This window comes from Pavona decussata, unplaced genomic scaffold (assembly GCF_977016875.1).
Source record: "Pavona decussata unplaced genomic scaffold, jaPavDecu1.1 SCAFFOLD_67, whole genome shotgun sequence".
Lineage (NCBI taxonomy): Eukaryota > Metazoa > Cnidaria > Anthozoa > Scleractinia > Agariciidae > Pavona > Pavona decussata.
In genome coordinates, this window is record NW_028145486.1 from 3,188,781 (window position 1) to 3,260,688 (window position 71,908).

The following is a 71,908-nucleotide window of genomic DNA, read 5'->3' on the forward strand; positions in this document are numbered from 1 at the left end:
TAATTATCTTGAGTGCGCGCAAGCGTTAAAGCGTTGCATGTATCTTACTGTGATCTTGTCTTAAGGTGTAGCCTGGTTTTGTGAATACGCATACGACACCAATTAGTTGTTACTGCAATTTCTTCTCTCAGGAGGGTTCTTTTGATGTAGTGCTAGAAATTCCATAATTTACATATTAATTCCTTTTTATTCTTGTTTTCAGTTGTGAGGATTACGTTCATCCTTACATATGAATATCACCGTTATGTGCGATCCAATCGTTTAAGGATATCATTCCTCGGCAATCATTTTTCAATCATATAGCCCTTTAAACAGGTTCCCAAGTCGTGTGTACGGCAAAGAGAAAACTTGAACCGCGCTTCGCTCCCCCTGATCGCAGATTTTTCTCTTTGTCCTGTACCCAACTTGGAAGGGCCCTTGGAAGCCTAGCGCCGGGATTTCTTACCGGTGTTTCAGAGTTTGAGTGGGTTGAACTTGTCCTCATAAATGACAACCGGCTCTGTGATTGGATTGGACACATTTTGACAGCTACTTCTGTAATTGGTCAAATGGAACGCGCCATTAGCTGGCGCGTTCTCACAAAGCTCAATGACCGTTTAAGAAATTCTTCGTACTGATCACAGTCGAGCTTCGAGTCAGAGTATTTCTTTCGTCGTAAAAGAAGCGCTAGTGTGATCTAAAAAAAACAGTACGATCCAGGAACATTTACAGAATTGGTCATCGCTGTAGTTTCCGTTAGAACACATGAAAATTGAATGCTTTTATTTACTGACTTTACATCATGGTATTGAGCTATGTTCGGAGACGCTGACTTTCTCTTTGGGAAATATCTGTGTGCCGATCTAAATACCTGCTGAATTACAAGAGGAACAGATTTTGCATTGCTAATTATCAAAGGTGGATTACACTTATCAAGTTATGTTCGCAGCGGTTGATCCTGAACACTTGGCAAGAAATGTAAACTTCGCAAACTTAAATTTTGCGTGCGATTATTTTACCTCACAGCGGCCGAAGCTGAGTGACTGAACGTCAATTTTAAACATTTAATCATCGCCAGCTCTTTAAATCAATGTTAGCTGTGGAAAGACCAAATTTAAAGGTAAAGACTTAAAGAATGGATTGTGTATCACAACAACGCTGAGGCCTGTCCTTCCGACACAGTTTGCGTCGGCTTCTATCAGTGAACGAGTAAACACCGGAATGTAAAAGGTGAGTTCAAATTCAGTAAATGTATTATCTAAAATTCCAAGGGATAAAAGAACGTATTTAAATAGTATAATATCTTTACTGTATCCTACACAGCCTTGTCAATCGATTATTTGATTTCTGATTCACTGTTTTTTTGCCGCGCAAAATACTTAAACTTACAGAATTGGTCGTCAAGTTTATGAATGACTGCTTGTAAAAATTGTATTTCTGGCTAAATAAAAATAATTTTAGCCATCTGAATATAATCTTGTTGTTTAATACGTTTTTTAGCTAGTTTATAGGGTTCAGTTAAAATTGGCCGTTCGACTGATGGATAAAATAAAAACTTCAAAACACGTCGGAAGTTTACGCATTGGCAGAACTGCGTTTTAAAAAGGTCTCGAACATGGCTTTCCTGAAAGAAATATTTAACAAAGCCTTTTTTCCTTTTTTCCGGGAAATTTCGGCTGATTGGCAAAACCCTCTCTTAACAGTAAGCTTATTGCTTAACGAGTGGTGCAACTGCGGCTTAAATGGGGCGTAAACCGCGAAAGTCGCGGCGAAGCCGCGTCAACGAGCGGCTTCGCGATTGTTTTGACTGAACGGATCTACATTGTAAGATTTCTGAAGATTTGCGTACGAATCGAAGGTGTTCTTGCAGAGATCACATCGATAAATCCTGCTTCGGATTCGACGAATTAGCGAACCATTGTATTTCGCTGGATTCCCGTCGCAGAAAACATCTCGCTTTCGAAGTTTTCTGGTCGTGCTTCGATTCGCATCAGACCTGTAACTGATACAGAATTCTGTTTTGTCAAAGTAGTCGACTTTGCATACATAATTAGAAACGCTTCGACCCAGATACAGTTGTTAATCGTAGTCTGCACAGACTGTATCATATATTAAATTTATTAGTTAATTCAGAATCTAAGCTCAGCCTTCAGTTTATGAGTAGTTTTTACGACCGGTTTATTGTTTTGATTTGTCATGTACCGCTGGTGAGTGAAAACGTCATTCGCGAATTTTGAGATAGCGTTTTCAATTGTTTTCGTCGGGCTTTCTCTTTCCCAGTTTGTGATAAGTTTCTAAGTTTTAATTCCGTAGATATCCTCAAAAGCAGAAATAATATCAGGTCAAAGCGACCTACTTTTCGTTGTCCTTTTTTTTTCTTTATTTGAAATCATGTGTTCCCAAAAATTATACGCGAAACGGTGCAAATTAGCGAAAATATTATGCGAGTATACCAGCGAAGCTTTCGACCACTTGTTGATTTCACGGTGTGTTATAAGCTTCGAAACGCGAACAAAATACAAACGTCAAATGGACTGAATTTGTGAACCCATTAGACAAATTTTTCTTTTGCTTGTTTTAAAACAAAAGACTTAAAAAGATCTTCGTTTTGTTTGAAAAGTTTCGCAAACATTTCAGATAATTATCGCACTGCCGTACGTGACGAATTCCGCTCGCGCTGTTGTTCGTCGAAGAGTGAAAATGAGGAAAATGTCATTCGCGAACTCACGGGCAAACTAGAAGTAAACCCCGAGGGAAGTATAGTCCTATAAGGCATTCGTTTTTGTAAGATTTTTTTCAAAGCAAGCGTAGTGAAGAGCAGTGGTTGACTTCGTAATAATTTTCGAAATGGCGGCCGTCAAGTAAATTCGCCCCATGATTGTTGTTTTGACCGAGAAAACGCAATTTACGATTAATAACTGCATTTCCTGTCAAACGCGATTAATAATCGCGTACTTTACGATTATTAACTGTATAATGTGTCAAACGTACTTAATAATCTTGAATGGTACGATTATTAATCGTAACATGCACGATTATTAATCGTAAAAGATGAATTTCCTGATTAATAACTACAAAGTACACTTTTTTAGATTATTAAGGACAAAGTACACATGTCATGAGTAATAACTGTAAAATTTTGTTCTCCGGAATTAAAAAAACGCTCCGGAAATAGATAAACCCCTGTTACTGGAAACTATTTTTAGGCTGTCCGTCCAATTCGCTATCCCTATAATAAGGAATCGATTTTATTACATTTTAGTTTTCGGACTTTTTACTGTTCGTTGTGTATTCATAACGAATAAAACTACAAAAACTCTGTTTCCAAGACTGCCTGGGCTACAAGAAAAGAGACTGTGGTGCTACGTCGGTGGGGCGTGGAAAGAGAGAGAGAGAGAGCTGACGTTTCGGGCGTTAGCCCTTTGTCGCTCTGATCGTCAACATAAAATTCCAGTTGAAAAGGGTTAGAAGCAAAGTGCGTTATCCCAAAATCTTTCCCTTGTTTAGAAACACACTTTGAGTTATTTCCTTGCTTACCATGGGCAAATCCAAGTTTTCTGGATTGTTTCACAATGCTTCTAATCCCCTCCATTACAAGCCTCTCCGAAAATAAGCTCTTCCCACACCCACCCCAACCCCGAAGAATACAACCCTCTTCAGTGGGCCCCTTCCTCGAAAGTCCCAATCAGCCTACTGGGCCCGCTAAAAACCACTTCACGTGCAAAACGTTCCTCAGCAATATTACTTGGGTCGACTATGAAAGCTGAATTTTTTTGAACTGTCAGATACGTTCATGAAACACTGTGAGCAAATTGACCTGATATTTTTATTGTATCTGAGACACTACTTGGTGGGACAGCTAAGTTTACGGGTCTTGAGAAAAACGGGCATCAGGAGTTTACGATATGGCGAAAATGGATTTTTTTTGTTGCTAGTTCAGAAAACAAAAAATAACGTACTGCGTTAGTCTACACCAGCTGAAATGATTTTTCTAGTACATTAAAATTTTATTGGGTTCTTGTTCAACAACAGCAAGGAACACACGAAATAAAAAGTATAAGAAATAAAGAGTGACTGAAGCAATTTTTTTAATGGTTACATTCACATCTTAAGTATACATCATGTCGAACTGTGTATATTCGCTATTCTAAAACCCGAGCTCACTAGATGAATCCACTACTAAAATGTTTTATGCTTCCATTTAAATTAATACAATTGGTCAAAAATACACTCAGTAACTTCGATTCCTAATGACATTCTACCGTAAATCTCGTATCAAGGTTTTCTTGTCAAGGTTCTAATTGAACTCTTTTATATCTTGTTACATGTAAAATACTTATCTAAGAGTTTAGGTAAAGTTTTCCTACTCCTCAGAACTTACTAAATTTTAGAATCTAGCCCTGATGACAATTTCACAGGAAAAGCTCCCAAACAAACAAACAAACACCAAAGAAAGTACTGCTCATTTACTTTCCTTTGAATGGCCAGACTCTACTGTTAAATCTAAAATCAAAAACAAGACTAATGGTTTGGCTTTGGGAGTAACAAAGCTAACAAATGTCAGCCCCAACAGTTTAAATTCTAATTGCGTTGATATCGAAGGTGCAATTTTATCTAAACGTCTTTAATTAAATACATTAATTAGAAATACAATCAAAATCATTTTCTTATTACGATGAAACATAATTTTTTCGCCATTCAGTTCACGTAACTATTTAAGTGAGTTAACTAAAACTATGTTAGACAAGATACTCTACATCATCCACAACACTTTCATTCCCTAGTGTGAATGCATTTTCTTCAGTCTCATTACAATATTAACAAATTACAGACATACTAGTCAGGGGAACAAAGATAGCTATAACTAAGGTATGTTCCCTTTACTTAATCAACATAAAAAAGTATCAACTGTAATGCAACCATTCAAGACAGAGTTTAATTTCTGTCAGCGACTGTCGCTGGCGATCTCTGTCAAGGTCACTAGCATTTGTGCTCTTTGCAGTGGGTATTTTGCCTTTTGACTGTAGGTTCCCAGGTTGACGTTTGTTACAAATCAAGCAATAATTTATCATGAACCATCTGGGATTTGTTTATGTTTTCGTTACGGGGCGATACTGCGCCCCAATCGTGGCTACTGGGTGCATGATAAATAGCAGTAACTAGGAGCTTGAAAGAATGAGCCTGTGAACCATGCGCTTGCAATTCACGCGTTTGACAATTGTTTCCTTTAAATTGCTCGAGTCACAATTACTGCCGGGTGAGCTTTCGCGCGAAAACATGATATTTTCACACGTAATTGTGAAAAGATCACCGCTGCTATGGTTACGTAAAAAAAAGCGCCTTTTCCAATGATTTGGTATTTCATTGGTGTTTATATAATAAACAGAACATTACATGGCAGCTTGGAGATACGAAGTTTCTCTTCACGTGTTCAAAAATATTTCACGACTGAGCGCAGCGAAGGGGTGAAATATTTTTCAACACTCGAAGAGAAATTTCGTATCTAGGCGCGGTCATGTAATATCCTCTATTTCTCCCAACAGGAGACAAAAGAGAGATTAAGAATCGCGTTTACGGCAAACGGCAAACATGAGATTCGCGTTTGTGTTTCCTTGAAATAAAGAGTACAAAGGTGAGAACAGTGCAAACTAATTCTGGTCTTTGATACAAATGCAAAACTACTCTATATTAACGAGAAACTGAAAACATGGTCACGTGGTCATTTCCGCCGTTTGCCGTAAACATAATTCTTAACCTCTCTAGTGAGCAAAGCTTCTCCGGGCCGTTCGTAAAGTTTTGAAGTGCCAAAAACAATTGCACAATCACACACTCACATACTAGCCTAGTTAAGTACTGTAAAATGTAGCGTAAATAGAACAATTTTTCATAGCTGTAAACAAGTTCTTAATTGGGGGAAGGGGCTATTCTTAGGTTACATGCTTGATTCAAGGCACTAAAGTCCACGTCCCTAAGGTTAACATCAGGGCTGAGTTGCTCGAAGCATGGTTAGCGCTAACCATTGGTTAAGAGGTATTAAAACCTATAAGTTGTCATGGTATTTAACCCGGGTTAGCGCTAACCTTGCTTCGAGCAACTGGGCCGAGGTTGGTGACTTTTCCAATTTTTTTATTATTATTATTATTATTTTATTATTTTATTTTATTTTGACAACAATCTGGTGAGAAATTTCGCTGTTAACGTGATTCGATGTTTGCAATGCAACGAAATTCTGGCAACAAATGACGATTTCATGACGCCATCATCCTATTGTGTCAACATCATAGGAAACCATTTTGGAGGTAAATTGCTCAAGGTTTTTCAATATGACATTAAAATGTCGTAGCCTTTAAATAATGCCCTTGAACTTATAGAGGCAGGGAAGAGGGGCAAGAAGCCTGATTCTCAGACGGTCCAGGTCGCTTACAGCCACACCCTCTCTCCACCGCGAGAAACCTGGACTGTTTGAGAATCAGGCTTAGGGGCAAGGGGAGGAGGAGAAAGGCGAGATTTTGCCTATATCCCCTGGCTTAGGAACTCGAAAAAAGCCCAGGCAAAAATGATGGGGTTTATACAAGTCTTCCCTTATTCCACTCTCCATAAAGTCAGACTAACATTATTGACAGCATGTAATGCATTTATTACCAGGACTGATATGAGTGCTGGCAGGGCCTTTCTTCTCTTCCACCTTGTGGTCTGTCTTCAAGTTTAACACTTCCTTCCAAACCAATCTGGTCATCATAAAGACAATGTGTCGTAGGTTTCAAACTTCTGTTTGCCTGCCTAATGTCTGCAGATGGATCACCCAGCCCTGAATCAGCTAGAAGAAGTAATAAAGAATACAGAATTTTGCATGTTTCCAGTATCAAAGCCATCATAAGCCTGATGTTAGACTAGAGAGCATCAGTTTTGTTTCCAACTTTACTTAAATTAATCTTGTAACTGAATCAAAATGGTACGGTAAAATGTAAATTGAGTATTGTTATTAGGGTCCTTAGGAAATGGCCCTATTTATAAGAATAAAAATATTATAAGTATTATAATAAGTATTATATAATTATCATTATTATGAAAATGTGCCTAGTTTTTAACCTTTAACTGCTAAGGTTTCCTAGGAATGCCTGGGAGAAAACTTATTAATGTCCAACTTGTACTTTCCCAAACTTTTAGTTCCTCAGCTAATATGGAGCTACACTGTAGAAATACCTAAATGTATGTAAACACGTCTTTTTGGATTGTTTTTAAAGAGGTTGAAATACGCAAAAAAAAAAAAGCATGTTCACTCTGGGCAAAAAAAAAATTTTAAGCTCTCAGCTCAAAGCTGGCTGAGTGGGAGACAAAACAAAGTTCAAATGCGTCTTCTTTCTGTGCTTTCCTTTAAAAAGGAGAAATTTCAGTGTAGTGGTCCTTTACAAGTTAGATATCAGTAAGCCTACAATGGGATAGCTGATTTATTCAACACAATTTATGGTTTAAACGAGTGTAAATATCCTTGACTTCTGGTCAATATGCAATTTTTGAGACTTTATATATCTATTTCAAATCCTCTTCTGTTACTGGTATTTCATTTGTGTTTGGAAACTATATTGTATGTTTAATGCCATTTCAACACAAATATTATGCAGTAATCAATTACAATAGAAGTGAAAATTCCTACCATGGACAATGCTCATCATCCTGTCAAGGAGATCTTTACTCTGTTTGGTCCAGCTGTACTCCTTCTCATAGCAAGAGCGCAAAGTCTCAACCTCGTTAAGTCGCATCCCCCTATCTTTTACCCAGATTTTCTTGATGGCTGCAGCCCATTTCTCAGGATCTTCCGAGTCAATTACAAATGATGAGCCATTTTGTACTTTGCTTAGGGCTTCTCCAAACCCCGTGGTCTTACTGACAAGAACAGGCAGACCAGCTGATAGGGCCTCAAGACCTGTCAGTCCAAAGGTCTCTGTTCTAGAAGGCATGCAGAGAGCAAGATCCGCCTCACAAAATAATCCTTTCAAACTCTCTCGGCTATTAACATGGCCTCTTATCTTCTGCCGACCAGTAGGAACACCACATTCTGAAAAGAGCTTGGCTATTTGGTCACGTCTTCCATCTCGTGCTCCAACAAACAAAAGATGAGCATCACGTAAACTGGCAACAGCTTTTGCTGCAATGTAGTATCCTTTTAATGCAAAATCGTCTACATCTTGATGGCCAACCACAAGGACACTGCAGTGTTTTCCCTCGTTTGAAACCTGCTTAACACTCTTAAATTCATCAAAAACACCAGGCGTAAAGTCAAGAATTGAGTCATCTTTTTCACAACAACGGAGACATGATCGAAAGGTCTCTGTCACCTTTGGTCCAATGCCAACTACACAATCTGCCATTGCACACAGTTCTACTTCTATCTTGTGCCTGTCTTCTGAGAAGGATTCAGGTTCCTCTGAGTCCGTATGCACTACATGAACCCACTTGCATTTGTGAGAATCTTTAAAAAATTGTGCTTGGCGACCAGGTCTCACTCCATGACCAACAATAACATCAATCTGCCAATGTTCTGGTGGAAAACTAAGCCATTCTAACTCTTCATAACCAGGCCGCCGTTTTGCCTCAATAATGTTTATGTTGTGGTTGTGGGCTTCTTCCTTTTCCTGCCCACTGCATCGTGGAACAAAGAAAGTGATTTTGGCTTCAGGACACTTGGCTAACTGAATGGCTAGCTCTCTGTTTATGGTGGAAAATCCTTCTTTGCTGAATCCCCATTTAGAAGCCAAAATGGTGACTTTCACAACACGGGACCTATGCACTAGGCTGTCATATTCTTGATTTTCTTGTTTGAGAGATGACATACCTACGCATTTTTATTCTCTACACACCTACAGAGGAAATCTGAGTCAGGACAGAAATTCCAACAACCTAAAAAAGACAAAAACAGACATTTCAGGCATGTATGTTCAAGCTTCCAGCCCCATTTGGAGGCTAATAACGGTGGATTTGGATCCGAGTCGATCCGAGTTGATCCGACCCGGACTGGCGGTCCGAGTTGATCCGGTCCGACTTTTGTACCTGCCTAAATAGAAGTGTAAACAGCTCCAAAGTAAATCTGTATGGCAATAAAGTTTAACACTTATTGTAATAAAAACTGACCAACCAAGTGGTTTGTTATAAATGCTGTTGTTATTCAATGTAGAATAGGATGTTAGCTTGAGAAATGGTTAACATTATACATCATTTCGTTCAGCCGTGCTAAACCGTTCGATCGTGCCCGATTTCGTTCCCTGTAATATAACCCGAACTGACGTTCACGGAGCTGCGACGTCCAAGAGTTTTCCAAATATTTGATGTGAATGGAGTTATTTTGCTGCTCCTCATGTTTGTTTGAGCGTGTAATAGGGTGTACTGAATCCTGGTTTAATGAAATCTTGCTACAGCCGATCGGCTCGCGCTTCGTTCGACTGCGTTCGACTGCAGTCTTATCTCCCGCCATGAATTTTTTTTATATTTTGATACTTGTCGATCAAAATCGATAATCACAAGAAATCTTCTGATCGATTTTTATCGATTTTCGATAACTGTCGATTGATAAGTATCGAATTCGATCGACAACGATCGATTTTTACCGACTTTCGAAATTATCGACATGTTACGCCCTGCAAAACTTTGAAGCATCACTTCCGCTACTCTCAGCTTGTGCTCTGACTTACTCAGTTCCATTGAAACACAATCAATACAAATTTCGGTGCCTTAAGGGTTCCCTAATGCGCCAAAGAGAAAAGAAAGTCCACAGAATTTGAGTCGAGAACGAATTGAACATGTACTTGAAACGTGAAATCATCAGGCGTTTAGACAACGACATAAAATATGTTGTTATCGTACTCTATATACTGTGACATTTTAGGCCCCTAACTTTGGTCTATATATTATTAGCCTGAGTATCAGGCTTTTCGGAGGGGGGGGGGGGGGGGAGGAGGGAGGGGGAAGAGCGGAAGGGGAAAAGTGTTTAAAAGTGTCGACGGGCCTGCACGACTCCTGCAGTTTGCAAAAAGATTGGTCTGAAAGCCTTTATAACTCATCTCTGCTTAATGAGACGTTAATCTTAATCATGAAGGGAAAAACCTAAATAAACTGAATGGGTACTTTCTTAATGATCATTCTGAGTCGTTAGGAGAAGTTTTTCATATGCTATTGGGTATGCTAGCTCTGTGGCATTTGTCTAGGTTCACCGGCTCGGATTAACTGCAAGATATCAGACAGCGCTAAATTAATGCTCAAAAATAGCGTCCAAACGACTGTGTTATATCGTACTTTTCAGTTCAAATTCTTAGATGTTAAGGTAACGAAATTCTCACGATTACACGCACTGCTATAGCGCAGCCTTCGATGCAGAACATTTCAAGTAAATTAATGTTAATCTAGTTGTTATTGTCAAAGTAATATCGGTGATTTTTATGACGACTTGAAAAGAAATAAAATGGTCTGAATACAGTTTCTCTCACAAAACTGTAAAGTAAATGCGACGACAGTCCGAGACCTAAACTCCGACAAACACGTCCTCTGGAGTTGTACGAGTGGTAGGGTATATCCAGGTTTGTTGACGTGTTCAAGTCGTGTTCAGTGTTCATTGTTATTTACCGTGGCCTTTTTCACACTCAAGAAAAAGTCTTTTAAAGTAAATATCTCTTCATCCAATTTATAATCACTCTTTTTCGCTTACCTTCAAGAAAAAAGTTGTATCCGCTGTATATGGTACATGTTCACCACAAAACAAATATTATTGGTGTTCCTTCAACAGTGTCAGAAGCTTTGTAAACTCCAATGAAAGAAGATCCCCCAGGATCGCGATAAAGGCCAATAACTTACGGCCGAATTTGGAACCGCTGTTATTACATACTGCAACATTCTAGGCCAATAACTAATGGCCGAATTTGGATCCGTTATCAAAACAAACTGTAACATTTTAGGCCAATAACTAATGGCCGAATTTGGATCCGCTATTAATACATACTGCAACATTTTAGGTCAATAACTAATGGCCAAATTTGGAACCGCTGTTATTACATACTGTAACATTTTAGGCCAATAACTTATGGCCGAATTTGGATCCGCTATTAATACATACTGTAACATTTTAGGTCAATAACTAATGGCCAAATTTGGATCCGCCATTAATACATACTGCAACATTTTAGGCCAATAACTAATGGCCAAATTTGGATCCGCCATTAATACATACTGTAACATTTTAGGCCAATAACTAATGGCCAAATTTGGATCCGCTATTAATACATACTGCAACATTTTAGGCCAATAACTTATGGCCGAATTTGGATCCGCTATTAATACATACTGTAACATTTTAGGCCAAAAACTAACGGCCGAATTTGGAACCGCTGTTATCGCATACTGCAGCATTTTAGGCCAAAAACTAACGGCCGAATTTGGATCCGCTGTTATTGCTTACTGCAACATTTTAGGGCAATAACTAACGGCCGTATTTGGATCGGCTGTAATTACATACCAACATTTTAGGCCAATAATTAACGGCCGAATTTCAAACCACTATTAATACGTACTATAACATTTTAGGCTAACAACTACTGGCCAGCTTATTTGCCGTCGGTAGATTAATAGTTATAACATTTTAATTTTATAACATTTTAAGCCGATGACTCCTGGCTTAATTTTGGGTCGGTTTATTAACTATTTACAAAAACACCGACGAAAGTTAGTCGCTTAACATGTTACAGTATGTAGACTGTGTTAACCGCATCAGTTATGTCATAAATATGTATTCGAATCACCGAAATCATCCTGCCAAAAACATTAAAGAACGTTATTGATTTGCGGAAGTATAGCTTTTAAATTCTTGACGTACGCCAAAACGTTGAAGCAACTCTTCGGCTATTTTGACTTACCAGTCCTTTCAAAGACAGTAAATCCAATTTTTGGTGGAAATGTGTGAGAAAATCCAAAGGATTTGAGTCGAGAACATGTACTCGAAACGAACATAAAATCCTGCCGCCAAAAACACTGCACGCTCTTTCGGGCCCACAGTGGTATCGCTGATGACCAAAACAACCAATTTGTTTCCAGTCTCCCTTGTGGCCAAAAGCTGTCTCATCAGTAGCCTAAACGCGTTATAAGATTTTGTATTGGGAATAAATTATTGTCCATTCGAATAATACCAAATCTTAACTTTAATTCAATAACATGAATAAAACTGACTCACCTCTGGTGTATTCTTATACGTTTGGGGGTTATTTGACACCGTTTTGGGCATTCTTTGAAGTCACTGCCATTCCCTTTGAAGGGAACACTTCAAATGAGAATACACCAGAGGTGAGTCAGTTTTATTCATTTTACCGACTAATAGTTAAAATTTAGCATTATTTAAAGTCCGGAATTGACAATATTTCGTCGGGCAGCGCTAAAACCAGGAATCCGGAATCCTGAAATAAGTTTCTTAGAACGGAGAGAAAAATATTTAGTGGTGAAATATATGACTTGGGGTAAAAATACGGAATAAAAAGACTTAAATCACTCAAAAAACGCTGTATGTAAAGGACGGAATGTCTTACAGGAAACTTCACAGACAGTCAGGGGTTTCGGTTCAGGCCGCGGCGGACGCCGGACGCAACGTCCGGTAGTTCACACTCCAAATGATATATATATTTTTTTTAAGTGTGAAAATCGGTTTGTTTTGCATTCCTTATTCAAAGATAGAGTTGATTGTTTTACTCACTTATGTAACGCCTAAAATCGGAAAGAAAGAGATAATTCCTGTCATATATAATGAAATCATCATTCCATTGTTTCCAGGCGCGGGCTCAGACTTCTTGATTTTAATTTCACGATGTCGTCGAAACAGGTAAACGCCCATACTGCAGCAACACTTTAAGAATTCCCATCGGAGCAGTTGACGTTCCAATAATATTTTCACAGCCTCGTTCCCAGGCCTGATCGTACTTGCGGCTCCCCCTGGGGTTGAGACAGAACGTAGTAACTAATATCGAAACAAGGAAAAGACATTTCTCCTCGAAAACAAATATGACCCTCTAAATTCACCAGCTCAAAAGTTAGGAAAGCAGATTCTACTCTAGCAGTGAAAGGGCTGTTGTCAATATTCTACCTTTAATTTTATGCTAGTGCAGCTGAATGCACGAATTTAATTCATTACAGGTCAATAATGAATAATAATAATAATAATAATAATAATAATAATAGTAATAACAATAATAACATTGATTTGTATTGCGCAAATATCAATCCAAGAAATTTTTATCTGCGGATTACATTGACTCAACAAAATCCTAAAAACACCTAGTACATATTCCAATTAACAAATCGTCTAATTTACAAATCGTTCCTAATAATTATTAGTAACAGGTCACATCAAATCGTGGCAGACGGAGCGTAAGGCACACAGTACCGAACGGTTTCTATCATTCTTTGAACGCTCAATGTGAAACAGACAACCAAACAAGAACAAACCACTGTAAGAATATCTCTGTTTTTGAGAACACATCCCAAGTTGAGAAATGCAGTTGTTTCACATATCCAGATTTATTCATTCACAACCTATGAGCGTAACGATAGAGAGATTTAGAATCGCATTTACGGCAAACGGCAATTTGATATTTGCGTTTATGTTTTCTTGAAAAAAAAAAAAACGGTACATAGATGAAAATACTGCCAAACAATTCTGGCCTCTGATACTAATGAAAAACTGCTCAACTTTACTGAGAAACTGAAAGCAGCGCGCGTCAAATGAAGGATAAACATAGTCACGTCGTCATTCTGCCGTTCGCCGTTCGCTTCTAAATATCCCTACCTTAATTTATTTTATGCGATTGTTACTCATTGATCATTACGTTTTTGGGACTTGTTTTACAATTGCTGAAGCGGTTAGAATAATTAGTTGTCAGGTTGGAGGAAAGAATATAGTTTATGAAACTCCTTACTGAGAAGAGGGTGAAAGAATTGGAACCGCGACCAGGAATAGAACTGATTAACACAAATTTAAATTCAGGACAGGACAGCTTGTAGACAAAATCATTCATTACCCGTACCCTCTGGTAATTAATCAGGACAGAACGAAAAGTCAACGGAAAAAGACTGTCCATAACGTCAGTAGAACACAGAACAATGGACTGGGCTAAGACACGACTCGCTCTTCAGACTAGACAGTGTGGAGCAGGCCGTCTGGTCTTTAGAAGCAACAATAGTAATATGTTCTAGACTCGAACCCTTAATTGCACAACACTAAGGAAGCGGAGTGTTTCTATTCTAAGTTCTCGTATTTTCCTTGCCCCATTGTTGTCATAAACTTGATTCTATCCACACGGAGTCGCTGTCACGTAGCGGTGCTGTTTGTTCCGACAAGTTGATTTCTGTTGTTAATTTAGTGTTGGTAATCCGCTTCCGCTCGCGAGAAAAAACACCAGCCTTGAAAAGGACAACTCCACAAATAACAACCAAGACGAGGAGCACTACACAGCTAATCACTGCAATTGCAGTTTGTGTCAGGCCTACAAATAAACAAAAACAAATCGTTTTTCCGTTTCTAACATCGTTAAATGCCACAAGTGAACCTAACAATTACAACTCTTGAAACCAAAGAGTACCTCCACCCGCCACACCCATCTCTATCTCCAACGTTCGATCTCGATGGTGAGAAGAAATATAATAGAGCGTTTTCATTCACATGACTACTGGCCATATTGGTTTACTGAAACAAAAGAAAGTATTTGCATAAAAATAGAGTTCAATTCCCAGAGGTTTAGTTTGGGACACCAACATGGCCGCCATTTCTTTGTTTTGGGACGCCAACATGGCCGCCGTGACGTCATGTGAAAACACTCTATAGGATTTGATATAAATACTGTGGATTGCAAACAGACCAACCTATGGGCAAACATTTATCTCATTTATCTCATATAACTTATATTCAACTGAAAAGAAAACCGTACCGCTAGCACAATGACACAAATGATAGATCAAGAATGAACTCTCCACTAAAAACTAAGCGTTATTCTTAGTAACTAAATGACAGACCGATGCGAAGGCAAAGACAAAAAAATCTTTCACCTCGGCGGGAATCGAACCCACGACGTCCGAATTTGATCAACCGCAAGCCGTGGGTTCGATTAATATTCCGCCGAGGCCGAAGATTTTTTCCTGTGTCTCGTGTGGTATTCGGTCGTATTCCATAACCTTACATCAACTTTACCTAAGATAGTTGGACGTTTGTTGTCATATCAGGTATGAGTTTAGTGAGATAGATCAGTCCGAAAGTACCCTGCTAGCAGAGGTTTCTGTCTGGCAAATCCTTTAGCATGTACGAAGTCGTTCGCGTCTCTCAGTAGTATTTCGCTTAGTTGACTACGCGAAATACTAGAGACGCGAACAACTTCTTACATGCTAAAAGATTCGCCAGAAAGAAACCTCTGCTAGCAGGGTAGTCCGAAAGCAGCGACGGTCCGAAAATACAGAGGTTAAATGCTGCTAAATCGGACAGAGACGCCGGAACTTGTCCATTCAGCTATACCGTTAATTGGTAAGAACGCCACTTAAAGAAACCAACACAAAAGTGCAAATAGAACAAAATAGAATCCCAGCTGGTTATTTAAATCACATGGCCTAAAATTGAAGACGGGTCTGTCGTGCAAAACAAATCCATCAAAAAGTGAGAGTGGAGGATTCCAACCAGGTACCTCTGGAATGCAAATCTCAAGCCCCAAAAAGCCATGCTTCTTGATAGAAAAGAGCAAACTAATTCACCCGACGGTGAAAAAAGGTCTAAAAGGCATCGACCTTAGGTCTCGAGCCACCGAACTTCTGATGGAAGGTCAGCTGTACTAACAGTTGTTCTATCCGAGGAAGACTAGGAACTAAATAGCAGATACCAAAAGCTCACCTTTATGGTGACTAGCCGCTGGATCAACAGGCGCAGCGGTAAAATCATCAGTTACTGCTCCAGTGCTAACTCCTAGTTATCAAAGGATGAAAGAAGTAAAAAGAAGCAAACCATAAATCAAAGATTGTAAAGGCAAGGAGTAGAAATTCGCCTGGCCTCCAGTGACAATTACTGAGTGACCTTGCCGGTTTCTTTGCAATATTTGAGTGAGAACGTGACATTAAAGAATAAATTGACAAGCGTGGCAACGTTCTGTCATACAACTCACAAACCTGTGGCCTTAATTGGATTGCGGAAAAATTGGAATGAATGTTGCTTTTTGAAGCACGAGAAAATATGAGAACGAATCCAATTCATGTGGTAACAACTCCGACATTCGAATGGAAGCCACACTGTTTAACTAAGAGTATCACGATGTGACTACGATGTTGTAAATCTGAAAAGTCGTTCTCTATTGGTCGTCCTGTGTTCAGCAAAATGCAGGGGCGAGAGACTGGCTCAAGTTGAGTTCACACGACAAAATAAAGTTTGCAAACTCGTGTTGGCAAATACAAGTTGTCGTTTGTAAACGAGACGAGACAGCAACGAGGGACAAACATATTGTCAAACTGCTGGTCACCTTTTTGGCGATTTAGGCGCTTTGGCAACACCCGCATTTCACGTGAACGCGTTTACTTGAAATTCTAGAAAGCGGAATGTATAAAAAAAAATTAAAGTGAACCCATTAAGATACAAAAAATATATGAAGACAACAACAACAACAACGACAACAGAACAGTTAAAAACAACAAGTCATTTGACGATCGAAGGACTAACAATTCTTTCGGAGCTGAAATTAAGAGAGTTCAAGTCCACACAGAGAATATGGAAAAGGTATAACGATACAAGAAATAAATATTAAAGGATTATTTATACAGAGCACGACCACGAACGCGGCCATTGCAACTTGCCGCTGGAAAGTTTGCACAAACCACCGTTCATACAGAACGCAGTAATTCGGGCTGTGACAGCCGCAACGTGTGCTGCCATACACCATCTCATGAAAATGGCAGCAAACGCTTCAGACACAGATTCTGATGACATTTTGGCATTTTACTTCTTCACATGGAGGAGGACAAGAAAGAGGAGATACAGGCGTATATCTGGGTGTTTTTCAACTTCAAAAATTAGCATTTCAGTTTTGTCTGACATGTCCACAACCGGTGCGCAACAATGTCATTTTTTTGCGCATACCGCGTGCAACCAACTGGGCCGCGTTTCACGAAAACAAACGACCTGATTGGTTCACAAGAAATAGTTCGTGCGACCATAGCCTAAAAATTCGCTCCCAAGGCAATCCTGCGACGTTCAGCACGAACCAATTTCCAGCCTCGTTCGCGGTCGACTTTGGTATACAGCTATTTCAATTAACGTTGTCGGATAAAAGCTTAAAGCTCAAAGACATCTTCAAGGAGGCTGTCTCCACATCCACTTGAAATCCGAACATTTCTTTCATCCAAATGGCTCACCATCGTATTTCTTCACTGAACTGACGAGGCAAAGCTGGTTTTGATCAACTTATTCATAAAAAAATCCCCAGAATCTTGAGGTCTTGCCTTACAGCTTAATACTTTGATCCGACAATGTTAATTGAAATAGCTGTAAACGGATTCATACAAATAGGCCATTTGCTGTTGCTGTTAACCTCATAATGAAAGCGAGGCTAAGTGCAAAAGCTTTTCATATGGAAATTTGTTTTGTTTGCATATGAATGAAAAACTAATTTTAATAATAAAAACTGCACTTAAATTCGCTTTTATAATGAGGTTCACAGCAACTCGGAACTGGCCAATTGCTTATACGCAATCCAATGCGAAGGCCACGTTCGCGGTCGTGCTCTGTAAAAATAAACAGGCCTTTACTCACGCGGTGTTGTTCTGTTTCTTACTGATCTTGGGACATGAGGGTTGCGCTGTAATGGGTCAGTAGCCGTCCCATAAAGAGCTAGAGTCCATTTCCATAAATGACCTAAAATAAGAGAAGTTGAACAATTTGACAAACCAGCTACTATTACACTTAGACTACTGTAATAGGGGTCTGTTCTACCGAGAAAACCAACCACATTGTAGAGAAAACTTCAATAACATTGTATCACCCAACACTCTGACTGGGTAAAATAACCAAGCTAAGAATTCGCTACTTCTGTTCTGAGGTGTAAGCGGTTTTTCCAAGGTGCATTGCACGCTTTCTCTCCTCTGCGCGGACTAAGAAAGAGTGTAGTAAGTTGTGTAGTCTAAGAAAGTCACAAAGAAACATGTTCACACAAATGTCTACTGTTGTATGCCTGAGCTATAGACCTTTTTCATAAATGGCGGCCGATTTATTGTTCTTTTCAATATATGTTAATTAGCCCTTCTAACCTCATTTCAGAGTAAAAATTCTTGTGAATTTTGCACATGCTGACGAGGCTAGTAGGGCTAATTTTCATGAAAACAAAAGAATAATATATCGGCCGCCATTTATGAAAAGGGTCTATTTCCCTGTACAAACTCAAACGATCTAATAATAATAATAATAATAATAATAATAATAATAATAATAACAATAATAATAATAATAATGTTTAATGCTTATATTGCGCTTTTTACATCTAAATATGATCAAAAGCGCATCACAGTAATAAAATAATACATAACAATCTAATAATAATAAATAAATAACGGCCATATAAGAATTGAAACCTTAACAATATTACAATATATCCATCTTACAAATACTTATAAAGAAAGGAAAAAGCTACTAACCACACTTCTATAACACACCACTGAACGCCTCTCTAAAATAATGTCTTTAACATGGTTTTGAAGGTGTTGAAGTCAATCTGGCTTCTAATGTTTGCCGGCAGGGCATTCCAAGTCTTGGGGGCAGAGGCTGAAAAAGCCCTATCTCCTAATGTACACTTAAATCTTAATGAAGATCCTGCAGCAATACCCCTAAGTGCATTGAGCGTAATGACTAGCGTTTGCTATGTCTTACAATAAAGGATCAAGCAGGCTACGGTTAATGTAAAACAGCCTATTGTACTCGGGTCGTGTGCAAGTATCCTGGCTTATCTTAGAACATTCCAGGTCACTTGTCTTTACTCTGAGATGCGGCCTGTGACCTAGCTAGTATTCGCGCGTTCAATGCCTAGCGCTGCCCATCACATGAGCTGAATTATCAGATGATGCTTTGAAGTTAGCAGAATGTTAAGCAACGCAAAGCTGCATTTTCTCTCCTAGGAAACACTATCATCGAAAACTACTCCCATTTTTCATCGTTATGCAAAACACTGCTAAAGCTGGAAGAAAAAGAAGCACAGTTTATCTCCATCGTTTTCATTCCGCCTGCTGAATCTGCGTTGAACCGTATGCCTTTCCTACAGTACCTGTATGGAAATTCTCACCTGAGAATCCGTGGTAAGGGTAACGGCTCTGAAGGCGCAATCTCCAAGTCCCTTGAGGATCTTCACCCCAAAATTGCAGGCTGAGTATCGGCCAGTCATTAAAATTGCTCGCAACGACATCATTAGCACGATAAGGAAGGATCTGGGAGGTGGTTCCGCTTGGGGAGGTTAAAAAGGCTTCTAGATAGCCACGCCTGGCAAAGTTGGCTTCAAGAATCACTACCACGTGCTCTAAATACCGAATGCTGCTCTCTTGGCCACAGTTATCATCAGATATTGTTACATTTACTTCGAGATGCCTAAAAAATCTGAGACAAGACAGCAATTTATGAACACGGATGTTTTCTGAGAAACAAATGGCACAAGCAGTAACAAGGTATACTTCACTAACCCCTTAAGGTCAGCACACACGAAGGGACTAGTCCCTGCGACTATTCCCACAGTTAAAATATTCACGTAATCAGCAATACGGAATTTTTTACCTGTTTAAAACACCCTCTGTAAATATGGCTCTCGCATGGCTCTCTAGAGATCCCGATTGCTTATTTAAGTATAAATTATTCTGGTTCTTTTTGCTTCTTTTGCCAAGTTACGCGCTCTGCCTTGGCTGGTAGGATATTTTTATTCTCCCTCCTCCCCTTCGGCGACGTTTTGCATTGCCTTCCTCACTGTCTTGCGTCCTCCTGCCTAGGCTTAATTTTGCTTCTCATATCTTAATTCCGCTTAAAAGGCGGTGAGTGGTATTTTGGGAGTGAAAATGGGTTACTAGTCCCCGCGACTAGTACCGGGGACCAGGTCCTTTCGCGTGTGTGCTACCCATTTTGATTAAAACTCAAGTCACAGGGACCACATTTTGGTCCCTGTAAAATTCAAACTAGAATTCGTGACTGATTCGTCCTCTCAAATTATGTTTGTCCCTTCGTGTGAACTGTTCGTCGGACAAGTCCCTACGACCAAATAAAAATAAACCAATCGCTGATCAGCGTTATATTTTCCCGCCCAAAATTTCCCACTAGAATTTCGCCAATTTCACTGAATTGAGAAGAATGCACGAGATATTCGGGTTTTGTTATACAAGCTACCGCCAGTCCTATTTGAAAATTTACTCGGATCTTCTAGCTTTTTTGTTATTGAATCTTTAATTTTTTTAGTTGTTATCAACAAAATACGACTCTGCAAAAAAATGGCTTTACCGAAATTGCAAATGTGCAGTAAGTACAGCAGTGAGTGTGTTGTGGTTTAATAGGCCATTTTACTGTTGTGTGCTTAGTGACCTGGCCTTGGATTGGAAGCGAGGCTGGAGGTGACCTTGTTTTGATACAGACCTCACTGCTTTTCATATGTAGATCATACTGTTATTATGCTAACTAGTTCGCATTTAAATATGAAAAGAAGTGAGGTTTGTATCAAAACAAGGTCACCCCCAGCCTCGCTTCCAATCCAAGGCCAGGTCACTAAGCACACAACTGTAAAATGGCCAATTCTATCCTTGGTTTAAATTTTATTTTTCATTTTTTTTTGTTATAATTCATTATCATAAATTACCATACCCAAGTACGATAGCAAGATAAAATTCAAACCATAGTTAACAACAGGAAATGGTTATGAAGTCTGACAAACTTCTTTGTTATATGTTTTTGTTAGCATTTTTGGCCTTGACCTTGCACAAACCACCATAGATCTTGAATTGTTATGGAGCAACTGACCAATAGAAACGTTCCTGTTAACATTTTCAACTGTAGTGTGAACATTAATGGTCGCGACCCTTCCAACATAAATTGCAGCACCATTGTTTTCATAGCAACGTTTCATCATAATCAGTCCCTCAATTAACTATGTTTAAACCAAGGATATCTGTATAAGGGGAGGGAGGCTAACATATTTAATAACATAAGAAAAAGATTGTAACTGTAATTAGTATATACCACGCAAGTGAATAGTACTTTTCGCGCGCTGATTGGCTAGCTCGGAGGTGATTAGCCAAGTACTATTCACCTCCGAGCAGCCGAAGAGAAACAAGATGGCTTTCTGTTTCGCCATGGTTACTTAAGAGGAAATATTTTCTATAAACAAGGCGGCTGTTAAAAAAAATACATAAATGACAACAAAGTTTGGTTTAACGACATTAAATGGTAAGTTATTTAATCTTTTCAACCTCGTATTCTAAGGCGAAAAATGAAATACAATCAGGAGCCATACAATCCCTTGTTTACGAAAACTGCAGAGCACTAAAATTACAATGAAAGCAATGAAACATCTAATATTTTTCAGCATGGTTTCAACAACAAGACGAATTTCACAGAATAATTGAAGAAATGACAAGTGTCTCCAAAAGTTTTGTCTGCAAGAAAGCGAGACAAAACTTTCTACAGTAAGAAACCGCTTACCGCGTGGCGCGCGAGATTTTAAAATTTCGTACCATTTGTTGGTATACATGTCTTGTCAGAAGTAAAATAATAATCAATGTATAAGTGTAAAGTCTTTCCGTTAGTAATGTAGCAGTATAAGTGAAGCACTATCAGTAAAATTATTTAAAAAAAGGCGATAAAATAAACGTTTAAACCAAGGATAAATTGGAACCACAACACATGCTCGTGTAAAAGCCCTTCGTACCTGTCCCCTGTAGGTTTGGCTATCTCACATTTGATCTGCTCTGGAACTGTATGCCACGCTATTGAATAATTCACCATAACTGCCGCATCCATGAGTCCAAATCCAACATAACTGCTAACTATAAAGCAAACACTAAGCCTTAAACAAGGACACGGATTACAAAAGGAACCTCCGCCTCTTCAAGCCTCCTACCATTCTACTTTTTACAATAACTGTCCAAATTCCCGCTCGCTGATTGGCTTGTAGCTATTGTCTATAAGAACACAGACAATAAAAATGACGTTAGATGTAACGCGCGCGCTTTCTCAACGAAAAAAATAGCCAATTCCGCTCGTACGTTTTCCATGTTATTGTAAAAAACAAATCGACGGCAGTTTTCTATCGTCTATACTCTTATAGACCATAGAATGACGCCATAAGATGTCGAAAACTTGGCAGTGAAACCACTCGCCTGCGGCTCGTGGTTCCACTTGAGTTTTGAACATTTTTTGACGTCATTTTATGGTCTTTAAGAGTATAGACCATAGAAAACTGCCGTCGATTTGTTAATTAGACGTTGAAGCATTGATTAAATAAGTTATCCCTTATATACAGCGGTTTCTCATTGGATGGTTTCCATCCCCTTCTCATCTGATTGGTTGGGAGAATCTGCCCAGCACTAAAACGTTTCCTTACAGACTTAAACGTCAACACATGTTGCTGTAACTTCGCGCCTTTGGATAAGACCCTCAAAATACTAAATAAATACAACCACTCAAACCAAATGTATCAAAACAACACAGTATTTCTCTAAGGGGACGGGGAGAAGAACTTTCTCTGCCTACTCACCCCACATCCCCGCGGCATTCTTCATCCAGTCACCAGAACGAGGCACATCAGAATTGGATGAGTAAGCGATCAAGTGCTGCACATCACGCCATGTAAGACCGGGACTAAAAACAACATAGAGAACAAGAAAATTGCATACAGGAGAACTGAACCTCTTCTTACATTAAATTGGCGGTCAGGTTCCACAGACCTCAATATGGTAATTCCAGATAGTCAAGTCTACAATAAACTAATTTTTGTTGTTTTATAATATAGTAAGGCTAATTTACACATTCCAAAATAAACATTCGAAGACATCCTGGCTTCATTTTCAAGTCAAAAAAGGTCAATGTTTAAGTGGAGTTAATTTATACAATTCGATGCGTCAAAACTTGACGCTTGAACATTGACCATATTTTTTTTACTTGAAAATGAAGCCACGATTTCTTCAAAACGTAGTCTCTTTTCGCTAAATTTTTTTAAAATTGTTTCTCTGCCGATCTACCCGCCCGATAAGTAGGTTTAATCGCATGGACAATTTACACGTTACAATTTGTCGGTCGATTTGTTTTCTCAGTGTAGTTGTAGTGAGGGGTGAAACTCGGCCTGATTCAAAACATCTCTAACACTCTTGTGGCTTGGTGGCAGAGCATCCGAACTTGTAATCGGAAGGTCTTAAGTTCGACTCCTGATAGGAGCTCGCGGATTTCCTTGTTTTCGAAAATGCCTGTGTCACTCACTGGATAATAAATCAATTTCACTGCCACAGACAAATCGGACCAATGTTCCTCCTCCTACTCATTTTCTTTGTCAAACATTGTCAAATCGGACGGGTAAATAACCCTCAAGGATCGTTGCTGCTGTTGTTGTTTTAGGTAGACAACTCCATGATACATACATGGAGTCATCTTTGCCCCTGTTATGACAAGAATGCCATCACTCACTTAGCTTCCAGTGTTAACGCTATGATCCCAGAGGCCATTGCAGTCGCCGCAGACGTTTGTGAGAATGTTGAAGTGCACGTGCCATTCAGGTTTGAGGTAATCTGAGAGATATTTCAAATATTTTGAACATTTGCCGTCAGATCGAATCTGATAGAAATTTTACCAAAGATACTAGTTTCGGAAACCATTACCGGCTGATAATTTCAGGAGAAATAGAACGAAAGTTAAACCGAATAAGTGCATTTTGACTAATATTTAGGCAATAAATGCAAGGAAACGGTGGTTTGTTTCAGTTATATTTCGATATAATTCTATATCATCGTCAGACTAGGTGACAATGCGGTAGCTAAAGTTTAAATACTAAAAGGGTGGTAAATTAGCATCAATAGGCACGTGAGACACGCGCTCACGGATAAAGAAAGCGCTATATACAAACATCTTCGACAGTGTGATAATATCCAACACATTCAAGGCCTGTATAATTTACCAGACATTTTCTCCAATGAGACCGGCCCACCTTCTACGACCAACAAAGAATTTTTCACCGAAACCGTGCGTAGCAACACAAAGATAATTGACAGTGACGACAATTGGAACCTCCTTCTATACAAAGAAGCCTATCACATAAAACGTTCATCGCCATCCTTGAACAACGGCTTGAAGGCCAGCAGAGAACTCTGCTTATTCTCATGACAGTTTTTTTTTTCTCTTTTCGTTTTGTACTTACTTTATTCTCACGTGCCTATTGATGCTAATTTACCACCCTTTTAGTATTTAAACTTTAGCTACCGCATTGTCACCTAGTCTGACGATGATATAGAATTATATCGAAATATAACTGAAACAAACCACCGTTTCCTTGCATTTATTGCCTAAATATTAGTCAAAATGCACTTATTCGGTTTAACTTTCGTTCTATTTATACTAGTTTCGGATTCGGCGATTAAATATAATATATTGTCACTTCATTCGGGGAGTGGGAACACTCAAAAATAACAGATTCATGTCAAAACGCACTTTTTTTACAGAAATAAAAGTGTTTATTATACAGTCGAAGCTCTCCTTGCGACCACTCTTGTAAGCGACCAGCTCTTATTGCGACCACCATTGAGAAACCCCGCTTGAATAGTCATTTAAACTCTGTAATCAAAAGCTGCCGTAAGCGACCGCGACCACTTTTGGAATTACCAACTGGTCTTTTTCTTTGTTTTTAAGCTCTCGTAAGAGACCACTCAAAGATTCTGATGCTTAACACGGCAACTCTTTAATAACAGTATACACTTCGTGATCACATTTACAGTACTATCGCACTGCCTAACAATGTTCGTAGATCAAGATCTCGAAACTAAAATTCGAGATGATTTACGGCTGGATCAAGAGTGTTACCCTGAGACCGAGGTAGAGAGCTTTATGCTAAAAACTCTGGTAAGGGACCAGCTTCTATTGTTTCAGCTTTTGGTCCCTTACGAGATGGCATTCTCGTAAGCGACGCTTTATCCAATTCCCGTGGTGGTCGCTTACGAGAGCTTCGACTGTATTACACGCAGTGTGATTGGTCAATTTTGCGGGGCGTATTTCACTGTACGGCCCCCTAAATTTAAAATTTGTTCTTTTCCCGCGCGCCCAATTAACCTCAGAGATATAATAAATATCTTGATGGCCCGCGCGTTTCGCGCTTGGGCCATAAATCAACGGGAAAAAAACAGCATCCGTAACTTACTGCAGTACGGACCTCGAGCTCGGTAAGTAAGAGGTATTCAAGCACATTTTGACGGACGAACATAACGTAAAAAAACACAAAGGAGACTTAAATAATAAGGCTGTGAAAACATCTATAGGGAGGACTCACCTTCACCACTCAAATTGAATGGTTTAACATTTGATACCAATACATTTTCAATAAATTACATGAATAAATACACCACAAAATATTTCTGCATGACTTACGATAGCATCAAGTCCTCTCACGTTATCCTGGCTGTATGTGCAGGCCATTACCGCAGAACACCTCTCAGCGTATCCAGGAATACTTCCATTTCTACTGATTCCAGAAATAGCAATTGTGAACACACTGTTAGCGTAACCATTGTAGGCACAGTTATCATAGTTCCAGCCACCATTTCCAGCTGCGAACACAAAGATCGATCCTTTCCCTTGTCGTCCCTTTCGAGAGGAATGAAATCGAATGTTACAAAAGGAGCTGAATGCAAAAACGTGTCACAAATTGATAGAAGAGAAGTCTAAGGGAAAAGCGTTAAATGAGGTTGCAAGAAAATCAACAATCTACGCCTTATGTTGCAATCCTCGTCTTCAGCACCATACGAGACGAATCTAGTCTCACTTATCTCTCGCTGTAGGTCAGTGATTCAGCCGCGGCTACACGAGATATCTTTTCCTCTCGCAGACAAGAATTTTTTTTCTAAGAGACTTGGTCATAACAAGTGTGTTTGAAGAGGACCCACCTCGTCTGGGGTAGGGGGATTGTTGAAGACACCGCTTATCTCATTAACATTACCAACAAAATATTACTGGCTTCAAAATTTGATTTAAAACAGAAATATTCAGCTAGCAAGAGTCAGCATTGCTAGATAAACAAGAAAAGTGAATCTCCTTGTCATTTTTTACTGCTGGATGGAGGGGTGACTATGCAATAAAGACACCATCTTTCGAGGTTGAGTAAGATAATAAGACACCTTTTATACGTTGCTTTGATTGCAGTTTAATTTTGGAGTGTAGCGTTTCAGATTTGTTGTGCTGAACGATTTGAAGATCTTTGTGATGTAATGACCATCAAGTATCTAGAAGAGAGTATTTCTTGATGAAATCTGTGGCCACGTAGTACGCACTTCTGCAAACTTTATTTGCCGTTATATAATAGCTATGCAATGCTTTCGAGTGGTATACTATGAAATATCCCACGAGTGACTTGATTTTTCTTAGTATACACACGAGCCTTTAAGCGAGTGTGTATACAAAGAAAAATCAAGTCACGTTTGGGATATTCACGGTATACCACGAGAAAGCTTTGTATAACTAATTTTATCCCATGCCACTCATTGAATTAAAACAAAACGTCAATCTTTAATGCTTTAACAGCAAATGCAACCAGTGAAAAAATATTCAACAGATTGGCAACGTTTCCTGGAAGTGCGTAATTTTGATAAAAAATTAAAAAATATAAATAGGTACTGCTCGTTAAATGTATAAAAGCCTTTCAACAAAAGGCAAGAAGTATTCAGGAAAAAATTTGTAGGCCTCGAAGAATGCCAAGATTTTTTCGTGGAATATTACCCGTTACATACCGCAGAATAAGCAACGGGTTTCTTTAACAGCAAATGCAACCAGTGAAAAAATATTCAACAGATTGGCAACGTTTCCTGAAAGTGCGTAATTTTGATAAAAAATTAAAAAATATAAATAGGTACTGCTCGTTAAATGTATAAAAGCCTTTCAACAAAAGGCAAGAAGTATTCAGGAAAAAATTTGTAGCCCTCGAGGAATGCCAGGATTTTTTCGTGGAATACTACCCTTTGCATACCGCAGAGTAAGCAACGGGTTTCTAGCTTTCTGATTGGCTATATTTTCTATGGCATGGGATAAATTTTAATATTTGCCACGCGGCAAAATGTCACACTCTAGAATAAACCTTGCTTAACAAAGGTGATAGGGGGATGGAAAGTATATGTCAATTGCCATGGAGAGTATACGTCAATCTGCCATGGAGAGTGTTCGACATGTCAACTTTTGCCACATTCAATCCGTTCGTCGCTAGTACAATTTTCAACAAATATATAGAGGATCATTACACGGCGACGCGAAGATATGAATTAACACGACAAAATGAAATTCATATCTTTAAGCCACCATGTATTTTTTTTTTTTTTTTTTTTTATATAGGCAAATATATCGCTCGCCATTTTTCACTTTTGCACAAACAACCGTGAAAAAGCGGGAAATGACGTCATCAATATCCTCACTAGTGAGGATATGGAAAATATGCCACCCGGTTCCCGGATATAGTTTCGTATGAATTTTACGAGTGGTGTATTTTCCAGTAAAACACTCCAGTCTATATAATAAAACATTTTCTCCGGTAGATTAGTTATTATTTCTGTTCAGCCATACTAACAGTTTTTGCACCCTCCTGCAACTGTTCGTTGGCGAGTTTTCCAGGTCCACCCATGGTCCATCCCAAGTCTTCAGGGCCCCAACTACATGAATAGATGTCTATGTGCTGCCGATTATGCTCAAAGGCTAAAGCTTCCATGGCATCTGTAGTGTCGTCGTCATCATCTTCAAATAAACGAATGCCTGTAAAAAAAGTAATAACACCTACAGATCATCGCGAAACCTCCAACAGTTTTTTAAACATTTGACATGGGCCAGTTAGCGAAAATTCATCCCTGGAAAGAACGCCTTAAAATTGATAAATTTGCTGGGAGAAGGTGGAAACCAACAAGGGTATGCATTCACAAAGTCCTGAGATTTTACAGACGCTTGTTTGGTGGGAGGCACAAACTTGCCCCCCCACCATATATACAAACGTTTGTAAAATTTTGCAACATTGCAGAGCTTTATCTTCGCTCGCTATTGACATATCACTTTCAAACTTGGCACGTTTACGAATTTTTAGGCGCTCTTTCCAGTAGTGTCAATGGATGTTCACTAACAGCTCCTTATCTAAAACTGAAAAAAAAAAAAAAAAAACTTGTAGGGTCTATTTGTGTTGAAGAATTAAGCACTGCAATGCTAATTGGGGACACTATAAATCAGTGAAAAAAATATACAAACTGAAAATAACATTGTTAAAAATCCCAACTGGAGGGAGGCAAACCAGTTGGCTACTTACAAAGCGTGGCCTTGCATTTGAAAATGGGGCTAACATGAAACATATCCAAGTGGTCAGAGCCGGGACTTGAAACCAACCCCTAGGCCACGCCGCCTCCCTGTGAGCAACATTTTATGACATTTCCGTTATCATTAAAATACATACTTTGATTTCTTGTGTAACCATTTTAGATGACTTTATGCACGAACACTATGATACAACATTATGCTTCGTTGACTTTATTTTAATTACGAAAGAGATACACAACATAAAGTTCTCTTACTCTGCCGTAAACTTCCCGCGATTTGTAGCCTGTGTAGCCAGTGTGTAGCAAGCGTTTGAGTGGATTTTTGTGTGGTTTTCGCTGTATGAACGCGGCGTCAAAACGGCGAAAGGCCACAAAACCTCACTGAAACACTCGCTACGCAGGCTAGCAATAATTCTGTCGTACTTTGCCGTGACTTCATAACTCATGTTCTACAATGTGGCCTATAAGAAGTCACCTTGTAGTGAACTCTAAGTTGAGTTCTTCTTAGCCGTTATTAACCATAATAAAATCAGTGTTTTGTGCTCGCATCACACGATACAAACATTTGACGGAATTTGAGTGATGTTTCAAAAGTAGTTCATATCTAGCCTTTTCAATTTTCCCAACGTCTTGTTGCGTTTGCTCCAAGTTGTTTAAGCACAGCCGCCATTTTCTATTTCTGGAACGGACGATTTTAGGTAGAGCATTTTTCTATTATTTTCAAGCTGAAACCAATTTAAGGACGGTGTCCACTTTTGTTACTGCGCATACGTTCTGCGCATCTCGAGATGCTTGGATTACCTATGGGTAATGCTTACTAATACAGGGATATTTTTGAGCGGTTTAAAATTATGCGGAGAAAGCTGAACTTAGCAAGTGCTCTTGGTATCCAAAAAGAAAATTGGGGGTAGCCATGCATTTTTCAGAGATAATAAAATTCAATTTAAAAAAAAACGCCATACATTGCTTTGTATCTTACTGCTTTTACAATAATTGTTGCTTAATTATCTCTGAAAAATGTGTGGTTACCCCAGTTTTCTTTTTGGATTTCAATAGCCCTTGCTGAGATATGCTTTCCCCGCATAGTCATAAACCACACAAAAGTACTTCTGTATTTAGTAGACACCGTCCTTAAGGCGGGAGTAAACCTGAAAGCCGTTTTCACGGCGCTTAAAATCGGTTTAATGGAAATATCTCGTTCGCATTTCAAGCAGTACAAAAACCCTCCGCTCATATCACAAACCAATGTTTTGGGGTGTTTTGTAAATTTTTTGGTGATTTTTAGGTATATTTGGGAGGAGACAGTTTTTCTCAAAAGAGTAGTAAATCTTGGAGAAATAAGAAATAGTTAAGATTTTATGTAGTTTAACATTAGAATTTGAAGTTAAAAATTGATATATGGACACCCAAACAGTCCCCTACCAACCTGGTGTGCTCTTGCGTTGGGGGCAACTGTCTGTTGGTGTTCCAAAAATAATTTTCTTTCTTTTATCCCTTCTTTAAACCACATAAAATTCCATTCAAATTCATGTTTATCCCCACCTTAAATGCTCTTAGTGTTTTCTGTTTTAGAGCGGTTTTCAATTGAGTGTCGAAAGTAATTTCGCGACTGCCTTGGTTTTGTATTACTACGTTCTATGATTGGTTAACAAAACGCGCCACTTTCTGAACCAATGGGAATCCAAACCAAAACCAATCGTGTTTGGCCGCACGCGTTTTCCCGCGTTTGACGCCGTCTACACGTATTTGCTTCGAATTCTGATTGGCTCGTTGTGTTGTTTACATCTGTTGCGATTGGCCAGAGTAATTACTTTGGTTTTGGTTTTACGACACTCAATTGAAAACGGCTCTAATGAACTCAGCTAAACTTTATTTTAGTAGTGTGGATGTATCAAAACGAAGTCGAATCTTCTCATTAAGCCTTTAAGCTGTGATATCAACATGCAAGTTCCCCTCACTGGTCTCTATAAACTATCTGTGGTAAGTTGGGAGAACTTATTTAAGAATCAAGGAGTTTTATCCTTGGTGATCGTGTCCTTCACTCTCATAACCTGTTTGCTTGATCAAGTAGAACTGTTGTTAAAAGGAGAGTTACAGTCAACCCAGGTCACGCGTGAACAGTATTTCCAAGAATGAAATGAACATTCGAATTTCTCTTTGTGATGTCCGACGTGTGAATGGAATGTTTGCCATTTCTCTGGAAATCGTTCCGAGAAAGACGCATTAACTGAAAAAAAGATTTAAAATACTTGGTTGACATATTCAATTTTGCAATGTAAAGAGACATTCATAACTTTATACCGTCAATAAGCTAGGGAAATTTATACGGGAACTCTGAAATCTCGTTGGCGATTTTCAAAACTGACATGTAAATTTCAAAACTCCGTTCAAATTTAAAAAATATCGTTCACGCGTGACCTGGGTTGACTGTATTTAAAGATGTTGGTCACTACTTGGATTTAAAGAGTTAAACAGGTTCCCACTATGAGTTTTGGGCCGTTTGGAGCAAGTAAACTGTCCATCATGAGGAAGTGTTGGTATTGAAGAGATGTTTATCATTTATAAGGAGCCAGTCTACAATACCTCCAAGGTTGGCATTAAAGGCCACTCCAACTCCACATTCACTGTTATTAGCAGAAGCAGCAATCACTCCACCACAACGGTTACCGTGCCTGAAAAAAAATTATGTTAAATGTACCCAAATGTTTGAAATAGGGTAAACCACACTCCATGAAGGATCAAAGAAATGGTAATTAAAGCTACAGTGTAGGGATGAGGATTACAAAAAAAACCACCAAGATTATTATTTCGTTGCTTTATTTGCCCAAAAAAGGTTGTTAAAGTTAGGGAAAACATGTTTTTAATATTTACCTTATTGGTACTTAATTTCGCGATTTTGGCGAGACATTTCGCGGGATTTTATTTTCTCGATTTCAATAGGCAAACATGAAAAAAAGGGCATTCAATTTCGCGATTCAAGCATTTGAAACTTCATTTTACTTCTCAAAAAGTCTGAACTTTTTAAAATTTCTAGATAAACTGGAACAAGCAAATCGTATATTTAAAAATTAACTTTTATGTATATTATAACGTGGATACGCATTGTCTCAGTACGTAGTTCAATTCGCGGCATGTTTCTAAAACATCAGCTGTGATTTGAATTTTCTATATGGGTGTTTAAATTTCGCGAGGATTTTTGTTCGCGGGTCTTTAATTTCGCGATTTTTTTTACAATCGCGAAAAACGCAAAATTAAAGACCCGCGGAATTAAGTGTACCAATAAGGTAGCTCTTCCTTTGCTGTTGTGGACCTGTTTGATTTTTTATTTGTAATTTGCTGCACTTTTTAAATTATTTAACAATTGCTGTAAATAAGAAATGCTTTTAATTTTGTTTTGACTTTAGAATAACTCTAGCTCTGAATGATTGCCAAAAAAGCATTTTTGATTGAAACAAAATGTCTTTCTTACCCTGAGTTATTTCCCGCTGGGTCAGGTGTGTCATCCAAATCAACCAGATCCAAACTTGCAGTGGGATCCTTGAATAAAGATTGTGACATTTAAGGACGGTGCCTACTAATACCGAAGTATTTTTGCCCGGTTTATGACTGTGCGGAAAAAGCAGATCTTAGCAAGGGCTATTGAAATCCAAAAAGAAAATTGGGGGTAACCACGCGTTTTTTAGAGATAAATAAGCAACAATTATTCTAAAAAGCAGTAAAATATAAAACAAAGTATGGCGGTTTTTTTTTTTCAAATTGAAGCTAAAAAATGCATGGTCACCCCAAACTTTCATTTTAGATATCAAGAGCAATTGTTGAGTTCTGCTTTCTCTGCATAGTTTTAAACCGCGCAAAAATATCCCTGTATTAGAAGGCACCACCCATAGGAAACCCGAGTATCTCGAGATGCGCAGAACGTATACGTAATAACAATAGTAGGCACCCATCCTTAATAATAAAATTCTAACCTAGGCTAATGATGCATGGGGGATTCTTATTTATAGTTGTGGAGTAGATGGCTCTCAGGCAGGTGGGTCCAAACCTGTCCAGAAGGGACAGAGGAAAGAGAAGAGATAGACAAATGGACAAATTAGGAAGTAATAATATTAAAAAAAATATATTTCTCAAACTCATCAATAATTCATCAAGCCAAAACAAAGCAAATCACTACCGTGAAGGAGGTTTAGAAATGCGATCTTAATTATCATAAAATTTTGCCAAACTTCTGCTTTGAATTTCTTCAAGAATTATCAATAGTTTGAGAAGCTAAATCAAACACTCGAAAGAGCGTTGCATCCTATTTCCAAACACCTCAAAGTTGGTTAAAAAATCTCGGCTGCGCCTCGTTTTTCCAACCCAGGCGCGTAGGAGGGGGGGTGCGAGGGGTTCGAACGAACCCCCTTTGAAGATCATTAATGGCGGAAGAAAAAGCACAATGAGGAGGTTGAACAACTACATGAGGTGTACCATGCGAGAGAGTAGAATGTCCGCCCTGGTTCTAATGCATATCAAATATGATATGCCTGTCAATCTTGATGAGATAGTCAATTTGTTCGAAGGCCTACAACCGAGAATGATGCAGTTTACCAGCTTGGTGTATCAGCAGATCGAATAGCTATCAGAACTTGACAGGGCGCGGAATGTACATTGAACTTTCTTGTTTAAGTTGAAACAATTATGCCGTAGAAATGATGTATATAGCTTAAAAAGCTGCTGTAAAACTAATTTGTGATTCGCCTAAAATGGGTCTCAAAATGCAGGAAATGAGGTTTCTGGGAACCTAGATTTTCAAAAATTTCCGGGGGAGCATGCCCCCGGACCCACCCAAGTAAGAGCGCCTCCGGCGCTCAGCAAGATTTTGGGCTCAACGAACACCCCTATCTAACCCTTACCTACGCGCCTGCCAACCTACTTCTCAGTGTTTGGAAATCGGATGACACTCTTCCTCGTGTTTGATATATCACTTCTCAAACTCATTAATAATTCATCAAGAGAAAACGAAGAAAATCACTACCGTGACTGTGGTTTGGATATGTGATCCTAATTACCATAAAATTTTGCCAACTTTAGCCTTGAATTTCTCCAAGAATTATTGGTCATTTGAGAAGCCATATCAAACACTCGAAAGTGTGTTTCATCAGATATCCAAACTACTCGAACCATATCCAACCTACTTCTTATGTTTGGATATCTGATGAAACACTCTTCCTCGTGTTTGATATATTACTTCTCAAACTATTAATAATACTTGGAGAGATTGAAAGAAAAAGTTCACCAAATTTGATGATTATTTTAAGATCACTTTTCCAAATCTCACTTCACAGTAGTGATTTCATTTGTACTTTTACCTTCATGGAAGAGAAATGAGTTTGAGAGGGCAGATCTAGGATCTTATGATTAAGAAGGGGGGGGAGGTACATCAGTCAGCCTGAGTCCCTATGAAGGGTAAGCTGCTGTGCTACACCTACACCAGAAAATGTTTAACTAATATAGCTTGTGAAATAGGGCATTTCTGTATTTTTAATTTCTCACAGTAAGAGAATTTGCAATCCTCTCAGCCTCCCAGCCAGGATCTGCACCTAGGAACAAATTTTGTAAATTTGTATAGGCACTTTAATTTGCAACAGAGCAAACCAAGAGCAGGACCTCCCTCCTTCTCTGGCTTTGTAAGTGGGACACATTATTTATGCTGCTGCTGACGTGGTGATTGTTTCAGTGAAGCAACATGGCTCAGTAAATATAAGGCCAAAAAAATTATTTTGTATCTCATGGTGTTTTATACTTCCCTTCTCATCTAAGCTTTCTAACCCATGTAAACATATAAAATGTCCAGAACAAATATCGCCTTAGGAAACCTTACTTTAAGCTAAGGTGTCTTTATCACTTTGAGATGCTCGAGAACCCTACCCCACCCTGCCCCCCTACAGAAAAAAAATTGGGACTTTCCACCTTTTTTTAAACCATGAGATATGAAGGTTGAGATTTCACTCTCCACTATTTGTATATTTTATTAGCAAGCCGACTGGCAGCACCACCAGTACTGTTCTTTCTAAAAATCAACTAGCAAACGATAATTTGCTAGGATTTAAATGGCAAGGTTTAGTCAAACCTAAAGAAAATACATCTGGCTCCCTGGGTTCAGGTCAAAATTAAATTTACTCCACAAAATTTACACACATACATAATTATCTCTGAGGTCAGGATGCGACTGTTCAAGACCATCATCCACAACTGCTACAACAATGCCTTTGCCAGTGATTCCTTGTTGCCAAACCTGGTCGATATTCATTCCTTTGCCGTCAAGAGAATTCTGTTTTAAAAAAACAATGAATGGTGCTGAGTCTGTTTAAGCTTTTTGTGCCACTTGCATGTATGTTTGGCTTGGCTGGCTTTAACTTCAAACCCTCAGATTCAAGGTAAAGTAAAGTGAGTGACACACAGTTCAACATTCAACATTTCTGTGAAGGTTACAACTTTTTTTACTGTAAACATGTTTCGGATCAAAATTTGTCCACTTCATGTTTACCCAGGGTTAGCTTATTAATATCAGGCTTTGAACAACTAACCCCAACTCAGGTTCTTATACTGAAAAGAAATAAGAAGTAATATATAAATATTTACTCCTCCCTCTACCCCAGCTCTCCCCCCTCCCCCCCCCCCCCCCATGCAGAAGGATCATTGCAGTGTGACAATTGCCATTTTATTAGGTTTCTCAGCCGATGGTACACCAGTACCCATTAAATAAACACATACTTCTAAATAAAGAGAGACCATCAAGTAAAATTATTTTCTAAGGAAACAAATTATGACAGAGACCTAAGTTTCATACAGTTGCTCAGTGAGAGTCTGCAGTTTTGTTATATGGTCAGAATAACTCTTAACTATTTCTAACCAATCAAACTTCATTAATTTCTGGTTTTAGCTTGTGTCGTAATGAGTGGATAATTTGAATACCGGTATTTAAAGTAGTTGATGTACTCACCAAATACCAAACCTGGTCACTCCATCTTGGATCATTGAAGGATATGGGGACATGGTGATCATAAAGAACTTTCCTTTGTTTCACTTGTTGGGCGAACCAAGTGATCTTCGTCATTGTTGTTAAAAAACAAAAGAACAGGCAAAAAAATAAATTAATCTATGCACAATTTAATTGTCGCTTGTTCTATGTACAATTTATTCTTATTTGAAAAAGGCAAATACTTAACACCTTTCATTTCCAGGAAACAGGTATGAGAATGGGCAGTTCTAATTACATACATGTACAGCATTTTGGTCTGCAAATCAGTACAGGGAAAATCATATAGTTTGGTCTAAAAATGGGTAGGAGCTTCAAGAGCCACTGCACACCCCCTAAAAATGTTTTAACCCTTTTAAAGTCCCTGAATATCAATACTCAAATTCTCTTCACTGTTCTCATACAATTCTTTTGTTATTAGTTGGGAGAATTTGTTTCAACATCAAGAAACTTTATCTTTGATGATCATTTCCTCCATTCTCGTGTCCCATTAATTTGATTAAGTAGTGACCTAATGTAAGGAGAAATTAGATGCTTGTCACTATTGGGAATTAAATAGACAATAATACATGGGCGCGTGGAGATACGGAATTAATCTTCGAGTGTTCACATCAATGCGAACGAGTGAGAATTATCCACTTGAACAGGAGAACATAAATTCCAATCTAAATCTCCAAGCGTCCATGTATTATTCTGTTTATCATATAAACAAGAATCAGCCATTCCATAAACATATCGTGGAGAACTCGATAAATGTATTTCATTGTTTAAAAAACTCCGGTGAAAACTCGGAGCTCTACAAAGTACAGTAAAAAAATAAATACAAATATTAAAAATGTTCGGTATCTTGTTCAAAATATAAAAGACATTAAAGATAAATGGTTAAAATGTTCTCAAACTATCAAAATATCGTATTTTTACTTGTGAAAATATATGGATTTTCTCAGTGGCAGGAATCCTAATAAAACACTGGTGTTTATATAACAAAGGGTTTTAAGTTTGCCCTAAGAAGGCCAATGCTCATCAAGAGGGCTCACTTGTCACTTCGGGCATTAAGGGTACATGTATGTCAGAATCTACAAAAGTATTAATTAAGTGATAAAAATTGAAAAAATCAATAAAAAAAACATACCGAAGGTTCTTGGATCAGACCATCCTCAACTAAGCTGCTTGGCTTAGAACAAGTATTAGGAAGGCTTTTGTGCTCAAACAGATAGTAATTGGCAGAAATCTAACATTAAAGGGAGAACTAATCAACAGAACAGTACGTTGAACCTTGTTCAAATATTTACCACTTGGATATGAGAAGTTAAACACATTGTTTAATATAAGGCATGCCTAGATTGGTCTCCTAAAATTACCAATGTGGGGAAAATGAACTTAATAATTTAGCTGCCAATCCCACCCCCCAGCACCATTTTCAAGTAAGGTTAGTGGCTTTTTTTATATAACATAATTATTATTAATTAATATAATAGCTTCTCTCATATACAGATTAAATTTAGACAGATTCAAAGTTTAAGTGAATTAAGTCAGGCACCAGTGGTCTAGTCAGGTTAGGGTGCCAGAGTTGTAATCTGGATGTGCCAGGTTCATTAGTCTCACTGACTGACCACTTGGGTTAAATGAATGGTATCCCTTTTTTCATATCCAAGGTCACTCTATATAATTGGCCAACTGGTTTGGCTTTTGCTTGCTAGGATTTTCAACAAATGTTATAAGTGCACTTTGTGTGTTTTAATCAGAGCTGTCAGCCCTGTACCTGTCTTCACCTATCTTGCCCATTTCAATTTGACTTCTTACTGTTAAAAACAGTGCCTAAGTTAACAAAATATTTGAAGTTTCCTTTCAGAATGAGATAATCACTAATTTGTTGCTAACGTAAGGCATTAAATCAACTGTGATGCAAATTCCTGTGGAACTGCAGACCACAAACCGTATACAGAGAGAAAATCTTCATTTTAATGAGTTTTGCTCGATTTGTAAGGTAATGAACAAAACTAGGGAGGGATACTTTCCTTTTCTCCTTGAAGCTCCAAATGTATCTGAGATTGAACATGGCTATTTTTGCTAACCTACGTTGGACATAGGAGGTCAGGCAGAGAAACAGACTCACTTGTTGGACATTACACCACTCGATTTCATTGAGATTGCATAATAATTATTAAGACCTTCATTTATCACGGTAATTTAACATTTTGATGTAGGCCAGATAATGTAAAACTTATAAATGGCACCACTGGACTTAAAAATACTCGTACAAAGGCCAAGTTTGATAGTCTTGTCTTTAAAACAAATAATAGAGTCAAGTTGTCTCCCTTTTTTGGGAACACACTCTGTACCGTGAATTAGTATCCTCAATAACGGGAGTCTGTAAAAGCGGGAATTTATTTCAATCAAAAGTCTGCAATTTATATTTGCCTGGGATCTAGCTGCTGTTCATATTATCGGGATGTCTGTAATAGCGAGGTGTCCACAAAGCGAGAGTTGACTGTATATAATTCTGTAAATTCAGGACTTTTAGCAGACATTTGTTTGAAAATGATTAAAACTTGGCCATTTCTATACAACAAATGTCTATACAAATTATATCTTTGCAATTTCAACAAACAAGACCCTGAAAGTTTGCCTTTTTTAAGGTGCTCAATTGCAGCAGTGTCAATAATATCATTGTACTATATGGTCAGGACTACATCAAAATTTTAAATTACCGTGCAGTGATAAGGGAGAATGTAATATTCTGCATGTATTGCATTTGGTAAACATAACAATTTCCACTTTTTTGAGTGCATAAATCAATGCAGCCACTAATGGGCATGGTTCGAATTAAGTTGTACTGACAAGAACTCTGACAGGTACCTTCATTTTGTAAGTGAATCCATATTTTTCAGCCATTCTCATTGCCTCATTGACATCTGCATTTATCTGCACTGCCCATGTATTAGTGTACTTATGGTCCATAAATGCCATCACATGGCCATCAAAGGAGTCCAAAACAGCCAATACAATTAACAACCACATCTGATGTACAACAGGATAAATGCATATTAAATAAAACTCTGAAATATTTGGGTTAATGTACAGACAATTGGGATACTTTAATTTTAAAGATATCAGATTACTTGAGTATTCTGAATTAAAAGAATAAAAGGATTACAACTGCGTGAATGTGTGACCACATTGCAGCTTTTGATCTGGAATTACCGCTGTTCAGTAATACAATTCTCATAATTTTAATTCAGAAATACTAATCAATTACATTATACAAGGGAATCTCAAAATCTTCAACTTTCAACAAACATGATTTGAGAATTCCACTATACAGTGTTTTAATTATACCTGAATAACTGGCCAAACACTAGGTGTGTACTATCATGCATGAACTAGAGGATTGTGGGGCTGGAACAGGCTCTCTTTTTCACGACTGTTGTCCCTTCATTCAGCACAAATAATTTACCTATCAGTATTTAAACTTTCTGAGAGAAATAGGTGATGGAAGCTGAAGGTTGTGCACAATGGCTCTACAAAAGCGGAGACAAGATGGCAGAAGGAAGGTCAACCACACCGGAAACAGGTAATCTTGACGCAGATGGTTTGATTCGCTTGGACCTGAGAAGCCTATATATTATTTTCTAAAAGTTTGCTATAAATATGGTATATTGGTAACAGGATTCACTGCTCCTTCAAAAACTGTTTTTCAAGGGGGCTACAACAACAACATTGCATCAATAGAAACTAACAACAATTATCAAGAAATGAAAGGAAATAGCCATCACTTTAAAACTCATGATCAGCTTGAACTCAACTTGAACTGATAATAATAATATTATGGATTTGCCAAACCTTATGCAACTTTAGATAACAATAATAGTTTTAATTTCTAAGCTTTTAAAGCACAAGTTTTATGTGGTAAACTTAAGGTAGTGTGCGATAGACTGAAAGACACTTGCTTAGGTACTGTCTGACTGTCTCGATCAGTTAAATCTAGAGCACAAAAAACTTACAAGTAGTATAGAAAGTACAATAAATCATAGAATTGAACTGATGGAATTATTTCCATACCTTATCCATGCATAAAACCTGAAACCCAACGGAAACTCTGTACAACGAAGAAACAAAGAATTAAAATTTAAGCTTACGTGGAAAGAAGAGAAGAATAAACAAGTCTTTGTTACCAAACGAACTTAGTTTGACAACAGCTGGTTAAACAACTTGTCATGATTATGTAGCTGACCCTGAAAGTACAGCTGTTTTATAAGCTAAGTCAAAATCTGTAACGACGCCAAAATTTATATAGCGCTCATATGCGACTTGTAAGTACAAATCTTTATTCAAAGTTCGTGTTGTAAACGGGAGGGTACGTATCATGGCGTCGACTGCTTGCTGAAGTTAGACTTGGTCGGTTTTTGGATTAACTACGTACACAGAGGCAGGAGATCAGACTCGACTTGCACACACTCAAGACCTGGTTACCTTCTACTTTATATATTGCTAAATCGAAGTGCTTATATACATGACGGTAGCTAACTATACGTGATTTAAGATATACAAGAGAGTATAAGAGGTTTCCGTTCTAGTAAACACACAAATTCGGACAGTGAGCATAATAAGGTATTCCTCAATCTAACTTATTACTTACGCAAATCCCACGGAACTACAGTGCAGGTGTGCAAAACCATCACGTCCTACAAAAAATCCTTCGCGTAGAAGGGACAAGTTTCTACGTTCTTCCTTATAGATATCATGAACCACAATTTCTATTCTCTCTTTCTTTCTTACCTTGATTCCGACCCCATTTTGCATCGCCACAGAATTATCGAGCAGTCATGCTCACTTGCTCAGCTCAAGCTTATTCAGGCTTATTTTAAAAAATTCATTAAACAATTTGGTGTTGCTTTACGCCGACGGATCTTGAAGTCGTTCCAACATTTTAGAAATGACATCCAGAATGCCACTGTTTTTATTGAGCAGCCAAAAGAAGTAACAACAAAATGCAGAATCACGATCCCGCCATGTTCAGTTGGGGCTTAGTAACCTCTCGTATTGTAAACTCAAGACGTTTGGAACACGGAACACGGGAACAGTCTTACAAGAGTGATTTCTTCTAATGTACTGGTCAACCAGGAGCCCGTTTCTCAGAAGTCCCTGTAATTTCCAGGCCCGATAAGTATATTTTTAAATGTTTTTTCGCCGATTACACAGTGATTACAGACATGGTACTTGGCCAATGTTTTCATAGAATTATAAGATTTGTTAATTTAGTATTCAAAGTTAACAAAAATTGACTTCTCTTAAGAAACATTTATCACCAAAGACACTTATCGGGCCCGCTAAGCTACTGTGACTTTCGAGAAACGGGCCGAAGGACAGATAACTCTATTCAACGGATAAGTAGTTATCCATCGGGTAAAACGTATTGGTTGGAGTACTTTATCCGCTGCACTTTTAATTGATCTGCGCCACTGAGGCGATATACATTGGGCTTAAACAGCGGCCAGCACAGAAGTTATTTCACTGTCTTGAAACTTCAACTGAACAAGGGTGTTATTATCATCGGCTGAGTCTGCCTCATTGCGTTACAGTAAGGCAAAGTTTTGAATTTTAGCAGGCCGTTCCCAGTTAGGTCATAAAGTTGTATACTTGCTACATCTTTCACTCGAAAGCCCCTCTGAAGGCCTAGAAAGGTTTCAGCTACGGTAATTCGAACATTCATACTGTTTTCATTTAAAATAATATAGTGTTTGGTTGTGCATAGAAGGCCAGGTAGGCTTTTTGTTTTGTTTCGTTGTTGTTCATGATCAGTCCCTTTACGCAGCAAGGTATCACAGTGATTTGTCTCTAATATGTAAGTAGAGTGAACTGTGACTCAACATACCGTACAATAAAAGTTAAAAATATTAAGGTTTCTTCCACGTAAATGTTCTGCTGCTTGAACGGAGAATCGCAAAAATTAGTTCCCAGCAGAAATTTCAGTCATCTCGAGCCGCAAAAATTTGTTCCCGCAAAACACAAAAAATCGACAATACGCAAAATATAACTCCCGCAAAATTTTCGTGCTACACGGTAGGTCATTCCTTGTTTTAGTAACTGTGTTGTGCGCGCGTGAAAAACGAGAAGAGACTCCCCGCCTTATAATAAGAAAAGCTCAAGCAACGACGACAATAACCCCAAAGAAAACGTCACTTGAAAATAACTTTACTTCATTCGAGTTTCGAATTTTCTGGCCTGCTTTAAACGTTACGGGTATTCACCTTTTAAACCGTTGCATCACTCACAAACCTATTGCTGAACATGCAATATTAGAGACTTCCATAATCATTTTACTCTCGAAAGCCCGGGGGGGGGGGGGTACTTGGGTTCAGTTTTGCTGGGTATGTGCCGCTGGCCTCTCAGAGCCCCTGTCCCATTATAGTGTTTTGTGGCCAGTTATAGACCCCATCTTAGTCACTTTTTGGGAAAATGTAATTTTCGCGATCCCAACTAAGTCACTTTCTATTTATGCATCTACTTTCAAGAACGGAATGTAATGCGAGGTGATTGTTACGTTTAGTAAACAACAACTTTCTGAACTTTTTAACCGAGACCATTTTGAATCCCTACTTAATAGAATTTTCTTACCCCAAAAATCCGAAAATGTGCGACCCCATTCTAGTAACTCTATTTAAAATGCAAACCCATTCTAGTCAATCCAGTCGTGAAAAAGCGACCCCATCCAGCGGAGTTCAGTTAGAACTCGGCTTGTCGACTCGCTGGTTTAGGGTGCTTTCGGCCTGTCCCAAGACGTTTAGCAGTACTGTGTGTGCGTGAAAAACGAGAAGAGACTTCGCGCCTTATTATACCCTTGTAATATAACACTAAAAACTTTACCTTTCAGTTATCACAAGGTACGATCAAAACAGTCCCATATTGTCACAAATCACAAGACAAACAACACAAAACTCGAACACAGGATTAATGTTGCCACAAGCGTTTTAACCTTGAAAGTGCGTGCATCGATACTTTTCTCAGTATCTAGTTTTCAAACAATCAGGCAAGAAGTTCGCACCATATCGTTGTGCAAGGATGGCTGCTGCAAAAGGCGAGGTACAGGCTGTAAATTGAAAAATACTTAGGCGAGTTTCTTTTTATTTTAGTTGGTTTTTTTGATAACTTGTTCCTCTTTGGTTAACTGAATGAACTGATTTATTACGCAACGGTGACGGCGACGACAACGCCACAAAACAAATTGCTTATTGAGCAAATTTTTAAACTTCTAAATTTTGGTCAATGTCTTTGCCATCCTCTGCAAAATAACAACCTGAAATGACCAAATTTAATTTTTACTTTAACGCCACTCCCACCAGTTCGATTCCTGGCGAGTCCTGAGTACTTCGCCGTTTCTGTTAAGTTGAACGAGTTGCAATCATGGCTCAAAATGCAATTTTAGAAACTTCAATAATTGTTTTACCCTCGAAAGTTCGAGTTTCGAATTTTCTGGCCTACTTTAAACGAGTATTCACCTTTTAAACCGAATGAACTAATTTGTTACGCAACGGTGACGGCGACGACAACGCCACAAAACAAACTGCTTATTGAGCAAATTTTTAAACTTCTAAATTTTGGTCAATGTCTTTGCCATCCTCTACAAAATAACACTGAACCTGAAATGACCAAATTTAATTTTTACTTGAACGCCACTCCCACCAGTTTGATCCCTGGCGAGTCCTGGGTACTTCGCCGTTTCTGTTGCAGGGAACGAGTTGCAATCATGGCTCAACATGCAATTTTAGAAACTTCCATAATAGTTTTACCCTCGAAAGTTTGAGTTTCGAATTTTCTGGCCTACTTTAAACGGGTATTTACCTTTCAAACCGTTACATCACCTCACAAAACTTCCCCCCCCCCCCCCACACACACACACACACCCACACCCACCCGCTCCTATCTGAGTTTGAATTTTGTCTTCGCCCTATCACAACCACTGTTCACAGGCTACAGAACCTGTACTTTAGTAGATTGATCAGTGTGTTAACTGAATCAACTAATTTATTACGCAACGGTGACGGCGACGACAACGCCACAAAACAATCACTCTGTACGTGCGTTTTAAATTTTAGTAAATTTCTTTGCTATCCTCTGCAAAACAACAACCTGAAATGACTGAACATGCAATATTAGAAACTTCCACAATCGTTTTACCCTCGGAAGTCCGAGTTTCGAATTTTCTGGCCTGCTTTAAACGAGCATTCAGCTTTCAAACCGTTGCATCACTCACAAACTTGTAATGTAACACTAAAAACTTTACCTTTCAGTCAGTCACAAGATACGATCAAAAAAGTCCCATATTGTCACTCAAAGGTCGCACCATATCGTTGTGCGAGAACGTCTGCTGCAAAAGGCGAGGAACAGGCTGTAAATCGAAAACTACTTAGCCGACTTTCTTTTCATTTTATTTGTTTTTTTTTTTTTTTTTCATAACTTGTTCCTCTTTGTTGTTGTTTGTGCAGATTGTGAACCAAGACGAAATCCCACCCGAAACGGTGGAAGAGAAATCGAAAACAACAACTAAGTCCAAAGGTAAACTGTAAATAGTTTTTCAAATCCTCTGGGGCTCTGCCAAGTGCGTTACCTACTGTAGAAATTATTATAAGCGACTCGCTCTGGAAATCTGGTTTACTAACTTTCCACAGTTAAGAAGCGGCAGCGAATCACAGCGATTAAATGGTTCTAGCGATCGATATTACAAAACGAAAAATGTTGCGAACCTGGAAGTTAATTTTTGCCGTTTCCCACTAGTACATCATTATATAAAAGAGAATAACAACCAGAAGACATAAGAACAAGAAAAAGAAAAAAGAGAGAGAGAGAGAGGGAGAAATAAAAGATGGCCTTGACTCGAACTTAGCTCGTGACTCGAACTTGACTCGGGGTCAAGCTTGACTCGTCCTACGAGTAAATTCCAACCGTTGCCTACAACTACCTGCACTTGACTGGTCCTCAGTTCTCAATCGTCGTAGAACTTGTCCCGTTTACATACGCAGAAACGACTTATTAACAACATCAACAAAACAGACAAACTGATAGACAAATTTACTAACAATAGACCAACGGACTTTTAACAAACTAAAGACGGGTCAAAACGCACTAATCACTTTTTACAGTCTCCACAGCCAATAGCATCACGGCTTACTGACAAACGACCAATAACATCTCGGCTTCGCTGACCAATCAAGTCAACAACCAGAGAAATTTATACCATCTACTGACGTTCCACACTCTGAAGATGACTTCCGCTCGTGTTGTTCAAATGTCAGTCAATGTCACCTCAAACAGTCCTGCTCAGGACTTCACTCACCCGTATGATCATAATTTACGTATACATGGTAATATCATTCTTATTAGCCTTAATTTGAGTTGTCCTAAGCTCTCAATCGTCGAAGAACTTGCCCTTACATACGCAACGTTTTGTAACAGAAATAAAAGTGTCAAGAGTCTCACCATTAAAGGTGAATAACATTTGAGTTTCTTCATTGCATGTAAAACAAAAATGACGCGTTAAAATCGAACCAAAAATTAGCACACTCATTGTCTTATTTCATTCTTTTCGTTTTCTTAGGTCCGATAGCAAGGGAATTCAAAGTCTCCGGAGATTTGCCTGCAGCATTTTTGATGCTGGACAAGATAAAAATACCGGACAACCCAGGGTGTCTATCCAGCTACACGATTAACGACGATAGCCCGTATACCGTTCATTATGATTAGTAGTTTGAATGGCATAACATGCATTATCGTTACCTTAAAGAATTGATAATTTCTTCACAAATTTTCATGGAAATTCCCGCCGCAGTTTTAATTAAACAGTCTTAAAGCTCGTTAGCGTGTTCAATCACAGGAGCTTGTAAAAGAAAGAATGAATGAAATTAAATTATTCAAGTTACGTTTTCGTTTGCTGTTGTTTTGTATCCTGTGCATTTGCATCCAAGCCCGGGGGGTACTTGACCCGTGTTTAAGTATAATAAGAAAAGTTCTTTTTACAGATGGCTTATGTCACATAATGTGGTTTTCAACAGGGCATTGCATAAAAAAATAAAAAATAAAAATTGAAAAAATGACAAAATATTAAAAATATTAAGATAGTTTAGGGGTGCCGCTGGGGGTTTGATAGCCTGCGAACAGCAGACGTATTTCCGGTCGTCAGTCATCTGAGGGAGAGAAGCGACGACCGGAAATACGTCTGCTGTTCGCAGGCTAGGGGGTTTGAAGGCCTGACCCTGTTTAGGACGTAAATATTCTTAAGTAAAGGTTCGCGTAAGAACTATAGCAGAATCAGCGGGATTCCGGCAGCGGCAGCCGTTCACTACAAGCACGAAATAATTACCAAAGAGCAGCTCTGATTGATTTTTAACCAATAAGCGCCAAATTCAAAAACTCTTTCTTTAAAAATACCGAGCCTGTGTATGACAACGCCCTCTATTTTAAGATCGTACTAGTAATACCTGCCGGTAGAGTGCCAACGAGTAAAAATTGTCACAGTTGCTTTGCGAATGAAAATTAAGAAGTAACCAGACTACAAAACATTTTTCAAACTGAATCATTGTTTAATAAAGCATTGCAAAACTCTCATGCTATTCTTTGTTGTTTAGAATGTCTATAAGATCTAAACTTGTGAGGTAGATTAGAGGTGAAACATCGATCTGCGGCCCTTGCATTACCTGTTTGAGTTTATACAAAAACCAAAATAAACAACTTTAATGTGTACAAGATTAGCTATCAACCTGGGAATAACAGAATTTTACAATAAATATGAGCTTTTCAAATCCAATTTATTGAATTAATGAGCCGCAAGTATGGTATTTAAAAGAAAATAGAAGAATGGCACAAAGCTAAGTTGCAATTGACTTGAAATATTTCTCCTGCATTCAAACAGCTCCAATGTGCATCTCCCTCAAACAGAACCTAAAAATCAACAAAAAACCCACTCAATTTGACTAGAAAACAATGAAATCTAAAATATTTTGTTGATCCCTATAATTAGGGATTCGTTTTGGTCCGCACTGTATCAGTTTGGAATGATATCTTTGTTGTGCATATTATGTTACCGACCACATGAATTCACATAACGACACCGCCTGACCTACTATTGTCCGTTTTAGCTTGCAATTTGAATATTATCATGATTAAAGACCGAAAGGTTACGTTAAGGAAATTGCTCCCTCTTCAGAAAACAAAACACACTACAAACAGTTAAGATTTGAATTCTCTTACCTCCTCAATTGACAGAGCCGTCGGAACTTTCGCTGTCCACCAACGGAGCAACAAATCATCGGCTGCTATTAGAGCTTAACATTTCCACACTGTCGCGCAGGATCGAAAAATAAGATGGTGCGAAGGAAAAATTCGATTGCTCCTAAACGTGAAAACTTCTGCAAAGTTTCCTAGCGCTTAAAAAGATCTTTGCTATTTTTATACACCATCCCTATACAATAAGACGTATAAACACTGCTATTCTCGAAGCCAACTACATTCGCCACTTCGGCCGCCATATTGTTTACAAAATTTAAGTTCGCGCGTGTGTAAGAAGAATCTGGGTACTAGCGCTCACCGATCGTGATACTCCTGATGTGATTGGTTTAGATAAAAAATACCGCGATGCCATTGGCTAGCTCGAAAACAATCACCGATGATGTCACTCTTACATTACCTTATCCTTACCTTATGCTTACATTTTCATTCGAGATTTTTTCTGCCTGTACCAAAACTAACTCGCGCGTCGGCTTTATAATGCTGCCGCCTCGTCACCCTCGCGTCCTCGCGAGGGTGACTCGTTGGCAATTAAGGACAACATCGCTCTCCTTTTTTTACACAAGTAATTTAAGGTGGTCGAATGCAGTTTTTTAGTGTACAGGTGTTAGAAGACGTTATTTGGAAACTATGTACTTCTGGACGCCCAAAATTGGTATGGAGTAAGACTAACTAAGAAGAAATGAATTTTCGTACGTCTTGTTGAGCTAAGTACCGTTTCCATGGCAACGCAGCGAATTAGTAAACGTCCATAAGTAGTAGGTTTCCTTTATTTTTAGAAAATGTACTAATTAGATTTTTCCATTTATTGTATCCAGAAAAACTCACAAAACACTGACACAGTTGCACTACTTTCATGTAATTTTAACAGAGAGATCTTCATTTTAATGTTTTGTGAAGATACCCTCTGTGAGATTTAGGTTTATCTTCGTAGGCGAGTTACGCTTTTAGGGAACTATTTTCATGTCAAATGTCACGAAATTCTAATGAGCGGCTCCTTAGAAAACAGTTCACTTCCATGAAAACAACCAGTCACAATTTTTTGGTCAAATGCGCATGCGTGGCCTTAATTGGGTTTTATGGCAGAGATGAAAGAATACAAAAGGTCTTGGTGAATGACTTTTTTGTTCGGAAAGAAACGAAAAAGAGTCCAGAAACGAGAAACTTAGATATTTAGGATCAAAACTTAACTTTATTATCCATTTCATGCGAAAATGAGGGATCAATCGACCGCCATATTTGCGGACCACAACCCTAGCGCGCTTAATAGCATCACTGGGGACTTTACGAACCAGAACGCAACGCAGTTTGGAAACACCGAAACCGAGAAGGGCCCGGGGAGAGAACGCCGTCACGAGCGCGGGAAAACAAAGTTATGGATGCGAACGCGACGACAGCCCAGAGGCAGAGCGGTGCAAATCCTTCAAAATCAGTTGACAAACAAATTTTCCTTTTATAGCTGGCATGAACCTTATAAAATGGCGACCTGGGAAGCTTTATTGTTTGCCTATCAAGATGGAAGCATTGATGATACAGAGCTTGCCCTGTTGTACGATTTCAATTCCTCTGAAAATCTCGAATTTCCTTATTGGAAGTATGGTCGCTTCGATCTTGATTCTATGACAGATGATGAGTGTAAGATTGAGTTTCGCTTTTTTAAGAACGATATTTATTTACTCGGAGACGTTTTTGGTATTCCAGACATAATGAAATGCCCCAATGGCGTTCTTGTGGACGGAATGAAGGCTTTAAGTGTGTTGTTGAAGCGTTTTGCATATCCGTGTCGATTTGCAGATATGATAGCTCGATTCGGGAGACCAGTACCACAACTTTGCATGATTACAAACCGAATGATGGACTATATTTTCGATGAATATAGCCACCTACTCGCAGATTTAAATCAACCATGGCTTTCCAGGGACCGTCTCCGTCATGTTGCTGCCACTATACATGATAAAGGAGCTCCACTCGAAAACTTTTGGGGTCTCATAGATGGAACAGTGAGACCCTTATGTAAGCCAGATCAAAACCAGAGAATTCTCTATAACGGACACAAAAGGGTGCATGGGATAAAATTTCAGTCCGCCGTAGTTGCGCCTAATGTGCTTATCGTAAGGCTGTTTGAGCGCGGGAGAAAAAGTAAAATAATAATGTTAGTATCATCTGATCACTCGCTTAAAGTCCTAAATCAATACTTTTTGAATCTCTTTTCAAGCACAAGGTCAAGTTCAAGTTCTGTTCATCACGTACGCCATAGATATGTTTAAGGCTATAACTAGTTATCGAACTGGCCAATCCCAGCAACATCATTCTGGCATTTTGAAATTCCACTCAGTTTTGAAATGGTCGCTGTCATTTATATATTCCTTCACGTAGGAAGCTAATTCCTGTTTATTGACTTGTCCCAAACATGTTCACTGTGATCACTATTAAGGAAAGCGTTTTAATTTAGAAGAAGCAGCGCTATCTATTTCACAGCCCATGTGACATTCTCTGTCATGTTATTGTTTTCGTGGGAAAAAAGGTTTCCTTTAGTTCGTTTTCGTATGAATTCGTTAGCAGGCAACGTGAGTACAGAGGTTGCACCAAATGTAATGCAGAAAATTCCAACGCTTCGTTGAGCAATCAAGGCAGGGAATTGAAAAGGTCTGCAATTAATGACAAATTGAAAAGCGGAAGATAAAGTTATTAAAATCACTGGATTGGTCACTCAATACTTTTGAATCTCCTTTGTTCATCGCCAGCACTCTGTGTTTAAAGCCAGTAGTATTTCTTTCCCTCATTGATCGTGAATAGAATAATTAATCACCGGACGAGTTTGTAGCATGAACTAAGAAGCGTCATATTTCCCGTTGGTTTTTTATTCATTCAGCGTCTAGGAGGGTGCAAAGGTCGTAACAGCCAGTAGCCTGCGAGCAAGCTCTCCCGCCCCCCACACCCAAGAGAGCTTGCTCGCAGGCTAAACAGCCAGTGATTTTCCCAGCCGCAACACTGTTGAAAATTTTTATTTGCATGGTTCAACGTTGCGGTTTGCATTTTAAAACATCAAATGATAGCATCTAAGCATAAGAACCCTTACTTACAATAAGTCGTGTTTTAAATACTCAGGTAACTGTAGGATGGCATATTTCATGTGGTATGGGGACTCTTTCTGATTTACTTGTGATTGAGTTATCACATCTTGTGCGAAATTGATTGACGACCGACTTGTCATTAAAACCTCTTCCCTTTCAGACACTAGCGTAAGAAAACAACGAAATAGATCATAAAATGCACAGCTTTTACGGCGAAAGCTACGAAATAATCAGTGTGTTTTTTGCACGTTGCTCTGATATTTGTCCATATTCGCAAACGTTCACAGAACGTTTTAGTTAAAAATGCACGTGTCCACGTGATTCGGTTGTTACTAGCTAGAATATGTTATTTTAAGCTACAAAGGACGATCTGAAACCTATTATAATTTGTCGTTGAATTGGTCAATACCATGTACCACATAGTTGCACACATTTAATTTGGCCGAAGAAGTAGCCGTTGTCACATACCGTGCGAGATGGTGTTTCAAGTTTTTGCATTTTAATGTTGCAGAATAAAAATTATTTTCTTGGTTTTCAAATTTGTTAGCGGACAACGCCAGGAAAGACCTTTCACCAGATCTTGATAGTATTTTTCCTATCGCATAAAAATTTTCCTTCGCTGAGCAATCAAGGCAGGAAATTTAAAAGGTCTGGAATGTCAAAATTGGAAAGCGGAAGATAAAGTATACTAAAAATATTAGTATCATCCGATCACCGATTAATCAGCTTTTGATTGCATCTCTTTAGAAACGTTGATCGCGCTCACACTCTTGAATTCGGCGGTGTTGGTTCGCTTCTATATGTTGTAACTATTTAATCGCGGAAAAAATCTTTCTCTTGATAAATTTCAGTAAAATATGATTAATCCTGTCTGCTACAGGGCCCAGTTGTTCAAAGCCCAATTAAGCTAATCCTCGAAAAACGAGAACTTTGATTCGAGTTTAATTACTAAACAATAAAGTTTTTAGCAAAAAGATTTTGTCCCACAGTTTTGACTTTGACTTTCCCTACCATTAGTTTAAAATTAGACTTTTAAAATGTTTTAACAAGCGCGCTGAAAACTTCGGTTATCTTTTAATCCTGCATTAGCTTTAATCGGGTTTTGAACAACGTACCGGGCCCAGGACAAGGTATCTCACTGTATGCACCTAAGAAACGTAATATTTGTTTCCTGTTGTTTTAAGTTTTCATGAATTTCAGAAATTTATGCATGCCTAACAATCGTATTCCATGTTTCGTTTTGTTTTTATCAGACGACAAAATCCCCTAAAATAGGATATTTTGTAGTGTCGGTGTTTAGGAAAGTCCACTACATCCATTGCTTTTCCTTAATATTCGTCAGGTAAACGCCAGTTGCCTTGGCAAGCTTCATGATACCATCATAAGATAACAATCCTCATTAACAATTAATCAGATTAATGTAGTCCAAATCTGCTGCGTTTAACCTATTTCTAGTTTAATTTATCCCAATCTATGGCAGTGATAAAGAAAGAGGAAAAGAAATTATCCAATTATTTGTTTTAACACAATAATATTCAGCCACAATAACGAATTGGATACCGCATCAGAGCGAACGGATACTCTGGAATTTCCATCTATAAAAAGCAGCTGCAATATATATTGATCAGTAACGCTACCGAACTTTCGATCCAAAGATTTTTCTACTGGGAATGAAAAATGCTTCCTTTTAAAAATGTCGCTTCAATTTTTTGCTAATTTGTACCCGTGACAGTCTGTCACGCCATCTTTTTTTGCGCTCCGATCGCCAAATCTCAAGAAAATGCTCATAAATCTGAAGCCTAGCGGGTCATTTATTTTCATTTACCCAGAACTTTGTTTGTATATTATGATAAATAGGTATACAGTGAAGCCATAGAAACTCATTATAGGGAAATCTAAGTTATCGCCCATGGGTAAAATTGGCAATGTTTTGGTGATAAAATGTGGTTGTTGAAAATTTGCATTTATAGCATGTTCTTCTAAACCTATTTCGGACGTAAAAGTAACTTAGGTTTTAAATTTTTTCCCGTGAAACAGAAGAGGAAGACCTAATAAAGCAATAAATGTCATTTTAAGGTTAGTAACAGTCTGCGGATTGATACGCGAGCCGTCGAAAGTTAAGGAAAATTCCATCCCGTCGAAAGCGGACTTTGAGCTCAACTGAGACCAAATCGTTTTTCGCATATTTACTCGAAAGGAAGCGGAATTTCGAAAAACTAACTACAGCTCAGTTTGTTTCTCACTAGGGACTACCTATGAGCAAAATATGAACGAAATCGATTTTTTGACTTGTGCCACCACTTGGTCGATATTTGTGGACTCGATCACGTACTTCATATGTTAACGTTGTTACTGACGTCAGCATAGCCCTTTCGTTGCTTAGAAGTAAGTCATGCTCTCTGTTAATTGGTTGAAAATTACCAATTAGGCACTAATGCCTGGCGAGCACATGAGCTTGGAGGCTATAAATTTGCTCTGCCTTGTTAAATGAAGCTTGTTTTGATTGAGTAATGAACCTCGGTGGCAAAGCATTGTGGTATATCTCATGCCACATAAATCTCCATAGCGTCACTCTTTCGTGTGTCAAGTCAGTGACGATCTGTTGGCATTTAAAGTGGCAATGAAGGCTATCTTTGTTCTGGGCTTTCTCCTTTGCATCGCAGGTGGTAAGTGAAAATGAGTCAACACACATTACGAACACAAGAATTAGTGTGAAAGATCATCTGCTGATCACAAACGCAATTTGCAATTTAATACGAAAACAAAGCGTGTCGATATAGCGTGAGAGATTTTAGGATCATAATATAACAAACTTGACTGGATGGTGTCTGGTTATACCTTCAAACTGTTTCAGTTGCATCATTTTGTTTGTTCTCCTGAAGTGAGTTTCGCGGAATTGCTCTCCGCACACGCTGGTTCAACAAACGAGGACTGTATACTTTCTTTGAATTAGCTTTATTCTAGCCTGCGTCACAGACGGACTATAACCCCCGGTTATTACCGGGGGTTATAGTCCGTCTGTGACGCAGGCTACTTTATTCTTCTGATCACAACATTACACGTTCCGTTCTACGATCTAACTTAATTCCATCTGATTAAAAGTTACACAAATGCTACGTTCATTAGCTACGGATACACACACCCAGATACGTCGGCATCGACGTCAATGCTACAGGCAACTCAGGCTACTAACTTTATTTGAATTTAGCTTTTGGCTCTGTGTTGATCAGTATAAAAATCTTTAACTGCTTATGATTGTATGGGGTCTTAATTATACAGCATATACTGAGAAGGCAGAGCAAGAAAGAAGGAGGCGTGTATTTTTAGCATTGTGTTGAATGAGTCGTGATATTTTCGTTTTTTGAGAGGAGGGTCAAACGTTTTGTTTTTGTTTAGGATTGACCCTCAGCTGCGTGTATAGCAATGTGAGTGTCGATCAATAAACTTCATCTCATTCCAAAACGGCTAAAAAACGTAACCCTTGGAGGCGACACAGACGCCAAAGCTTTTAAGCTTTGTGAGCGCAGATCGTTACTCACAACTGACTGACAACAAACAAACTCTAAAGTCTAGAAAGGAAATGCAAAAAATCAGAAAAATAATTTGGCACCAACAAACAATAGAGAATCAATAAGCAAACTACTGCACGAGACCATTGTTAGGTCACTCTTTGTTTTTTGGTTTGTTTCTTTTGTTTTGTTTTTGCTTTGTGGTTCTTAGAAGTTAACTTAAACTTTTTTATTTTGTTTTGTTTTAAGGGCCGAGGCGTGGGTAAAGAAAATTGTTTTAAAAAGTTAATTGATGTCATTATTTCAGGTCATTGCCTCAAGTGCTATCAGTGTTTGAGTGCCAGAGGCTGGGATCACTGTGAGAAAAAGAAGCAGACCTGTCCTCTGGGCACAGACACCTGCGCCAAATTTCATCAAGAGTTATCGGCTTGGGGCGGATCACTATCTGGCAAAGGGTGTGTTCCTCAAGCTATGTGCAAGGATATTCTCCAACAGAAGGACGTGTGTGGAAACAATAACTGCGTGATGAACTGCTGCACAAAGGACCTGTGCAATGGAGCAAGACAGCCACTGGTCAGCGCCATGGTGCTGTTCACATGTTCACTTCTCGTGATTTTTAATTGAGCTGATTGTGTGGTCTCCACATGAACATTCTTGGTGGAATTCCAGTGCTTTTTGTAATTTTAAATAGTTATAGCTACTAGTGCACTAATTGTCACTCGTGCCATAGACACTTCTTGGATATTATAGCATCAAAAAAACTCATGATAGCATGTAATTAAAAAACTGGTTTTTCCCAGGAAAAATATATCAACTTTCGTTTCAATTTTATTGAAAGAGACTTGACGCATCACGAATGGCTAAAGCTTAAACGTCAGCACTCGAATCCCTTTACGGTAACCAATTTACCTTTACTAGTTATTAACTCGGTTGATAAACAAATATTCGTTTCAATTAACTCCACACCGGCGCAGGACCATAGCAGTTTCTTTAAAAACTAACACCTTTTGCCTCGCGCTTAATACATTGTATTCCCCTTTCCTTCTAAACAGGGCAAGGTAGAGTTAATCAGTCCACCTTTAAAAACGGTTATAGGACCCCAGTCCTGCACGGCATCTCTACCTCAAACCAACAACATAAAACATTTAAACAACGAGACTTTACAGCGTTTAATGCAGCTGACAATACAATGTGGACTGATTTTTTTTTTTTTTTTTTTCACCATTTTCACATTTTTCTAAGATTCTTTAAAAAAGGTAGGCTTGGTTCCTGAGATAAATATTAGGTCTGCTGCACACACTGGATGCACTCATCTTGGTCTATTAGGCTGAATTAGCAACAGAACGGGAGCGTCAGTTGACAACGGCGCACGCATCAAGAATACCCATAAGATAGTCGAAATAGACTCGCGTCTACACTATTCCGCGCGCTCTCACGTCCTCAAATAACGTTCCCGTTCTTTTGCTAAACCAGTGTATTAAGAGAACAAGGCCATGAGAGCGCATGCTACCATCAAGAGGACGCTGACCATGGGCACTGTATCTCCAGAGTTTCGGTAGAATGGCTATTTGGCGACATTGTGAACTACGTTGCATTCCTAGATTTCAAGAAAAACTTAAAAATCGGCTTAAGTCCTGTTGGTAAAATGTACATTGTGTGTGCGCTCTTGAGAAACGCTCACAGTTGTCTTTATCAATCAAGTACTTCGAAGTTTTTTGGAATAGATTCACCCTAAATAAATGACTATTTCAATTAGGTTTCTGAAGACAACAGAGAGAGAACCAAATTCATGATCTTTGACTAGATTGCAGAATGTAATCTCCCCAGTTTCAGATAATTTCATCGTTACAGTGCATTCCCATTTCCAAACTACCAAAGAGTATGTGCACAAGACGCAAGATCCTTACTGGGGGCATTCTGCAATTATTACTCATTTTCAAAAGGTTATACAGCCATAAATTTGTACTGTGGTCATTATAACAAAACAGGGAAGGAGAAAAATAATGAACAAGTAGTTTTATCAGTTTCCAAGTCAGTATCGAGTCTAATGCAATAACATAAAATCGTTATGCCAACCTCCTGACCACTTACCCCCACCCCTTTCCCTGCTTTTTAGTTATTAATGACCAGAGCCTTGGGACTGAAAAGACTCACAATTTTTTAAATACAACTTGATTGGATCGTAAAAATTCCATTGATTTTAGTAAAGAGTACTGTTAAAAAATATGAGCTTAATATTTGGCCTACAGTTATTCTTGGGATAAGGTTTGCCTCATCAGCCCCTCAACATACTCCCTCTCCTAGATTCCCGAGCCTTTTTATCCTAGGGAGTTGCTTAAAATCTGTTTTCGAATACATAAAGTATCACTAGTTGCTTTCATAGCAGACTGAAAATTGTGAATTTTAGTGCAGTTTACCCAACAGAATACAAATTTTCAAACAAATTATTCAACTGTTCTAGCCAGAAAATATTTCTAATATAATTGTTAATATGTCAAAAACGTAAAGAACAATTTTACTGCAACGAGTCTGCCATCCAATGAGACAACAATAATTAAACAAAGTAACGAAAGGCGGGCTCCTCGGCACAAGAAAAATGCGGTGCCACTGTTGAAATACAAACTTTGATCGCTGACAGAAAACGTTGGTCGTGACTCTTGTCAAAACAAGGACAAAAGTTAATAAAATATACAAACTGGTTTGTAATTGCACAGTTCAAAATCAAACGACAGTTATACCAGCAATACTGGTGAACTTTAAGTGAATTAGGTGACAATTTGTTCACAAATTTGTCCAACAGACTCATCAGTGCTTTAGTTTGATCTTGTTGCTGCCTCAACATCAGTTGTTGCGATGCCAAGAGTTGCTGCTGCTGCTGCTGCTGTTGTTGGTCTTCCATCAGCCGCATCATTTCACTTTGTTGTTGCCGAAATTGGCGTTGCTGGTCAATGCTCGCCTGTACTGGTAGACGTTTTGCATCCAAATCATGTTGCTCTTTTTTCTGCTGGAGTTCCTCAACTCTAAGTTCCTGGTCTTTTTCTGCTTTTTGGGACAGGAATAACATGGTCTCGCTGCCACTTCTCCGTTCTCGTTTCTTTACTTTTTCCGTGGGATGCCTGTGGCAGGCCACGATAAGGCTTCGCCGGATTTCCTGTTTCTTTGTCGGTGCAAAACGGCAAATTTGATTGACAACGAAATCCACGTGACAACTGAAACTAACAAGAGTAAAAATACATGTGCTGTTTTTTCGAGTGCTCGCAAGGATTAGCCTTCAGGAGAGAAACCGAGGAATTGTTATTTCGAGAGAGTTTATTACTCGGGCCGTAAGGCGGACCGAGTTAAGGTTTCGGTAGCATTATCAAATGCTTTTTTTCTTTTTGGGGTCGCGATGGGCCGAGAGATATGACTTCTGGCCACGAGTTATTGTAATCGGTGTCTTTTTTTTTACTCGGCTGGTACGAGTTACGTTTTCTGTCGTGTTATCAAATTCTTTAAATTCTCGGTCGCGTTCTTTGTTTTGGGCCGTGAGGAGTGTTTACAACATGCGAGCCAGACGTGCGAGAAATGAACAAAACATGCGAGGCATGCGAGGCATGGACAACCCCAACATAAACTGCTAACCGTTAAGCTGACCGGGGAGCTATTTAAGCTAACCTGAGAGCTATTTAGGCTAACTGGAGTGCTCTTTAGGCTAACCGGAGTGTTTTTTAGGCTAACCTGAGTGCCTCAAGGTTAGTTTTGTTTAACCGAAAATTTGGCAACTAAATCAGGCTATGACCTCGCGGGCCACGATAGATAAATATGTCTCACGTTTACTATAGAAAAACAATCAATGTAGAAACGGTGTCAGTCATCAAATGAAAGGTGAATAACAAATGCTTTTCCCCTGAATTTCATTTAAAAATATAAACAGCGAAACATTGAAAAACGTACAAGGATATAAACGTACGCGTGATGCGTAACGTTACTCTAGATTCCGGAGGGGGTACTCAACAGATGCTTGGGTAGGGAGGTGCGGCCCGGGCGTTCAAACCCTGACCCTGTTTAAGACACAATTCTCCGATTTCCCTAACCCGTTTAAGACACTATTCAAAATTTCAGGCTCTTTCTAAGACATTCAACCCAAAATCACACCCTGTTAAAGACTAGAATGAAATAAGAATACACTAGTTTCTTACTGTATTTTAATGCATTTGCAATCACAATCTGTTTAAGCCATTAGGTCATGTAGGGATACGCTGTATTAAGACAGAAAGTGATGAAATAGATGCCCCGTTCAAGACAAAACACCCTGAAAACCATACCCTATCGGGCCGCACGTCCCCGTTAAGGTCACATTAGGGAGTACCCCCCCCCCCCCCGGGTCTAGATCATACCGAACATTACGATCCGACATTGACCCGGCGTCACATACATATTAGGACGGTACAAATGGTTTCTGTCTCTAAACGAAAGGTGAAAACGTAAGGATTAAAGCCCGGGAATTATAAAAAGAATTCGTATGACAAATGTCGTTTTCCCCTGTATTTCATTCTGACTGCAAGAAATGCAATTCTTTCTGGTGGTTACTTATTGCCTCACTATATATCTGTATCTATCTATTTGGTAGCCTGCGAGCAAGCTCTCGTGGAGGTGGGGGGCGGGAGGGGGAAAGAGGATCCACCCCCAAGAGAGCTTGCTTGCAGGCTATCTATTTGGGGGAATTGGCGATGCTGGAGGTTATCACTGTTAAAAGATTACGCACCACACAGTCAAATACGGCCCGAGTATAAGCTGGAAACAGCTTCTTGTTTAAAGAGGGAGGCCTAATCACCTGTTACAGCTTTCCAATTGACGGTCATCTTTAAACTAATATTCGACTTTCAAACCGTTGCATCACTCACGGAAAACCGGTCTAGATAGAGCAACGCTAGTATTATAATACCATTATATGATAGACAACACAAAATTCGATCATGCAACTAACATGCAATTTTAGAAACTTCCATAATCGTTTTACCTTCGAATGTTCGAGTTTCGAATTTTTGGCCTTCTTTAAACGAGTGTTTACCTTGCAAACCGTTACATCACCTCACAAAACTCTCCCCCCCCCCCCCCCCCCGACCCGCTCCTCTCTGAGCTTGATTTTTGTCTTCGCCCTATCGCCACCGCTTATCTTGGGAGCCTGTTCACAGGCTACAGAACTTGTACTGTAGTACTGAGATTTATCAGTGTGTTAACTGAATGAACTAATTTATTACGCAACGGTGACGGCCACGACAACGCCACAAAACAAACCGCTTCATGAACAAAAACAATCGCTCTGCACGTGCGTTTTAACTTTTAGTAAATTTCTTTGCCATCCTCTGCAAAACAACAACTTGAGATGACCAAATTTAATTTTTACTTGAACGGCACTCCCACCAGTTTGATTCCTGGCGAATCCTGGGTACTTCACCGTTTCTGTAACAGTTGAACGAGTTGAAATCATTGCTGAACATGCAATTTTAGGGACTTCCATAATCGTTTAACCCTCGAAAGTTCGAGTTTCGAATTTTCTGGCCTGCTTTAAACGGACATTCAGCTTTCAAACCGTTGCATCACTCACAAACCGGTCTAGGGGGGAAACCCTTGTAGCATAACACTAAAAACGGGACCCTTCAGTTTTCACAAGGTAAGATATATATATATATAAAAAAAAGTCCCATATTGTCACAGATCACAAGACAAACAACACACGACTCGAACACGGGATTAATGTTGCCACTTTGTCAGGATTGCGGTGACGGGTGAAACCCTTAAAAATCCTGCTTAATATAAATAAAGGTAAATACATCGAATCAGTACTGTTGATTTGATACAAGATTTCTCGAAGTCCTTATTCTTGGAGTCCAGTTAGAAGTCGACTTGTCGACTCGCCGGTTTAGGGTGCTTTCGGCCTGTCCCAAGACGTTTAGCAGCACTGTGTGTGCGTAAAAAACGAGACTGAGAGACTCCCCGCCTTATTATAAGAAAAGCTTAAAGGCGGAAGTGTCACCTACCTTTTGAGTCACTTTGAATAGCCAAGAACATATTTGAATCGATGAAATCGTCAACATAATGGTTCAGTTTTGTTAACAATAACTCTACTAGCTATTAGAAACTGGATTAATTATGTTTGGCCGCGGATGGCTTGGTTGGGAATGGATTGCAACTTGAAAAAATTGGCCAATTATTTCAAGTTCTTCCTGAGTATCGTAGAGAAAACGATAAAAACCTGATTATAGTTTGTTCTTTCTCGGAGAAATCGCTTAATATTTTCTTTCGGTGCTCTAACAACAATTTCACGTTACAGAAAGGTTCTTTGTCAAAAATTTGAGCGGGTTTGACCAAAATACAACAATATCGCCGTGACAGTGCCCCTTTAAGCAGCGACGACAATAACACCAAAGAAAACGTCACTTGAAAATAACTTTACTTCATCCGAGTTTCGAATTTTGTGGCCTGCTTTTAACGTTACGGGTAATCACCTTTCAAACCGTAGCATCACTCACAAACCGGTCTAGGCGGGCAACCTTTGTAATATGACACTAAAAACTTTACCTTTCAGTTATCACAAAGTACGATAAAAAAGTCCTATATTGTCACAAATCACAAGACAAACAACATAAAACTTGAACACAGGATTAATGTGTGCCACAAGCGTTTTAACCTTGAAAACGTGCATCGATACTTTTGTCAGTATCCAGTTTTCAAGCAATCAGGCAAGAAGTTCACACCATATCGTTGTGCAAGAATGTCTACTGCAAAAAGCGAGGTACAGGCTGTATTTCAAATACTACTTAGGCGACTTTCTTTTTATTTTAGTTGGTTTTTTGATAACTTGTCCCTCTTTGTTGTTGTTTGCGCAGCTTGTGCCCCAAGACGAAATCCCACCCGAAACGGTGAAAGAGGAATCGAAAACAACAACTAAGTCCAAAGGTAAACTGTAAATAGTTTTTTAAATTCTCTGCGATTGTGATTCTTGCTTTCATAATGATGTGCCAACTGATGTTCGAAGCATTAAACATGAACGAGATGTTATTATCGTCAACGCGATCGCGAGAATTCATTGTTGGTAGAAAATTAACCCCAGTCCTCATTTATCAAATGGGATTTCTACTTCGGGTTTATTCAATTATTAATCTTAGGGATATCGAATGGTCTTTGCGAGCATTTGCGAGCATGCGAGCAATGTGTTTATTTTTTCGAGCACGAGCAGTTGTCAATTTTTTGTTACGAGCAGCGAGCACTTTAGAATAATGCAGATGGCGAGCAGCGAGCACTTTAGAATCTCTCTTTTATTAATAGGATAAATGTTTTGCGCCAAGTAATTGCTAATAATCTGGCTGACACCTCCAAAACAGTTGTTCAAAGGCCGGATAAGTTTATCCGCTGGAGAAGGCACTATTCAGGGTCTAAAATATACTTCACGTTAAACGTTGTCCAAGGTTTTCGCACACTCCCAAACTTAACTGTGGTTAGAGTGTGCATATTCGCTCTTACAAGAGAAAATACTGAAATCTTTGCACAGATTGAAACTGTCGGATAGTGACTTATCCACTGGATAAAGCTATCCGGCCTTTGAACAACTGGACCCAGAACAATATTTACACGCTGCACTGTTGAAGAAAGACTGAAGCCAGTCAGGTAACGATGTTTAAACCTTTTTGTTTTAACCCTATCTATACCTGATTTATCGTTTATAGATGACTTACATGTATAAAACAATAACTACAAAGGAGGATTAACGAAATTTCGAGCAATCGAGCACATGTTAACGAGAATGCGAGCAATTGCAAAAATTTTGCAAGCACGAGCAAGCGAGCACCCGTGTCATTTTTGCGAGCAATTCGAGCAAAGGTCAAATTAAATGGGACCATTCGATACCCCTAATCTTCCTTGGAAATTTATGAACACTAACGGTTGTCGTATATCTTTCCACAGTTAAGTAGCAGCGAATTACAGCGGTTAAATAGTTCTAGCGATCGATATTTACAAAACGAAAAATGCTGTTAACCTTTCATGGTTAAAGATAACGTCGTCGAGATATCGACTCAGTTTCTTTATTCGCCTTCTTTCATTCAAACATATACATCATAATCATATACATGTAGTATCGGATAAGGCAGGAGATCCAGCAAGCTCTAATGAGCTTTTTAAAAGATCTCCGCAGTATTAACACAATTTACTAAGACTAATTACAGAAGGTGGACTAATGGCAAGTAAACTAATTACATTGTAGGTATAATTTTACTAATTAACCATATTTCTTCTACTATTAATTACACGGCTGATTTTGAATATATAATTTTAAGCCTTTTTTAAAACGATCAAAAGAATCAATGTTCTTGATATCATCAGGTAGACTGTTCCACATAGTTGCTCCTTTACACCTGAGAGAAAATTTTGCATAATTTGTTCTTTTAAATTCAACATGTATTTTTGTCGCGGATCGTGTATTATAAGAATGTATGCTTTCATTGTTGGTAAAAAAATTTGTGAAATATGCTGGAAGATTACCGTGGTAATACCAATACATGAAAATCCCAGTTAAATATATGTTTAATTCATAGATATCGAGTATATTTAAAGACTTGAACAGATGTCTCGAGTCATCTGTATAATTTGAGAAAGTGATAATTCTAACAATTTTCTTCTGTAACATGAAAATAGACTTTAGCCTGGTAGAATAGGTATTTGCCCAAATAACATTGCAATATATTAAATATGGATAAATCATGGTGTTATAAAGTGTTAAGAGTAATTTGAGGGATAAATAATGTCTTGCTTTTGCCGTTATGCCGACCATTTTTGAGACTTTCGTTGCAATATGATTAATATGATATTTCCACGAGAGTTCTTCATCAATGATTATTCCCAAGAATTTAGTATACTTGACTTTTTCAATGGGGTTTTCATTTAAAATTACATGTGCATTATAATTTAGCCTCTTTTTCCTAGTTTTGAATATCATTAAATGTGTTTTATTTACATTAAGTGATAACTTGTTGGCAGTTAACCACAATGCTACCTTTTTTAGTTCTTCATTCATAATTCTGATAAGAGTTTCTAGATCATGATGAATCAGGACCTGAAAGTTAATTTTGTCCGTTTCCCACTAGTACATCATTGTATAAAAAAGAGAACATAAGAAGAAGAAAAAGAGAAAAAAAGCGAGAGAGAGAGCGAGAAATAAAGGTTGGGCCTTGATTCGAACTTTGCTCGTGACTCGAACTTGACTCGGGCTCGAGCTTGACTCGTCCTTATTGACAACATCAACACCTGATAGACAAATTTACTAACAATAGACCAACGGACTTTTGAAAGACGGGTCGAAACGCACTAATCACTTTTTTACAGTCTCCACAGCCAATAACATCACGGTTTACTGACAAACGACCAATAACATCTCGGCTTCGCTGACCAATCAAGTCAACAACCAGAGAAATTTATACCATCTACTGACGTTCCACACTCTAAAGATGACTTCCGCTCGAGTTGTCGAAATGTCAGTCAATGTCATCTTAAACAGTCCTGCTCAGGACTTCACTCACCCGTATGATCACAATTTACGTATACATGGTAATATCATTCTTATTAGCTTTAACTTGAGTTGTCCTAAGCTCTCAATCGTCGTAAAACTTGTCCCAACATACGCAACTTTTTGTAACAGAAATAAAAGTGTCAAGAGTCTCACCATTAAAGGTGAATAACATTTGAGTTTCTTCATTGCCTGTAAAACAAAAATGACGCGTTAAAGTCGAACCAAAAATTAGCACACTCATTGTCTTATTTCATTCTTTTCGTTTTCTTAGGTCCGTTATCAAGGGAATCCAAAGTCTCCGGAGATTTGCCTGCAGCGTTTTTGATGCTGGAGAAAGTAAAAATGCCAAACACCCTAGGGTGTCTATCCAGCTCCACGTTTAACGAAGATTATAACAATTAAAATTAGCATAATTGCCATTAGCAAAGCTAATCCGGCAATGGAGCGGCCAGCGGACGCACAATAAATTAAATCATACATGCAGAACATAGAAAGCATCCGGCAATCGTTGGGATTAGTAGTTTCAATGGCATAACATTATCGTTACCTTAAAAGAATTGATAATTTCTTCACAAATTTTCATGGAAATTCCCGCCGCAGTTTTAGTTGAACAGTCTTAAAGCACGTTAGCGTGTTTAATCATTGAAGCTTGTAAAAGAAAGAATGAATGAAATTAAAATATTCAAGTTACGTTTTCGTTTGCTGTTGTTTTGTATCCTGTGCATTTGCATCCAAGCCCGGGGGTACTTGACCCGTGTTTAAGTATAATAAGAAAAGTTCTTTTTTACAGATGGCCTATGTCACATAATGTGGTTTTCAATAGGGCACTGCTTAAAATACATATAAGAAAATTTAAATTTTCATCGGCTTGCTTGTTTTCAGCAGGATAGCATTTTTTGTTTTGAAAATAGAGCAGTTTGAATTTTAGATTTTTGCGCAGTGCGTGACAGAAGGATTGCTGCTCTAAACATGTCACGTACATGAAAACATCGATTCGCCTCGTGTTTTTTTTAGGTCTGATCAGCTAACATGTAATAGAAGCGTTAATGTCAATGTGTGAAAGTTCAGCAGAGAGAAGAAAGGCTTTGAAATAGCCAAGGTAAACTCCAGATGTTTTTGCTGGTTTCCGGCCGCCATGTTGGTGCCCATCAGACGGGGCACCAACATGGCGTCCCATACTAAACTCTGTAATTTTCCGTGGTACATTTAATCGAATAACTCGATTATGAGACATCGCACATCCCTGTGGCTTTCACACGTTGTTTACGTATCACCCTTCTACAACATATCAATTTCTTGACTTTATCTATTGAATGGTTGAGGATTTTATTTTTTCACTTGCGTGACGATGTGTGAGGTGAAAACCACCTATAGGGGTGCCGATGGAGGTTTGATAGCCTGCGAACAGCAGACGTATTTCAGGTCGTCGCTTATCTGAGGTAAAGAAGCGACGATCGGAAATACGTCTGCTGTTCGCAGGCTAGGGGGGTTTGAAGGCCTGGCCCTGTTTAGGACGTAAATATTCTTAAGGTGGGGGTTCACCTAAAAGCCATTTTCACGCCGCTTAAAATCGGTCAAATGAAAATATCTTGTTTGCATTTCAAGCAATACAAAAACCCTCCATTCATAGCACAAATTAATGATTTGGGGTGTTTTATGAATTTTTGGGTGATTTTTAGGTATATTTGGAAGGAAATAATTTTTCTTGAAGGATTGGTAAAATTAAAAGAAATAAGGAATGTTGAAGATTTAGTGAAGTTTTAAAATTAGAATTTGTAGTTAATAATTAATAGACGGATACCAAGTTAGTCCACTAGCAACCTGGGGTGCTCTTGCGTGGTTGTCGACTGTCTGTTAGTGTTCCAAAAATCATTTTCTTTCTTCTATCCATTCTTAAAACTCTTCAAATTTCACTCAAATTCAGGTAGAGCCCCACCTTAAGTAATGGTTTGCGTAAGAACTTTAGCGGAATCAGCGGGATTCCGGCAGCGGCAGCCGTTCACTACAAGCACGAAATAATTACCAAAGAGCAGCTCTGATTGGTTTTTAACCAAGAAGCGCCAAATTCAAAAACTCTTCCTTTAAAAATACCGAGCCTGTGTAGGACAACGCCCTCTATTTTAAGATCCTATTAAGGACAACATCGCTCTCCTTTTTTTTACACAAGTAATTTAAGGTGGCCGAATACAGTTTTTTAGTGTACAGGTGTTAGAAGACGTTATTTGGAAACTATGTACTTCTGGTCACTCAAAATTGGTATGGAGTAAGACTAACTAAGAAGAAATGAATTTTCGTACGTCTTGTTGAGCTAAGTACCGTTTCCATGGCAACGCAGCGAACTAGTAAACGTCCATAAGTAGTAGGTTTCCTTTATTTTTAGAAAATGTACTCATTAGATTTTTTCCATTTTTTGTATCCAGAAAAACTCACAAAACACTGACACAGTTGCACTACTTTCATGTAATTTTAACAGAGAGATCTTCTGTAAATATTTATTTTGCAATTTAATGTTTTGTGAAGATACCCTCTGTGAGATTTAGCTTTCTTTTAATCTCCTACCCAGATCTCCCACGTCATTTCGACATTCCCGAACCGACTGAGATCAGGGTACGAGATTAGGTTTCTCTTTGTAGGCGAGTTACGCTTTTACGGAACTATTTTCATGTCAAATGTCACGAAATTCTAATTAGCGGTTTCTTAGAAAACAGTTCATTTCCACGAATACAAACAGTCACAATTTTTTGGTCAAATGCGCATGCGTGGCTTTAATTGGGTTTCATGGGCAGAGATGAAAGAATGCAAAAGGTCTTGGTGAATGACTTTTTTGCTCGGAAAGAAAAGAAAAAGAGTCCAGAAACGAGAAACATAGTTATGTAGGATCAAAACGTAACTTTATTATCCATTTCATGCGAAATTGAAGGAGCACGTTATCGACCGCGCGCGCAAACTGTGTTCGGCCCCCTTAAAGGACCCTAGTCAGCCTCCGCCATTTTCGATGCCATCGAAATTATTGATATTGCATGGTAAAGTGAAATCTTATTGCTTTACTGTAAGTTGTGTTCCTGAAAGTATGTTTCATCATCTTTAGTAGTTTCACAGTGATTTCGTTCATTTCGACATGCTCCGAATAAAATATAATAGCCCAACGTTCGCATATAAATAAAAACAAAGGTGTGGCTGACTATGGCCCTTCAAAGGCCCCTAGTCAGCAACACCTTTTAAAGGCCCGACGTCACTTTCCGGACGTGATGTTTCATGTATTGCAATGCGAACACCAATCACAACAGACAAAATAATACATTTAATACCTGGAATTGATGGCGAAAAATCCCAAATTTCGCATTATATTAACAGCAATGAACTTTAGGTGAGAACTTAGACTGTTCACAGTCCCCCTATTTTTCCGTGGGATTCTCGAGACTGGTAAGCTTCGATGTTGCTGCCGCCATTTTGGTTTGTAAAATCGAGCACGACCTGGGGAGAGTATCTAAACTACCGAGGGGAGGGGAGCGGAGTTCGGAGGCGGCGGGAAAATATTTTTTCACTTCCCCTCCCCGACTCAACTAATTCCCACTCCCGCTCCCCTCGGTAGTTTAGACGCTCTTCGCAGATCGCGCTCGCTTTTACAAACCAAGATGGCGGGAGCGAAGCGTACCCAGCCACGGAAAAATAGGGGGACTGTGAACAGTTCGGTGGGAACTTAATTGACGCTCTGCGCTAAATACATTGACACTTAAATAACGTGATTTTTATTATTATTATTATTATGCGCAGTAAAACTATCTGAATGCACAGTATAAGAAGCACCACAGGGCGCGTAGCGTAACCTGTGAGCCAAGCGAAACATAAAATAGCACGTGAATAAATCAAAAAAAAGTATATATACATATATAAAATATATAAAAATATATCAAAGCCATAGTCTAAAAATATAAAATATTTAAAAATATCTAAAAGCCATAGTTTATATAAAAATGTATAAAAGTCATAGCTGGTCTGTTCATGGCTGGTCTATCAATCTTGGTATAATAAAACATCATGTTACTACTTTGAAAGTTCTTGCAATGTTCAGCGTCGCCGATAAAACCGCCTTCTGCATTATTATTATTATTATTATTATTATTATTATTATTATTATTATTATTATTATTATTATTAATGTCACAGTGCAAGGGCAGAAACATCTGGGGGCGGTGATAGGTTCCCGAGGGTATTTAGAGGAATATGTCAGCGAAAAGGTGTCCAATTGGGTCAATGAAGTAGCGACGTTAGCAGAAATTGCTCTATCTCAACCACAAGCGTGCTACGCAGCCTACACCTTTGGCTTGAAACATCAGTGGACGTATTTTTTAAGAACTCTCCCCGACATTCAGGATCTACTAGAGCCACTAGAGAATGCAATATCTCAAGTGCTCATTCCTGCGATTACTGAGCGTAAGTGTAATCAGCTAGATAGGACCATTCTAGCGCTGCCAGTCCGCCTAGGTGGTCTTGGTTTTGGAAACCCATGCCTTGAAGCAAGCCGCGAGTACGCTTCGTCAGTCAAAGTAACAACACCCCTCGTTGAACAAATCGTATCTCAGTCACATGAGCTACCAGAAGATTCCCTCGTAAAATCAGCACAACAGGCAGTAACAAGGGAAAGATCAAAGGAACTCGTAGACAGAACAGAGCGTATTAAGGAGATGGCACCATGTAAGACTAAGCGAGCACTGAATCTGGCGGCGGAAAAAGGATCATCGGCGTGGCTTACAGTCCTCCCTCTTAAAGATCTGGGTTTTAACCTCAATAAAAGGCAGTTCCGCGACGCTGTTAAACTACGCTATGACTGGCCAATAGATGACATCCCTTCCACATGTGCATGTGGGGAAGTTTTTACAGTTGACCACTCTATGATCTGTAAACTAGGAGGTTTCGTCATTCAGCGTCACAATGAGCTCAGAGATCTGGAGGCTGAACTCCTGAGTACAGTTTGCAGTGACGTTGAGACTGAGCCAGTTCTCCTAGACATCTCTGGAGAACAGTTAAGTAGAGGATCCAACAAAGCACAAGATGCAAGATTGGATATCCATGCACGCGGGTTCTGGGAGCAACGACGATCGGCATTCTTTGATGTAAGGGTTTGCCACCCCAATGCTGAATCGTATAAGGACCTGGAGCCGCAACAGATCTATCGTATGCATGAGAATGAGAAAAAGCGCCTGTACTCAAGGAGAGTTCTCGACATTGAGCATGGAACATTGACACCTTTGGTCTTCACTACAACCGGCGGAATGGGCAATGAATGCTTGAGATACCATAGTCGATTAGCGGAGCTGATTGCTATCAAGAAAGGGGAGCAATATGCTAAAACCATGTCATGGATCAGGAGCCGAATATCATTTGCACTGTTAAGATCTGCACTCGTCTGTCTTAGAGGCTCTAGGACACTACGAAGAATGCAACGTGACATCAAGAACGCGGACATTGACATTGAAACTGCAGAAGGGGCCATTTGAGAGATGCGTATTTTGTTTATTTATTTATTATTTTTTCTTTTTATCAAGTAGACCGATTTTAAAATGCCGAATTTGATTTTTTTTTAAAAAACTTCATGACATTTGTTCTTTTTTTCTTTTTCTTTACAAAAACATTGTTGCTTAAAAATATTATCTTTTTTTTAATCGAAAAGAAATGTGAATAGGTTTTTTAATAGCTCTTTTTTTTATATACTTTTAACTTGTAAATAGCAATTTGTGTGGAATATTTTAATAAATTATTATTATTATTATTATTATTATTATTATTATTATTATTATTATTATTATTATTATTATTATTATTATTTTTAGTACCAGTAGAGAATCTCATTTCTAAGAAAACATACCTGGAACGAGGCCGCGAAACAAGTCAATGGTAGCACATGAATAAAAGAAAACTCTATGTCACTTCCCATATAAAATACCTGCATCAATCAAAACTGCGTTGCTGGGCGAAACATAGAACTTCGCTTCGTACCAATCAAAACCACGTTGCTGAGCGAAACTTGGAACTTTTCACCAATCAAAACCACGTTGCTGGGGAAAAACTAGACACTTTGCACCAATCAAAACCGCGTTCATACGGTAATTATCGGGAATTTCCCAGAAGAAGTCTCCAATCATAGTTAACTATGCTCCGATAGAGACAAAACGCGTCGTAAATAAACGAAAAGTCCGTTGACCTGCTCATTAGTCTTTGTTAAAAATAAAAAAAATAATAAATCTTTTTAGATCATTTTAGGTCATTTTAGGTCATTTTAGTCATTTTATTAGGTCATTCAGTTTAAGGTCATTTTAGATCATTTTAGATCATTTTCAGGGTCATTCCTTGTTTTAGTAACTGTGTTGTGCGCACGTGAAAAACGAGAAGAGACTCCCCGCCTTATAATGAGAAAAGCTTAAGCAGCGACGACAATAACACCAAAGAAAACGTCACTTGAAAATAACTTTACTTCATTCGAGTTTCGAATTTTCTGGCCTGCTTTAAACGTTACGGGTATTCACCTTTTAAACCGTTGCATCACTCACAAACCGGTCTAGGCGGGCAACCCTCTTTGAGCTTGATTTTTGTCTTTGCCCTATCGCCACCACTTGAGCCTGTTCACAGCCTACAGGACTTGTACTTTAGTAGATTTATCAGTGTGTTAACTGAATTAACTAATTTATTACTCAACGGTGACGGCGACGACAACGCCACAAAACAAACTGCTTAATGAGCAAATTCAATCACTCTGCACGTGCGTTTTAGATTTTCCCTCGAAAGTTCGAGTTTCGAATTTTCTGGCCTGCTTTAAACGGGTAGTCAGCTTTCAAACCGTTGCATCACTCACAAACCGGTCTAGGCGGGCAACCCTTGTAATATAACACTAAAAACGTGACCTTTCAGTTTTCACAAGGTACGATAAAAAAAAGTCCCATATTGTCACAAATCACAAGACTCGAACACGGGCCGTGATTAATGTTGCCACATTGTTAGGATTGCGGTGACGGGTGAAACCCTTAAAATTCCTGCCTAATATAAATAAAGGTAAATACATCGAATCAGTACTATTGACGTGATACAAGATTTCTCGAAGTCTTTTTTCTTGGAGTCCAGTTAGAACTCGGCCTGTCGACTCGCCGGTTAAGCGGGTGCTTTTCCCTGTTGCAAGACGTTTTGTTACTGTGCGCGCTGTAATTACTACACCTTTTGCCCTTCATTATCAGGAAATACATTTTCATTAGTGTAATCATTGTATGAAAATAGACAAACGTTTTAATTTTCGGTGTCGTCAACAAGGCGTTTTACATAGAGAAGAACGTTCATTAATGCAAATATCAGTTCAATGTAATAGAAATGAACAAACATTAGACGCTTCTTAACGTTCTTTAACGAGGACAAAAATTCATTACAACAGAGATACAGTCAGCGTAACAATCAAGCAAGTCTTAGCTCTATCCTTCAATCAACTCACCCCATTCAAACATCGTGGTATATGTAAGTCTGCATAAACCTAAACCACGCTGCACATTTTCTGGCAATTATCGTGTTCACGTTTCTCCTAATCTTGCGGGGATCTTCAAACGCCCTAACTATCCTTTCACGATGCTCATTTGGGCTACTGTTTCGACGAACTCCTGTGCTCCATTACTGCGAAAACAGTGTGCACATGTACAGCATCGTTTTTAAACTTAAGCATCCATATAATAGTCAGAAACCACGTAACTAAAAATCTTTTGTAGTTGAAATTTTATTCGCGCAATGGAACGTTAACCCTAGGTTTAGGAATCTTCATTCGCAAAAAAGAATGTTGTTTTCGATAAAACGCTATGTTGTGGGCACCTGAAAAACGAGAAGAGACTTCCCGCCTTATAATAAGAAAAGCTTAAGCAGCGACGACAATAACACCAAAGAAAACGTCACTTGAAAATAACTTTACTTCATTCGAGTTTCGAATTTTCTGGCCTGCTTTAAACGTTACGGGTATTCACCTTTTAAACCGTTGCATCACTCACAAACCGGTCTAGGCGGGCAACCCTTGTAATAAAACACTAAAAACTTTACCTTTCAGTTATCACAAGGTATGATCAAAAAAGTCCCATATTATCACAAATCACAAGACAAACAACACAAAACTCGAACACGGGATCAATGTTGCCACAAGCGTTTTAACCTTGAAACTGCGTGCATCGATACTTTTCTCAGTATCCAGTTTTCAAACAATCAGGCAAGAAGTTCGTACCAGATCGTTGTGCAAGAATGAGTGCTGCAAAAGGCGAGGTACAGGCTGTAAATCGAAAACTACTTAGGCGACTTTCTTTTTATTTTAGTTGTTTTTTTTTTCATAACTTGTTCCTCTTTGCTGTTGTTTGCGCAGATTGTGCCCCAAGACGAAATCCCACCCGAAACGGTGGAAGAGAAATCGAAAACAACAACTAAGTCCAAAGGTAAACTGTAAATCGTTTTTTAAATCCTCTGGGGCTCTGCCAAGTGCGTTACCTACAGTAGAAATTATTATCAACGACTCGTTCTGGAAGGCTGCTTTACTAACGTAGAACAAACGTCACTCAACCGTTAGTTGTTAGTTGTTCGCAAGTTCGAGTCAGTCACTCAGTGTCCGTTGTTTTGTTTTTCCTTTTGCTTCGTTTTCGTCTTGATCAAAGGCTGCAATTGTGATTCTTGCTTTCATAATGATGTGCCAACTGATGTTCGAAGCATTAAACACGAACGAGATATTATTATCGGTCAACGCGATCGCGAGAATTCATTGTTTTTAGAAAATTAACCCCAGTCCTCATTTATCAAATGAGATCTCTGCTTCGGGTTTATTCAATTATTAATCTTCCTTGGAAATTTATGAAAACTAACGGTTGTCGTATATCTTTCCACAGTTAAGTAGCAGCGAATTACTGCGGTAAAACAGTTCTAGCAATCGATGTTTACAAAACGAAAACTATTGTTA

General features: G+C 38.7%; 4 protein-coding genes and 3 long non-coding RNA genes across 9 annotated transcripts in view; 5 read left to right on the top strand and 2 right to left on the bottom strand.

The window, feature by feature from the left end:
* Positions 1 to 5,788: 5,788 nt before the first annotated feature.
* Positions 5,789 to 9,320, bottom strand: LOC146478112 (uncharacterized). Its single transcript, XM_085112854.1, has 2 exons — positions 7,634 to 9,320; positions 5,789 to 6,796 (listed from the first exon to the last, which is right to left on the bottom strand). The coding sequence occupies exons 1-2, from the start codon at positions 8,808 to 8,810 to the stop codon at positions 6,618 to 6,620; spliced, it is 1,356 nt and encodes a 451-aa protein (XP_084968980.1). The 5' UTR covers positions 8,811 to 9,320; the 3' UTR covers positions 5,789 to 6,617.
* Positions 9,321 to 13,073: 3,753 nt separating this feature from the next.
* Positions 13,074 to 40,650, bottom strand: LOC146478113 (proprotein convertase subtilisin/kexin type 4-like). 2 transcript variants are annotated; one of them, XM_085112836.1, is made up of 17 exons: positions 40,319 to 40,649; positions 39,602 to 39,638; positions 38,399 to 38,560; positions 36,672 to 36,770; positions 35,504 to 35,608; positions 34,703 to 34,831; positions 31,991 to 32,058; positions 31,105 to 31,193; positions 27,795 to 27,976; positions 25,613 to 25,828; positions 23,666 to 23,766; positions 22,743 to 22,846; positions 21,915 to 22,032; positions 19,302 to 19,609; positions 17,783 to 17,884; positions 15,878 to 15,949; positions 13,074 to 14,489 (listed from the first exon to the last, which is right to left on the bottom strand). In XM_085112836.1, the coding sequence occupies exons 1-17, from the start codon at positions 40,333 to 40,335 to the stop codon at positions 14,281 to 14,283; spliced, it is 2,118 nt and encodes a 705-aa protein (XP_084968962.1). In that variant the 5' UTR covers positions 40,336 to 40,649; the 3' UTR covers positions 13,074 to 14,280. The 2 variants fall into 2 exon arrangements, with proteins under 2 accessions (XP_084968962.1, XP_084968963.1); XM_085112837.1 differs by lacking the exon at positions 39,602 to 39,638 and having other exon boundaries at positions 40,319 to 40,650.
* A 1,750-nt stretch (positions 40,651 to 42,400) lies between these two features.
* On the top strand, positions 42,401 to 45,455 carry LOC146478114 (uncharacterized). The gene is made up of 3 exons (XR_014865241.1): positions 42,401 to 42,622; positions 44,026 to 44,095; positions 45,135 to 45,455. It is a non-coding gene; the product is annotated as an uncharacterized LOC146478114 (long non-coding RNA).
* A 2,842-nt stretch (positions 45,456 to 48,297) lies between these two features.
* On the top strand, positions 48,298 to 49,086 carry LOC146478115 (uncharacterized). The gene has a single exon (XM_085112510.1). It carries the CDS (start codon positions 48,298 to 48,300, stop codon positions 49,084 to 49,086), a length of 789 nt encoding a protein of 262 aa, XP_084968636.1.
* Positions 49,087 to 52,401: 3,315 nt separating this feature from the next.
* Positions 52,402 to 54,216, top strand: LOC146478116 (uncharacterized). Its single transcript, XM_085112563.1, has 2 exons — positions 52,402 to 52,559; positions 53,710 to 54,216. The coding sequence occupies exons 1-2, from the start codon at positions 52,514 to 52,516 to the stop codon at positions 54,024 to 54,026; spliced, it is 363 nt and encodes a 120-aa protein (XP_084968689.1). The 5' UTR covers positions 52,402 to 52,513; the 3' UTR covers positions 54,027 to 54,216.
* Positions 54,217 to 59,997: 5,781 nt separating this feature from the next.
* LOC146478117 (uncharacterized) lies at positions 59,998 to 63,636 on the top strand. The gene is made up of 3 exons (XR_014865242.1): positions 59,998 to 60,177; positions 60,272 to 60,341; positions 63,218 to 63,636. It is a non-coding gene; the product is annotated as an uncharacterized LOC146478117 (long non-coding RNA).
* Positions 63,637 to 70,667: 7,031 nt separating this feature from the next.
* Positions 70,668 to 71,908, top strand: part of LOC146478118 (uncharacterized) — a 20,350-nt gene continuing 19,109 nt past the window's right edge. The window contains exons 1-2 of one of the 2 annotated variants that reach the window (XR_014865240.1): positions 70,668 to 71,226; positions 71,324 to 71,393. This is a non-coding gene — a long non-coding RNA (uncharacterized LOC146478118). The remainder of the gene's footprint in view (positions 71,227 to 71,323; positions 71,394 to 71,908) is intronic. The other variant, XR_014865238.1, reaches the window with a different exon arrangement.

Bases quoted from the DNA above. Each gene is read 5' to 3' on its own strand.
- LOC146478112 (XM_085112854.1), bottom strand. From the start codon at position 8,810: ATGTCATCTCTCAAACAAGAAAATCAAGAATATGACAGCCTAGTGCAT. The intron at 6,797-7,633 runs GTAGGAATTTTC...TACTTCTTCTAG, and splicing joins GATGATGAGCATTGTCCATG to CTGATTCAGGGCTGGGTGAT.
- LOC146478113 (XM_085112836.1), bottom strand. The intron at 36,771-38,398 runs GTACCTGTCAGA...CTTTAATGTTAG, and splicing joins GATTCACTTACAAAATGAAG to ATTTCTGCCAATTACTATCT. The intron at 23,767-25,612 runs GTAAGTCATGCA...AATATCTCTCAG, and splicing joins TGAGAGGACTTGATGCTATC to ATTACCTCAAACCTGAATGG.
- LOC146478115 (XM_085112510.1), top strand. From the start codon at position 48,298: ATGGCGACCTGGGAAGCTTTATTGTTTGCCTATCAAGATGGAAGCATT.
- LOC146478116 (XM_085112563.1), top strand. From the start codon at position 52,514: ATGAAGGCTATCTTTGTTCTGGGCTTTCTCCTTTGCATCGCAGGTG. The intron at 52,560-53,709 runs GTAAGTGAAAAT...TCATTATTTCAG, and splicing joins TCTCCTTTGCATCGCAGGTG to GTCATTGCCTCAAGTGCTAT.